This window comes from Bacillus rossius, chromosome 1 (genome assembly GCF_032445375.1).
Source record: "Bacillus rossius redtenbacheri isolate Brsri chromosome 1, Brsri_v3, whole genome shotgun sequence".
In the NCBI taxonomy this organism is placed as follows: Eukaryota; Metazoa; Arthropoda; class Insecta; order Phasmatodea; family Bacillidae; genus Bacillus; species Bacillus rossius.
In genome coordinates, this window is record NC_086330.1 from 44,679,908 (window position 1) to 44,751,996 (window position 72,089).

Sequence of the window (72,089 nt, forward strand, 5' to 3'; positions counted from 1 at the left end):
TTATGATCTAAAACTCTTTATTTTCAGGATAATATATACAAATTCAACCCCCCCCCCCCCTTTTTCGAAAATCTAATTTTTCTATGGTTTTGAAAATACAAATTACTATTAAATGACATTCGAATGATAACCTTCGTAGTAAAAATATTTTTACGGAAAAGGTCACATACAACCGTTTAGTTCTTAAATGTTGTACTATTACGTGCTCTATGTTTATGGTTTTAAAATTAACTAAAATTTAATTTTCTCAATTTATCATTAAATAAACACATATTTAATTGATAAAAACACTAACCACAATAACCCATATATCTGTCATTACTTTAGTATAAAACACAAGCAAAAACACAAATTTTAGAAGTTAAATTAAGTTAACCTTAACTCTAGATTCCCTCAATCTTGTGTTTATCATCTATTTTGTTGCTACGGCATATCCTCAAGGACCTTATTTTGTAGCTATTTCCGCTGTCTCTTGGACGCCAGATTAATTTTAATTTCGCCTTGATTTTTGGTTCCGATTTCAGTGGCAATATTTTTGAAGTCACTTATTTATATGGAACTATAATATGATATAGTATATATAAAGAAAAAAATAATTCCCAAAGTATAAGCCAGGGACCTAATTAACTGGTGGTTCTTTCATGACAAAATATGTTTTGCTTAAAACAGCTAACAAATGAGGCAGGGAAAAATCAATTTGTATTTTTAACATACTCACTTGCTTCACATTCTGTTCATTCACCCCAATTTTTGTTTCAAAAAATATTTAAAGTAGATACTAACCGGTAAATAATATATCTTCTCTCCCTTTTATTCTTCGTCTCTCTTTCTCCCTCTCTCTCTCACTCTCTCTCGCTCTCTCCCATTCTAATCTTCCTGTCTCTAATTCTTATCTCTCTCTATTGATATAAATCAGAAACAACTCCACAAAACAACCTTTATTTACATTTGCGTACAATCATACGATGAATAGGTGGTCATCCCGTGAGCCTAACTGGATCTTGCTAGGCGAAGTGGTTCCGCGGTGATTCATTGTTGCCGTCTGCATTATGAAGGTGGAAACAGGCATTGCCCCGTCCTGGACCTGAAAAGGAAATTTTACACAAGTAAATAATTTCCGACTCAGCAATAGAAACCAAACTCTCTGGCTATTCAGTTAGAAGCTGTAACCACTTTTTGTTTGGATCATTAGTTTTTTTGTTATACCAAAGAGCCAACTATATCCCATCTATTGACTCGTTACTGACGAGGTGTAGGACATGCTTGCCATTAGTTTTTCTTTGACAATTCTAGGATTGTGTCATATAATTGACGAAAATTAGACACCAAAACTTTAATTGAAAACCATCGCAAATTGGCAAAAAAATACTACGTGCTTACATATTGTAAAGCAACTTTTATTTTCGTAACACTGAAGTGATACTAAACCTGAAAAAACATTTTTGTGCAGTTCCAAAAAAAATTCCTAAAAAAATAGTTTATTCCGTATGTCTGAATTATTATAACATGTGTTTTGTTACTTTTCTCAAATACTCAATTAGTATTACTACAGATTGTTTTCTAGCATTTCAATAATTACTCGTGTAAGTAATCGGTCTTAAAAAATATTTCTTTGCAACATGTAAACATATGTATGCTTAATTGTTATGGATTTTATAAATCCAGCTTATCTTTAAGAAAAAAAGGTTTAACCATTTATTTTCAAATATACAAAGACAAATTTACATTTGTAACTACATTACACGAAAAGGTAAAATTTCACAATAACTAAGAGACGTGTGCCACGTACAGGAACTGTCGGTATGACAAATTCGATAAAAATTCATTCCGTGCAACTATCTTGTATCGGATGTTGATTTGGCGCCGAATATTCGTGAGCACGAGGAGAAAGAATGGGTGTGATTGATTAATGGCGCATCACGAATGAACAATAAACAACGCATGAGTGAAAAACATTTTTTTTTGTGATTTGCGGTTTGATTGATATCAAACTTCCATTCAGATTTTTTTTATTAAGTGTTTTTAAAATGTATGCTGATTTTCTGTTGAAAACATCGACGACGGGGGAGGTTAAGAGGAGGAGGAGGAATATAATTCATGGGCGTGGCTTTCATATAAATTTTCGAACAGTCTGTTCAGTGATCAAAATGGATTCAGATCGGGGCGGGCGAACTCACGCGCGCTTGTCCACATACACATACGCTCGCATTAGCCTAGCTTCCTGAAGAACACGAGCCTAAAACAAAAAAAAAAAAAAAAAAATTCCAAACGAATGTGAATGCAAAAAACCATTATTTGATTGCATCCTGAGCTCAAAAGTTTCTCTTTCGGTATGTGTGTACGTGTAATGAGATAGAGAGAGAGAGATAGAAAAAAAAATGCCGTGGGGTGTAGGGAATAAAAGTGTCGCGTGGGTTTATAGCTCGGAACGGCGAATTATCATCCGCACACTACCGTATTTCATTTCCGGAGAGAGAAGGGACTAGGGCGTGTTTTTCCCTGCTAGAGGGTTGGCGAAAAGCAGGCGGGTGAGTGGTTGGGGGAGGGGGGGGGGGGGGTTGCGGGAGGTTGTTGGCGGGGAAGAAGAGGGTTGATTGCAGGGGCGGACTCCCGGGCCCCGGAAGAGGCCAAGGGCGTGTGTTTTTGCGCGGGCAGACCCGGAGGAGAGGCAATCCGCCCCCAATCCGTCAAACCCACCCCGGTGCCGCCGACATCCGGCGCCTTGCTCTTCCTCGAGGCTCGGAATGGTCGCTTAACGAAGCAGTCCCGGACCGCCATTGCGGGCTGACACGGGGCTATCACCTCGGCCATCGTGGGGTGGGGCATAGAACCACGGAGTCCGCCGGTAGTACCAGGCGACGGGATGTCACCCTTGATCTAGGTTTTGATGGTTTTGTGATAAAGAATAGTATGGCTGCTAAGTATAATACATATTTATTTTTCAGGTCTCGGCCGTAGCACGGGTCTAAAGTTGTGGAGAGGCGAGAAAAAGGGAGAAGGTGGAGGTTATTTTTAATTAACTGGGTACTGATTTGGAGTTGAAATGTTTAGGGTGACCTTGGGTTTTTTTATGTGTTGAGATTATTTCATTATCAATTGATCTTTATTTATTTATCAGTGCAGTGTGCAGATTTTTTTTGTTATTTTAATACTAAATACACGGCATATGTTGTTATTGGTTTGAGCGTTTTTTGTTCTAGGTGTTAAAGCTAGGAGAATCCTACTACCTTGACACACTTCCCCTCTCCCATCCCAGGAGGCGGGGGTGAGGCCTGCCGAGGTCAAAGGCCCTTCGACCCACACTGTTAAAATTTTTCAACTTCAATTTTCAAAATGATTCAGAGATCTTCGAAAATTTGCGGACACTGATTTCACATACTTTGAACTTGAATACAAAGTGAATATTCTTGACACATCAGGAAAACGATTAAAAAAAAACTGGATTAAGTCTACAGCAAGAAGACTCTTGTTTTGTCCACGTGTGCGAAAACATACAACGGGGAATTTACAATACGGTGTAGTTTCTACGAAGATTCAGTTGATTAATGAAAAACTCTTGGTTTATTTTTAAATTGAATTGTTCGTTGGAACTTCGGTAAATTTATACTGTGATTTCAAACAGTGCACGGCTGGCTCCGCGTGCGCCCGGGGGGGGGGGGGGGGGAGCCTAAGATGTACATCAAGCTCTATCCCTGCCCGAACACGCCAACCTCGGTTTTATTTATATATATTTATATTTCTCTGTTTATTTTAATGTAGCTATACTAACCTAACTAACCGTCCATATTGGTTTAACGTGTTTTAATGTAGCTAACCTAACCGACCACTTTTAATATTTTAATTCATTTTTCCTGCGCAAAAATAAAACAAATCCCGAGGTTGGCCGAAGGTGAAATTTCGGGCGTGTTCGGGAAGGGACGGAACTTGATGTACATCTTAGGTTTTCTCGCGCCCGGGCAGGCGGGTCAGTGCTGCCAACTGGAGCACACCCTCGACCCCGGAGGTGCCCCCGGGACCAGGGTTTTCCCTCGAGCTGTGGCAGCCGGTTTCGGCCCGTCGGTCGCGTCGGTTAGCACCTGGGTTCCTCCCGTCGCTCACGGACCTACTTCCCAGTCCTCGCCTCGCCTTGTCAATACAATACAATACAATACAAGCCTATTGTGTTCGTCCGTGCTGTCATCTTTGTACTGTCCGCCCGCCCAGCTTTGTCGTCATTATCGTCTGTGCGTCTCTGTGTTGTCTAAGGTTGTTTGTTGTACACCCCACCCCACCCCTCTCCGTCGTGCCAAAGTATTTAATGTTCTCGTAACTATCTCGTAGTTCTGTCATTATTTTTTTTTGTGACTAAATTCCTTCAACAGAATTATCTGTGCTGTCTAGGTGGCATCAGCTGATATTGTCTTGTTATCCGCGTGTTTATTAAGGATTTTCTTCGTTGTTCAGCCTTTAAGTTTTTCTATGATAGCCAGTCCAAACCAGAAATGGCGTATATCTATGAAATTAATATATTGATCATTCTTCTTCATTATAGCCACTGTTGTCTTTACAATACAGTGCTTTGGAATAAACAAAACTCATGCTGTTGCTGTACAATCAAGGTTGAAGTATCCATTTTATATTTAACATCAGGATACGTACCTACTGTATAATATAAATTATTTGGATTATGATTTATTTTTTAGTAAAATAATTTATTTAAGTGCCAGCCAACTAGTATTTAGATTTTTTATTTTTTTTTTACTCTTACTTTGTGTAAATTTTATTTTTTACTATAAAGAGACTGGTATCACTTACGTACGAGCTTGCTTTTGCGAGTGTTAAATTTCCTGAAAAATCAGTGTGATTGTGTATATGATGTATAAAAAGGAAATTAATTAATTATTATAGTCATAGACGGACAGGCACTGCTTACAAAAAATATGCAAGATTGGCTCTACATAAAAAAAACAGCTATGACGAGTACATACAATAACATGACATACAGAAGGAAATCACGTCAAGCTAACATAAGATATTATTCGACCAAGTAGTGAAAAAATTAAATTTAAATTTAAATTTAAAACTTTTTTTTAAAATTATTGGAACATATAAGGCAAATACAATTTGGATGGCCTAAAGAAAGTATCAATATATACACACAAACAATGTAGTAAAAACGTAGATATGTAGTTTAGCAAAATAAAACTAGTTTAAAAAATTAATATTTTGTAAAACGATGAAAATTTGTAACAATGCGGTTAATACGTATTCTCTCACTTTCATGATCTCTATCGTAATGCGCGTAAAAGTTAATCAAAGGATTTCGCGTCACACTCAAAAGTTTCTTGGGGATGGAAGATTCGATCTTTTTGAATTGGATCCAAACCACTCGATAAACCGAATAGGCGCTCACGGATTTAAGTGATGCCTGATTTTGGTATCAAACTTGCGACTCTTCCTTTGCAAACCCATTGTTTCTGCATATCCGAGGAATCCACCTTTTGGGCATCCCTGGTACCTTCAGTTGGGAAAGAAGAATCAAGATTCCCAGGAGCTGCCTCAAAGGGATATGTCACGTTCCAGGTCATTATTGTGGACTTGAGTGGCCGAACTTCGACCAAATGTAAATATATACATAGTGCATAACTGTTTCACAGTTAGCTAGTGAAGTTGAATCTTTAAAATTTTAGAGCATTATGGGTACGGAGAACGTGATGGAATAAATAACGGAAAATTTTGGTTTTAAAGGCGATGCTGGTGACTACTGCGGGATATGATTTCAATTATTTGATAAATATTTATTTTATTTTATCAGGCCTTTCAAAATAATAACAATTCTAAGGATTTTTAAAAAGTTAGGTCAAATAAAGTATTTTTTTCTGAAATAAATTAACACATAAAACATAGTAAAATTGGCTTTTAACCTAAAGAGTTCCAGTTTTGTATTCCATTTCATTCTCCTTATCCATACTGCATAAAAGCGCTAATTGCAACTTTGGCAGTTAATTAGGCAAAAAAATATGCGATATCATAAGTTTTTTTTTCAAATGTCAGCCTCTCAAAAAGTCAGCAAGTTTAACGGTGTGGAACTTAAATATAAAATAATGACTTGTAACGTGTCATACACCCTTAAACACAGTTCAACCTACAGGTGTTCCGTCGGACATCATATTAAAACCAATGTTTTAACGCCTTCTTGATTGAAGACTCCAAAAAAAAATTTAGAAGTGTTCAGTTAAGTTTGAATACAAAAAAAGAAATCAATTATAATACTATCACTGGCAAAGCAAAGTGAGACAGTTGCATGTTTGCTGCGCAATGTACCAACCCACGCTAAATTCAACGGTAAAACCCTGTGTGTAGTCGTGGGCCCAAAGGCTGGATTCACCACGATCAGTGTTTGAGCCGTTGCGCACCGGTTCTCAGTCTCAAGCAACCCTGACGCGATGATGCCACCTGTCAGGCTCCGAGCGACACGGATAGATGATGATGAGCGCTGAGAAGGCTTACCGCGTCCAGTAGTTCGACGAGCACAGGGTGGCATCCGCGTAGCCAACACCGCCGGATAACGATATCCGACAGACAACATCCGCACATGAGTTCAGCAAATATTAAGGGCGTGTGTCCATTCCAGGTCATTATTATAAGTATATGTATGATTCACACGGTTAAACTTTCCGACTTTTTTGAGTAGCTGAACTTACCTACATAAATAATCAAACCTTTTACATAATTAGTTAGTAAAGTTGCATTTTTAACATGTTTATGCAGAATGTACATGGAGAAAAAAAAATTTAATTTAAAACACGGAAGAAATTAAGATTAAAGTCAATGTTATATAATTTCTTTCAGGAAAAAAAAATTAAATTTCAAATAGACTTTTAAAATCCTCAAGAAAATTAAGATTTTAAAAGACTGAATAAAATTTAATAAAATTTTTTGAAATTAATTTTAAACCATACCATGCAGTAGTCTCCAGCATTGTCTTTAAAACAAAAACAAATTCTGTTATTCATGCCATTAGGTTATCCTTAACCATACTGCATAAAAATGTTAAAAATTCAACTTTTCCAGCTAATTATATGAAAATGATGCACAATAAAAATATATTTTATTCATTTTGTTCATGTTCAGCCACTAAAAAGTCTATAAATTTAACCGTGATAAACATAAATATAAAATAATGAAATTTCAACGGTGTTGTTGAAAATGACTGTCTGATGTCAATAACAAAAATTTCAATGTGTGTGTTGGTGAGGCGGAATGATATGAGCGTTGTGAGTTGGTGTAAAGCTCTGAGCTAACACGCAATCTTTTCAGTCGAGCGGGGATACTCCAAGCGAACTTCCACCCCCAAACCAGGCGGGTGGTAAATCAACAGTTCCCAAGCGTAAACACCCTCTCAATTACTTACCCACAGGAGTGCTGGCTCGAGTGTGTGGTTGGCGGTCGTTTACTCTCTAGTCCTTAAAGTGGAAATACTGTAAAAATGGCTGGACACATTCTAGAATTCGCATGATTTATCACTGCGTGCGACCCATAGCAAACGATTCGGATTGAATCTACGAGCTTCATATTTATATTAGCCTACGTTTAAAACCTTAAAGATCAAACGAAACTTCTCAATTCTAGTGAGAGTCAACAGTTAATGTGTCTATTGTTAATAATACATTACTAGCCCTTAGTTTAAGGCTACAAAATCTTCCGGAAAGTAAAGATGCTGTGCAATGATGCTGTAACACACTCATTCTTGACTCTCGCGAATTTAATCTGAGGCTTGGATACAGTAGCTCAAATTTACAGCACACCTTCAGTTTTAATTAAGTAATCATGCGAAACATTTGCATATACTGTTACCTTAAGGGTACCCCAGGTTCTTTAAAATTTATCATTAAACCATCATTAAATTTTTTTAACCATAAAACGATTAACAAAATCGTCTACACGTTCCATTTCCCCACGTTAATTTTTTGTTAAAAACAGAACATAATTTAATTTTTTCCCAAGAATTTTTGTAACGTAACACACAGTTCTGTTACGTGTAAAATGCTGCAGTAAATGGTGTTTGCTCATGGCTATAATAATTCGTTTCCTGGTTTTATAAACTAAATGAAGATTACCAAATGCAGAGCAACTCAAAGTTTTTAGCCAACTTCATTTATTGATTATTATTAATGTTATTTCCTATAAGCTAAATCAACAATTTTTTTTAAATTTTGTGTGTCATTTTGTTATTCTTTATTTTTCCATGAATTAAAATCCACCCCAAAATTGTCTTACTAAATACCGTCGTTGCTCTTGCCATACTAAAATATATATTTATGTATTCCTAGTAATTTAAAAATAAAGTTGATAATAATTTACAGTTCTCAAAAAATTTGTGTACATTTTGAAAACATCTGCCCTCATTAACAATGACACTCACAGTATTTGTGAGTTATTAATATATTTCTCGCTAATTTGAATGTTGTATACTACTGCAAAACACTTAGTTAAAAATACGTGCCAATCATCTCGCTCTCACCAACAGAGTATTTTTTTACTCTGTAACTAGAAGAACGGTTCCTGTGGAAGTGCGCAGTTCGAAACCACAGCTTGGGTTGTGGAGGAACGGGCGCGGAAATGGGAGAGAACAGAGGAGGCATTTCGCGTAATTTTCCCTGTCCTCATGGGGAATGAAACCTCCCTTTAACATGTGCTCAGGGCAAAAACAAAACAATTACCATGGAATATTAATCACGGCTACTGGTATATCCAATTGCTTTCTGTACGCGAGAAAACAGAGTTTACATGTAACAAAAAAAAAAAGGGCTACTCCCACTTCTAATAATTTTTTTCTTCAAACGTTCACTAATCCATATAAATGGCTGTTTGCTCTCTTATCGCGTGTCTAAAGAGAACGTAACGTGTTACAACTTACATTCTAGCCCTGAACCCAGTGTGTTTATACGGATGAACGTCAGATTATACATTTTAATTTCTCTCCTCTTTTATAGATGAATGTGTTAATATGTAACCTTTTTTTTATAGCGAAAGGGTGATTTTCGCCACAAAATCTTGATGGTTTAGCGCAAAAGGCCAGGTTCTAAACTACGCAAGAAATGCAAGAAACGCAAGAAGCAAAAAGCAACGTTTTCGAATACCCGTTTATGGACTAACCAAGACGCAAAAAACGTTACGCAAACATAAGCGGACGTTAAAATTCTTGCGTTTTTTATTGCGTTCCTGCCTTTTGGATAGATACCTATATTTAAAGTGAATTATTCCGAAAAAATTTTAAAGATGCAGAAGTGATGCTACAGTATTTCTTTTTATCACATCAGATTTCACTAAATTAACCATCACACAGTGAAGGAAAATTATGCTTGTTATGAATTTTTTGAGAATTTCATAACTTTTCATTAAAATGTTACTGGTAAAAAGGAGCCTGAGGAAGAAATTGTTTCTAAAGTTTTAAAGTTTTTAGTTAAATGATTTTAGTGGGAGCGTTGTGTCTTCGTGTTTTATAAACTGGCTGATACCAATAAATATACTTAGGTATAGTGCACCAACCAGTGTGATGTCATTGTAGCCACCATGTTGGAGTAGCTTAGCGTCTGCTAGAGTACGCTGCCATTATGTTGGTTTATTATTACCCGCTAGAGAGCACTAACGTCAATCAACAGATAATAGCGTCCACTATTTTGTCAGATATCTTGTCCGCCATCTTGAAAATCCGTAATTATCGTACAAATAATTAGTCGAAATTTCCAAAAGTAATAGAAAATTACTATTTATAATATTGCTAACTTGGTCGAGTAATGCCCTAGGTTCAATCATTGCACGATGCAAAAAAATTCAAAAATAATTATTAAAATTAATCATTCTAATTACTAACAAGTTGTCTTGTATGTTGTGTCCCGGCTGAATAAATGTCTCCACAATAACACTAGCATATAGACCAAGCATCACTGAACCATGGTGCCTTCTGGTTTCTATACTTTGTATGCCTTTCAACCTAGTCATGACCAATGTCAGACATATAGGCTAAGCGCTTCCGGCACACGAGAACGTCTTTGTCAATACAAAGTACGCAATACTACCAAGTAAAAAAAAAAACAATTACAAGCACGTAGATTGAAAGACTCCAAAGCAGATACCCTGCTGTGCGGATTTACTCAATTTCATTAAGTACAGAGACAATCGCACATACAAAGTACAGTAACAATAATGAGCATATGACAACACAAACCATAAATGATGATAAGGAAAAACACCTGACTAAGACTAATACACTAAAATAATCAAAGCAAATTAACCATCATTAACAATTTTTAAATTAATTTCTAACTAAGAAAATAATAAATATATATTAAAATAAACGCTTAAACGGACAAGAATCATCTTGGACTTAAAAAAAATTCGAAACATTTTTAATCTATAAAAAATACTCTTCTTATGTCCACATGAATGTTTACCTGTTTCCAACAGAACACAGAACTTGCAAGTCGAAATCCGGGGTAGGTTCTATAAAGATCCACACAAAAAATTGCCTGAACTTTTACTACAAAATATTCTTTTGTAAACCTGTTTCCAATAAATGTTTTGTAATACTAATAGAAAAAATAATGTATCTTTGTACAACACATAGCTATGGTTATTTCGCATATATGAAATGCGCTTTTTTTTTTATAGATAATACTGAGTATTTCTTACGTTATTTAGCGCTTAATTTTATATTTGAATTGATGTTTCATTCAAGCATTAACTGTACAAAAAAATAAGTATTGAAATGTATATCGTTGAAATTTTGATTTTAAAATCTAATATCAATACATTTGTGCACATGGTGGCTACTGTGTTTCATGAAAAAAAAATTGAAATGATGTTCTTTACCTTGAAGGTACAGAATTAAGGTACTAAACGGGCATCATGAAAATATAACAAACTGCATGATTCGGGGCGGGTGCTCCCCCTTAAGCAAGCTCTCCTCCGAACACGGCAGTTCCTCGCTGCGTCCTTCCTGGACTCGGGGCCACTTCTCGCCGCTACAGGTTCGTCGGCCAGCCGCTCAGGAATAATAAAGAAGCCCGCGCCATGCAGGAGCGGAGAAAGGCTATTATGACCCGACGAGAGCAGGTAGAAGTTTCCACCCCCTCTCCCTCCCCCCCTCCCTTCCTTTTTTACGGGCGGTAAGTTTCGGAACTGCAGTAAGTATACTCCTCTCGTGGTTCTGCTCCCCACGCACCGCCAGGGGTGTAGGGATGGTGTGAGGGCCTTGATCCATTACGGTTGTTCCGTGTTTACAAAACAATAAAAACAAAACACATCTTCCCCTTGGCACTAATTAGAAGCTTGAAGTTTTTATTATTACTTTTATTATTATTATTATTTTACTTTTTCTCCGAAATACGATTTCATGAATATCCATTTCCAGTGATGATAAGAGCATACACAACTGTATATTCAGGCTTTATATGAACAATTTTTTTTTAATAATATGTTTGATAAAAATCATTTAAGTAATTTTTGTAATAAAAAAAAGTTTTCACGCCTGTTAATTTTACCGTAAATAAAAGTAATATAGACTTAACGTATTAATAAAATAATCTCCACTTAAAGTTTGTGGCTCCTAAATAACTTACATACATTTAAGTAGTGTGCATTAGAATAAAAATGTTCCAAAATGAAAACATTCTGTTATACTTCCAATTTCAAATTTAGTCAGGCGTGACGCTTTCTTAAAAATCAATAATCTAATGACAATACTATTTAGGCGCTATTTAGGCGTCTTATTAAAGGCCACTGAAGTAATCACTCTAGAAACCAATACAGGACACAGCTTCATGATTTTTGTGCGATAATTTTTACGCTATTTGCCAAACCGTTTAATAGATGGCAGAAGTTATTTTGCAACATTAAAATTGTATTTGTTTAAAATTTTTCGATATCAATGCCTCGGTAATAAGAAATAACATTTTTTTCTCATACCAAAACATTATTTTATCGTTATACAAATTTATTTTTCAAAAAAAAAAACTTCTAGTGCTTCAAATCTCCTGATAAAAGTTATAAAAAAAGAATGTTTTTTGTTGGCAAAAAATTAAATACGTTATTTCATAATTATTGTAGTGTCACTCCACGCCACCATGTCGCACGCTCGCTTGTTTTCGTAGCATGGCGCTGTGCGGCATTGGTTTACGGTGTACCTGGTTCGAACGCGAATAATCTAAATTTAAGAAAACTACATTACGAACAAAACAGCTATGGCGAGAAAGGTAGCGCAAGGGTGATAACATTACACAATCCCCGGTTAGGTCATCACGATTGCGGATTCTCCGTTATTTCTCGAGATCACTCATTGCAAACGCTGGAATGGTTTTCTTGCTACAGTCCAAGGAGTGTCCGTGCGTGCGGTTCTTCATGGACGTCGCGTGAAGCCGCCTTTAGTCCCTACTTCGTCTGCGGAATTCCAGCACATTGGTTGGAGTGTACACAGAACTGTTTTTTGTTCGTTTACAAAAGATTTCTTTGGAAACCAGTTGCCACGAAATGGCTTGTAATACTTAAAGAAATATATTGTAAATTTATACAACACATGGCTATGGTTATTTTTTACATGCGTGAAATACGTTTATTTTTTCAGATAATACCTTGTATTTCTTACGAAAATTAGCTTGTAATTTCATATTTTTATCAATGTTTCTTTCGAGCATGGAAACCATGGAAAAGATAATCGAATAGTCAACAATTTGGCTTTATTATGTTGTATTATGCTTTTTTATTTGCGAATTTAATATTTGAAAGCTATTCCGAGGACGGTTTACTAATAACTGTAATTATTAGTGGTACTGGGACCACACAAAGTATAAATACCCGAGTAAGAATCCGAACCCAGTATTCTACAAACCCTTTTTTTTTGTAGTGATAGAGTTGTTTTCACAAATTTACAATTATCTATAGTTAATTTTACATGAATATTTCTGTTCCATTTACAAAAAAAAAAGACAATATAACGACTGCATTGTGGAAACTGTTTTAAAGGATTTTTTTCTCTTTATGTTAGTGACTGCAATGTTAATGGCGGAAATTATAATTCATTCTTATGAACCAACATCGAGCGTGGTCAAACACCATTTCAAAGATGTTTCAAGAGTTGCGATATGACGACGGTGAGGTAAATCTTCAACTGTGTATCGGCATGACACCTACTCATAACGCTTAACTCCACGCTTTATCCCGATGTTCCTGCATTCAACTCGTTCAGTGTGTCTAATCTCTATGCCAAATAGACTTTAACCCAAAAGAAAAAGTAAAAAAAAATTATAAATAACAACTCCAAATACTATACTAGATAATTTTTATCCATTAAAAATTATTTTTACAAATGTGATCTAAAAAAATTGTGTACGATACGGAGGATCTTTTTCACAACGAAAAACTTTCTACATTGTTTCGTAATTTCGTACAGAGGTCAGTTTCAATGCTGTTTTAAGTGTTAAAACATAATATAATCTATGAGTTTTAATTTTTTCAGATGAAAATGAGTTCTTACCATAAACCCATTTTTTAACCATATGAGAAATTGTTTGAGAGTAGAAAACCAGTTAATATTGAAAGATTAAAATGCCGTCTCTGATTTTTATACATTCGTTTTAATTTCTGTTTGAGTTTTAAGGTGGAAAATCCTTTATAGATTAAGTCTCAAAATAAAGTATAATTACGTTTTTTCGTGAAAATTTTTTTAATGGGTGCTTGAGTATAAAACCACTGATTTTATTTTCAAATTTACTTTTTATTTGTAGTTTCTCCTTTACTTTGAACAAATTAACCAATTTTATTCCAGATAAAGGCTGTCAAATACTAATAATACTCCATGATTATTTTCGCTTCTTTATAAGTTTCTATTAGTATTGTTCATATAAGAGTATGCAACATTAATTTGACTGAGGAGAAGTTTGGAGGTAGTTAAGCTCAGAATTTTTTTGTTCTCTCACAAAGTAAGTCTTGATCAAGATTTCTACAAACATCCCCCCCCCCCCCTTTTTTTGTGCCAAGTTCTTTGGAGACGATATCGCCTCCACGAGTTTATCCAGTATACACTACAATTCAGAAATTGCTTTCTCCTATCTTTTTTTTTTTTTTTTGCTTTAGTTAGGAGGAAGCTGACGTTGATGAATCGAGAAACTTTGTTAATAAGCTGCCCGTTGTGATCAAGGATATTAATTGTGCCCGACATCTAGAAGGCGATATTAAGGAGATGAAGCACTATTTTTTTAAGAAAACTCGACACTGATGTTTCATTAGCATTATAAGTTAAGTATTAAGAAACTTTGAAGTTTCTTTTTAGAATGTTTTTATGAACAGCATACATTTGGCATTTAAAACATAAAAAAATAATTTTATGTAATGTTTAGTTCATACACTGCTACCAAGCATATAAAAATTGTACTTAAATCATTATTTTAGACATAAGTTTTTGCTAGTTTGTACTGTATGTCAGAGACCAGTGATAGACAACTTCACTCTTTTCGTGGGCCAGATATTATTTTTAAAACTAATCCGAGGGCCTTACAAATATGAGATAATATTAAATTTCTTACAACCTTATTAATGTATTATTCTGTTCAATAACTAATAAATACAATATGTAGCATGTGGTAAAGAACAAATTAATTCTCTTTAAAATACTGTATGGAATTTACAAAATCAAGAAATCAATCTTTAAATAAAATAATAATAACTACAAAACAATAAATATATTGCAAAAATATAAATAATTTTTAAATATTTCTCTGGGAATATTATGGCTCCCGAACAGTGTTTGCTGATAATATATCCCACAAATGAGAGTAAGTTTTTCAGTACTCGCAAGAGATATGTAACATCCAACTTCAGTAACGAGCTCATTAATGTGTTCTCATGGTGCAAATACTCATATAATACGAAACTCGCATGGAATTTAACTTAGAATTTTTTAAAACAATGAAGAGCGAGTTTTCAACTACATATATTGAAGCGAATCACATGTAGTTTCCACACCCGCCGCTAGAACTCGTTCACGGAACAGCTACATTGACTATTGAATCATGTTATTTGCAGACCGAAATTTTCAACTATATAATGAAACGGCTCCAACGACAGCGAAAAAAAAAATGTTTTAAAAATACCAAACCTTGACTTTAGACCTAAATTTCGACAACTAATATTATGAAATACTGCATATCTTGTTAAAATTCATTAAACAGTTAATACATTAAATTTTCTCTTTGGATTTGTGAACCACAGATGACAGCGCCGTGGTTAACATTTCCGTTACATGAGACTTCCGGTACATTCACGAAATAACTACTACCAAATGCCGTGTACCGATAGATAAGATGTTAGACATCAAAATACGGCTAGTAAATAACAGTTTTCCTGATAAGATTTGGATGGTGTTATGTGAAAATGTATCACCTCACAAAATTTAAGAACTAAGTAAATTTAGCTCAAAGTTCAAACACACAATGATCGGTATTGTGGCAGTGGGTTGAACGTGTCGCCGCTAGAAGGTACAGTAACATGGTATGTCGGTTTGAAAATAATTGCTTAATTTAGTGTGTCATTTTACCTGCGCAGCTATGTCAATAACTCAGTTTTCATAACACCATTTGTTTATTTGTTGCTAGATTTTTCAAGTGGGCTGCACGGAGCGAAAAATAATACAAAAAAAAAAGAAAATAAGCCCGTGACATACACATACAGTGCAAACTCGCAATAGTGCATTTCCAAAATAATGCTTTAAATCAATCTTCCCCGTCGCAAGAATTATTCAGGAACGAACGAAATTATATTTGGTTTCCTACGACAAGCTTCATGTAAGCCTACTTAGTTACTTGAATTGAATCGCGGGGAAAAATTTTGCTTCTCGGAGTATCTTTGACTTTCAATGGCAACTTAATGATTAAGATCACAGATCTTAATTCACTAAGGGTGGTATTCCAAAACGTTCTGGTAAGGCAGAAAATAACGGATAGGACACCAAAATTCTTTTCCTAAACATAATGGACTGGCCGTGTACTATCTTGCACTAGTTTTTGTATCTTAGAATACCGGACTAAATCAAATTTGAATGAAAAAAGCCTCAATTTTAAGTAACTGCCGAATATGGCCCAATAGTTAGTAAGGTCCTTTATTCGCCATTTTTTAGAAACCCTTGTGGCCTAATGGGATCAACAGAGATTTGTCTCTGGTATGTGCCTAGCCGGAGTGAGAATAAATCTCAACCATTAGGAGAACCGTATTACGCACATGTACCTTACTTGCTCAAATTACAGGTAGAAAACAGTTCGTACACTCTTTACTAGTTTTCTAATGAAACGCAAAATTTACATTTTTTATGGTTATTTAATTCATTTAATTTAATTTGTAACAAGATGAAATTCTTTATATTAATATTTCATTTGATATAAGTAGACAGTTTTGTTTTAAGGCTTTATGGTTTCGTGGGATTAAATTGGTAAAGTGCATCTTAATTCTTACAACTTTATTACTTCAATAATTTTAAAAAATTTAATTATTTACGGACGACCTCTGTCTCAATGTATTTATCAATTATGGAATTGCGATACAAATTTTAACACATCATTTTTACTGTATCATTATTGGGTCACTGCAAAAGTTTCAAAAATATGTGGACAAAACTTAGGAATGACAACGTGCCGTGAGAATAAATAGCTTGTACCTGCTCCAGTGTTCCCAGGGATGCTGAAACTTCAACAGTGCTGCATTAAAAGATTAAAAGCCGCGATTCTGCCCACTGTGCAGGCACATGATTTAGGACCTGATCACACGGCTATTGCGGTAATCTATACTTATGTCTGAATCCAAAAATGGAAGAAAAAAGTCATGGCCTCAACCCTTTGGTAACCGTCCGATTTACACACCGAAAGCAAGCTTAAATCGGCTGATTTCAAATAATAAACACACAGACAGCACATAATGTTCCGTTAAGAACATTGCGGAAATGGTGTTTGACCATGTTTTATGATGATAAGTAGGTATGAATTGGAATATCTGTCTATAAAAACCGTCCCTTTCCTTTAAAAAAAAACATTTGAAAAATCTTTCTATACTGCAAATGCAACGTTTCATCCAACGTTTTGGGCGTCTAACCGATATGGCGCAACAATTAACTGAAGGGAAAAAAACTGCTTTACACACACACACCCACACCATGCTGCCATGTGAACGTGACCACCCCCTTCTTACAACCACGTTAACCGCTCATCCTAGTTGATTCTCGTTTTCAGACTTACACCCGGAAAAAAAAATCTAAAAATTATATTTTCGTGATTTTTTTTTACAATGATTCTATTAAACTTCATTGCGATATTTTAAGTACTTTACCGATATTTAACTGTTTTGACGTTTGCTTACGCTAGGTAAGCAACATTTACCCTTAAACAAATTTAATATAGTATTACTGTTTGTTATATTAGATTAGCTACATTGAAAATACCTTAAAATCGGGTACCGGTTGATAGAAATATTAAGCATTTTAAATAAAGCAAATTAAACTAAAATTAAACACGATTTTATAGTATTTGAAACAATGTAGCTAACCTTAACCATACCACCTATAAAACTGTAATTTATAAAAGTGTTTTACATTTTAGCATGGCCCTTTATACAAATAAAAAAAAATCAAAGGCTAAAAAATTATTTTTTTTATTTTACCTAAGGAGCCCTTTTGAAAACAAAAAAAAATGTTTAGTCGTGTGCATGCCTACAGTACGTGCGGCCATTTACGCTTCATTCCAAATACTCAGAGTATGTTCTTGAATTTCTGTGTTCATTTCACAAGCTGCGGAAGAACGTACTGTCAATTCCTATTGTAAGATCCTTCCTAAACTGTATACTCGACCATTACCCGGGGTATGGCTTCACATTTTAAATATATTGTATATCACTACTCTGTCATTTGTAAAAAAAAAAAATCACAAAAAGGGTCTTTCAAACGAGCACTGCAATGTGTATTACAAAGAGTAGTATAAGACACGACAAGAGAGACAAAAAGAACGAAACAAGTGTTTTAATTTTATGTGTCTACGTTTTAGCCATTTAAACATTGTAGAGCCATGAAGGTTAAAAGTTAGGAAGTGAGTTTGTAATCCTAAACGTATCAATTTTTGATGTCAATAGTGAGAAACCCCTTCCCCCTCCCCTTATTTTCCCAGCTGTATAGCAAAACCCGCTGATGTGGGGATAGCATTTTTGTTTAGCTACGTTCGATCCATAATTGCAACTTTTTTACGATTTTTCCCTAGCATTACTATTTGTACAGCTTTGGTTTTTTTTTTCTTGCTAACCAATCGCTTACAAGAATGACTAAAACTTTGGAACAGGCAGCCACTTCATTGTCTTACATCTCCACTTACACCCATAAACACGTGCATACAAAAAAATCTTTTCTTGACTTTATATTGTTAATCCATGTTATTAAACTTTTGAAGTGCACAGTGAGTATGTGGTAAGTAAAACCGTTTGAAAAAGCTAACTCACAGACGGTGACCATGTGAAGGCCTGTCCTACAGCGCACGGCTTAGGTCTCCATTCGTGGATTCGACCGGGACCCCGTATTTCGGCATCCCGAGATCCCGGCCCATTTACAATCCCGAAATTTTCGGGACACTTATTTCCTAAACCCTGGATTTTTGGGATTAACAAAAATATATTTATTTTTTTGGTAGGAAACCTAAATCGTAATACGAAGAAAACATCCCGAACGAAACCCTCTCGTTTTATCTGTCACTCTCAATTTAACATTCTTGTCAGCCATCTTGCTTTAACAGCTGATTTTAGTCGCGTTCGCGTCTGGAAACAGAGAAGTTGTGGGAGTTGTGATTAAGTGAGTGAAAACTTGCCTATAAAGCTACGCTTTGCATCCTGTAAGTAGCATTATTTATTCGTTTGTTGGTTAGTAGCGTGGTTAATGTACTAAATTTGAAAGTCATTTTATTATTTTTTTGCAAGGGTTAATAGTAAACACGCAATATTTTCTTACATTCAGGGTTTATTTTTCGTTAAAGTGTTACGTTCGACTGATTCTTATTTGAATATATGAAATGTGTTTTGTTGCTACGCACCTTGTTATGTAGAATTCAAATCATTACTAAAATTTATAGAAATGTTAAGTTTTGTTGATATGTAATTTTCTTGGTTTGTTAACTACGTAAAATATTGTTAGTTTATTTAAATTTAAGATCTCGTTGACTTTTGTGGACAAATTATTGTGATTGAGTGAATTCAAGTCTGATTATTCAAAATAACTATTGTGTAAGGACATATAATAAACTTGTTAGTAAAATTACACTGAAAAACTTATTTTTGCATACTTCATGTATGGTTTTGTTTGTCAGCTCGAATACCGGGATCAGAAATAAGGGCCAGGATTAGTGTCTAGGTACAGGCAGGTTCGCTTCAAACGCGGTACTCGGTCTGTGTCGTCAGGGGCTGCAGGTAGGGGTTTCCTTTGGGAAATAAAGCCCGTGTTTTTCTTCTGCTTCTATTGTTTTTTATGAACGCTGCGCCGAGCAAGACGCTCTCGCGTTTTATCGCGTTTTTTTTTATTGGCTGCGTGAGACGATGCCCTAACCGCCCACCCCCTCCACCAACACGCCTTGAAAAACCAGAGCGAAGAAAAACAATCTGCCAGGAAATTAGTGTGGGATGTATAATTATAAATGAGAATTGTTTTCATATTTACGACAGATCGTGAGATCGTCTCTGAGCTACTATTAGCATCATCAAAGCCTCCGAAATTACGTTTAACTTTCACTTTAACTGCCTTGGAGTTCTTCCGCGCTGTACGTCATCAACTGCAGTTGAAGAGATTTGTTTACCCTGTCAGTCTCTCGAATGAAGATCACTCGCTCCTTTCTGAGAAGTGTTTGAAAACTTTAAATACGCCGTTTGCATCTGACGATTATTATCCGTCAAAAAGTACTGGCTGAATTTTTAAAAATTCATTAAATACTTTTCGGATTTGAACTATCTGTATATTAAAATCTTCAATAAAGTTTATGTGCGTACAATTTTACTGCAAGCATCGTAGAAATAATATATCCATTTCATCAGAAAATAATCGTAGTACAAGTGGTGTGTAAAAATAATTGTAAGCAATATGTTGTATTGAAACTTTGAAGTAAGGCAATTGGAGATTCGATAGCAAAAATTTCTGATATTCGTACTTTGCTCGCAACTTTTATTGTGGTACACTGTCGGTGTAGTATTATTTATTTTATAACATCGATAACAACGCCTAGTCTGTTGGAACAAAATTTATAAATAAAGCATTAATTTAAAAAAAAAAACAATATCCCTCGTAGACAAAAACACTTACTTTCAATCTCGATGATTTCATGTTCCTTGTCAATCTATACTAATATTATAAAGCTGAAGAGTTTGTTTGTTTGTTTGAACGCGCTAATCTCAGGAACCACTGGTCCGATTTGAAAAATTCTTTCAGTGTTGGATAGTACATTTATCGAGGAAGGATATAGGCTATATTATATTATCAATAACATTAGGGATCCTTACTAAAAGTCCAATTAATAATCACATGCGTTGGAGGGGGTTAGATACAACATGCAGTACACGTACGAAGTGTGTGTTGACAATGCCGCAGGCGCTAGAAGTTTATTTCCTATTGCCTATTAACATTGTTGCCACGCACTAGATGCCTTATTATTCTTAATTTTCCCATACAAGTAAAAAACACCCGTGTGATATTAACAACGAAGCAATCAGTACCCTCAAAAGAGTTCAATTAGTATTTAAATACTTTTTATCGTTTTAAATCGCATACCTAAACTATCGTATTTTTCCTCTCTCTGTGTTTAATTTGTTTTTTTTTCTTTTACTAGAATTCTTTTTATTAGTTTTAATTAATTTTCATTTTCGGACCATCAATAATTTTCCTCTCCCGTTACAATTCTGACAGGACTTGTATATATATATATATATATATATATATATATATATATATATATATATATAAGCGAAATACCACTCACTGACTCACTCATCACGAGATCTCTAAAACTATACACCCGATTGACTTGAAATTTAGCATAGTTATACTCATTTTGTGATGTAGACGCTCACTAAGAACTGATTCTGCGGAAATCCGATCTCAAGGGGAGTTTCTGGGGCGTCATATATCAAAATTTCCAGTTTTTGGTAGGAAATCACCATGGCAACGGCTGTTGCTTTGTTGATGCTTCATTTGTCTCTATGGAAACGACTATTTCATTGTTAGTGCAGTCCTCATCGCCGTTGAAATTTTGCGGGTACTTTAAATATCAAATATTGCCCTTTTTTTCAAGTATATATATTTTACAGACTTGAAACTTCACTGTAATGTTCCTTAAATGTTACGCAGCATGACATTTTCCGAAAATTAGATCCCATGGGTGGTTAAAACCAGGCAACAGTGGGTACTTTGTCTGCATGAGAACAGGATTTTGTCTTGTTCATGCCTTCTGCATCTCCATGGCAACGGGCATCGCGCGGCAGTGGCGTACCCACAAGGAGGGGCATGTAAGCGGCGCAAGAGTGATCTTCCTGTAGACTGCCGTAGCGAAGTACGGGTACATCAGTTGTACGATGGGTGCCCGAGTCGGGAAACCATCGGTGCTATTCATTTTCTCTCCGGTACATTAAACAGCATTGTAATAAATTTTCACGGAATTTTTTTTTATTTACCATTACTGTAAATGGGAGATGTGGCTTAATTTTTTTCCATTAGTATAGCCGTGCGAAGCCGGGTCGGGCAGATAGTAGCTTATAATGGCTTTTTAAAACAAATGATAGTTGTTATTGTTAGGATGAAAACAATGATTGGATGTTAGAATTATTTTACGTATATTTTAATGTTATTAATTTGTTCAAATATTGTGAAGTACTTTCCATTTTTATTGGGTCGCATATAAAACAAAGCATGCATACACGTCCCATTTATTATGCCATGGAGATTTGTTGACTATATAACGATATATGGTATGAATGATTTTGGATTATGAAACTTGGTAATGTGAAGCGGGCGCCTTAGTTTGATTAGCGCGTGGCCGTCGGATCAGCAACCCTTCCCCTAGTTCCCACTGCTTCTTCCCCTCCAGCGCCACCGCGATCACAGCGCCATCTGCGCCATATTTATTGCTGGTGCACGAACTTGGCCTCGGCCATTACTGCTTAGTCCTTAGTCTTATAAGCATGTTAGGGTGTGGCCTGCGGAGTTCGATCACCGCTAGCCCGATAGCTTCGAAGTAAGGTAATCGTTCGGTTGTTTGTAGATGCACGAGGTGGCCGTGCGTTCGGATATGGTCTACTCTGAGGTATTACTTTATAGCGCTTTTTCTAAATTCTGTTTCAGCCGCCACCTTTTGGAAATTACATTTTTTATTAATTAATGTGGGCCTCTTGGTGACGCTCCTTTTGCGTTTGTTTCTAGCTTGCTTGCTTAGGAGGATGTTTGTTTCCTATGTTCACCTCTAATGTTATCTTTCCTAGCTGTTCAGTGGGGCGTACCTGTAAGCAATCTTTAAGTGTCAGGTTCCTCCGGCGATGCAGCCTGCATTACGTTTTCCCTTTTGTGGCGGCTTGCCTATCCGTCTGTCTCACGTTTGTATCCTGTTAAGTGAGCTCGTTCTTTAGTGTTTGTCGGCCCGCAGGCCACGTGCCCATTTAACGCTTCTCCTAATTGTTTGAGTGTGTTTAAATTTTAACTGTACACGCTAATTATAGGTTTTTAATGAGACCTTGTTCGTATATGCTTTGTTCTGGGAGTCGTGGCCGCGACGTTAGGTGTTATCTAGCCCGTGATGCGTGTTAATTTTGGATTGGAATAATGTATTTTATCGTACTGAATAATAGACGTGTTGATTGCGTCATCGCTTAAGTTCATGTGATATCTCTTAACGTAAGTTAGCGTGACTTTTCCTGGCGATACTAGCCCTTATACTGTGGGGTGAATTGTTACTCCCGACACTTGTGATGCTTTGGAAATTTTGTATATTATAATGGGTCTATATCCCCTTTATCACGTACTGTAAGCCCATCTCAGAGGCATTATAAATATTTTACCTGTAATAAATATGAGCCATTGTATTGAGATTTTATACTAATTTTTTTTTCACAACAAACTGTCACTACACTCTGATGTCCCTACTAGAAGTGACTTAACCTCCTGTCTTGACACTGAGATTGTGGCGTGCGAGGCACGGCCGCAAATGGATAGTTTATATTTTACAGGAAAAATAAAGTCATTCATGAAGATACTGCAGAAAATAACTTGGGAAGTTACCACAAAGTACAAAATATTGAAATTGGGACAGTATGGTAGTAACTTAAGTCAATGTATAATAAACTGTAAAACCTATATACTATAGCCTACTGTAAATATTAAACCTTCTGCCAATAAAATTTGAACACATAAAGCTTCTTTATCACATTTTTACTCGGTTATTTTTAATTTTAGAATATATTTTTTAAATATTTTAAGCAATAAATAACTGCAAAAATAAATTATATATTTTTTATTGTTTTTATGAATAATAATTTTACGTTAAAATGAGTGTTGGTTTAGAGTGTGCAGATTACCACGTTGCATGTTAAATATAAAAACATGAGTGATAAACTTGTCCTTGAACTAGCACTCTCTTTATGAAATTTCCAAAAAAAAAAGTAATATAATTTTTACACTACCATTTGAACTATGAATTTTCTTATACACTTGTGGTAGGACTTGAACACTCAGGTTTACCGCGTGTAAGGCTGTATAACTGATTCCCCACGACTCGCTCCAAGAAACACCTCCTGGTACATCAATCAAATAACACCAGAGCGAAACCTTAAAAGCTTTTCAGAAATTAGATCTTGTTTGTGAGAGATGTCGGTGTTACACTCTTCTCATCAATGGCAGACACAGTGCATTCAGACCAATTTATGTGGCGCCGCACAGTGTGATATTTTTTATAATCTGGCTGACCAAACATAATTTTTCATACCTGCCTATTCAGACAAACCAGTTGGTTTTTTTTTTTAGTAAACAAGCCATCTTTCCACGTTCTATTATTTGTTTTCTAAGAAGTCGGGTCGTACAATAGAAAAAAAAGGTCATAACGGCTACCTAAGTTTCGCAGATCGGGTTTATCGAGCGACTCCGTCATTCGTCTGTTTCCTCGATGTCTACGGTCGTGTCTCTACTGCTAGCAGTGAAAGTGTGTTGGATAATTGTTTTTGTGAGTGTGGAGGTAAGTTTGTAAACATTATATTATTTTCTACGTTATTAAATTCAACCCGTGAGCAACATTAGAATAGATATTGTTTAAATCTGACTGAAGACATTTGTAAGCTTGTACTTGAGTTTTAGTATATTATATCGCATTATACAGGCATTGTAATGTATTATTTGGAAAAAGTTACTCATCAGCTATACAAAACACATCTGTTTGTTTGCGAATGATTGCGATGTTCATTTTTTCCCAGAATGACTTCACATCTTTCGCATCGAAAAAAATTCGACGTTTGGTTTGCTAACGCAAAAGAAACCAGGACGGACGCTTTATTATTCCATATATTGCAAAAGCTAGGTGACCTGTCTTTTTCGGAAGACATTTTAAAGACATTGAAAGTTATTATTCAAAGTGTTTGTCAAAAAAATTTAACAAAAGTGGTCAAAATCAGGAAGACATCGAGAACGTTTTTTGAACGCGAATTCGCTATGGTTGGAAGAAAAAATATTACTTCCTGACGTTGTCACTAGCGCTATCCAAAATGTCGCACTTCTTTCAACGCTTAATCAGACCGGAAGACCACGAAAAGACTTTGAAAGCTCCAGCAAAAGAACAAAAAGAAGGCTAATCACACATATTCATGGATCATCGAGTCAGGAAGAAATATCGATGGCAACCGAAGCCCAGCTTCGAAGAGAAGGAAAAAGAGATTCAGCAGCTATTGTTAAATAGCTCTGTCTCTCATCGCCTAAAAGAGGTACTTCCATAAAGAAAGCGCGTAAATGTTGGCTTGTCAGAATTAATGTTCGATGCAAATTTGACGACACATTAATATAATTTAATACGCCAGCAAGCAAACAATGTTGGCAGCAAGCTGTATCCACCATATTACAAAGTTAAAGCGGCAAAACAGCTTTGCTACCCTAAGGACATTTATGTGACAAACGCACGCCGAAATTAAGCTGCAGTCTTTAATGGACCACACTGTAACAAGATTATGCAAAGCTCAAGAAGAGACCCTGAAAACAATTACTGATTTGGGAACTTTAAATTTATTTGTAAAATGGGGTTGTGATGGAGCGGAGCAAAATCGGTATAAACAAAACTTTTCGGGAGAACAATGCAGTGTTAAAAATTTATTTAGCAAATCAATGGTGCCAATTCAAATGGTTTCAGAAAATGACCAAGGCAATAAAAATATTATGTAGTATAACCCTTCGCCATCATCGACAAGAAATGGTCGCCCTATCAAGTTTGTGTTTGTCAAGGAAAAAGTGGATAGTATTAGAAGTGATTTTGATAAAATAATACAACAAGTAGCTTCCCTGTCACCCACTAAAATAAAAATAAATGACACAGAAGTCTTAGTAAAGACAACAATGATTTTGTGTATGATCGAAGGAAAAATTTGCAATGACCTAGTTGCATGTGCATTCACACAGACATGCTATCTATGTGGTGCCAAGCCCAGAGAAATGAACAATTAAAGACTCATCTTAGGTAAAACTGTAGATAGCAATTTTGTTTCTCTGGACCTCTCACCTCTCCTTGCATGGATACGATTTTTTTAATGCATTTTGCATATTTCTTATCGTCTCAATGTCAAATCATGGCAAGCGTGAGGTGCTGAGAATAAAAATAAACTAGCAGAAAAGAAGAAACTTGTACAAGAACAGTTCAGAAGTGAGTTGGGTTTACTAGTAGATATGCCTAAACAACAGACAGGAAACACTAATGATGGGAACACGGCCTGTAAAGTTTTTCGGAACGCTGCAAAATCTGCCGAAATTACTGGTGTCAATCTTGAGCTTATTAAGCACTTCCGTGTTATTTTTGAGTGTATTAATAGCATTTCCCATCAACCTCGATAAATTCCAAGAATACGCGAAGGCCACAAGAGAATTGTACATTAAGGAGTATTTATGGTATTTGATGCCCGTAAACGTTCATAAAATTATTTTCCATAAAAAAAGACACAATTTCTTCTTGTGTTCTTCCAATTGGTCAACTTTCGGAAGAATCAAAAAAACTAGAAATAAGGACAATAAAAATTTTAGAGAATTATTTACAAGGAAGACGTCTAGGGTTGATAGAAATGCAGATTTTATTAATAGACTGCAGATCACATCAGACCCGTTCATTGCAAGCTTACGTGCTCCTCCGAAAATAAAGCATAGCAAATTAAGTCATGTAGTATGCTAGCTTCTAAAAGCTCCAAAAATTAAATATAGTGATATACAATCTCCACAACCTGATATCGATTCCGAAGAATGTGATAGTAGCAATTCCGATGAACATAACAATGATTTTAACTGAGTCGCTAAACTTTGTATCGTCTTTAAATAGCTTTTTTTTTAAAAAAAAATTTTTATTTTGTTCATAGAATCTCAAAAATGTAATATTTAGTATGTAAATGTATTTCACAATAGAATATATTATGTTTTATACTATGACAGTGTCTTTAAATACCATTTTAAACATTTCACTCATATTTTCGCATAAATACTTTTGGCCAGCCAGATTATGAAAATATCACACTGTGCGCCGTGGTGAAATTTTTAACCTATGTTTTGGAATACCAGGGTATCCAGATTAAAATCCTTCTATCATAAATGTGCCTTAATAAATATCTCCATTTTTTCTTTTGCAATTTATATGACAAATTGTTGACAAATTGTTTGGTATAATAAATTATATAAAAGTAAATTGTTTTAATTTGGAGCATTTAAAGAAAGTCATATTTAAAAAGTATAATTTTTGATTTAAATATTTAAACCTAACTAGCAAAAAACATTCACTAGATATCAGGAAAAAAATAATCATTGGATTGATGTCTTATTGTACCTATATGTTACGTTTTGGTACGTAGCCTCTAAAAAAATTCATATTGTAATTTTGAAGTAGAAACATCGTGAAAAATAACTTAGCCCAGTTCAAAACTATTAAAAGGTTTCGCGTGATCTGCGCATGACTTTTGAGTGACGTGAGGTAAGCTTTCGGTTGTGTCTCAAGTGTCTTATTTTTAACCAAACTTTTTAACATCGTTTTCTTAGGTGCTATCTCCGTAGCGTCTGTGTGAAATTATATTTGTGAAACAATGATTATTTAACACTAATTAAATTTTTTTCATGCGATGTGGCAGTATTAAAATTCTAAGTGCCTAATCAGAGCCCTATAATAAAGGACATTGCATATCTGAGAAGTAAAACGTTCCTTAGTCTACCAGCCACTGAAATGACAGGTAAACCTGATTCACCTTAAAATAATTAGGCCTTGTCAAAAATATAAATTTCCGCCGTGGCGTCAGATAAATGTAATTTATTTTATAGTTGGGAAACGAGTAAGATACGGCTACTATTTTATGATAAAAACTTTTTTTTTTCGTCGTGCTTCCAAAAAAAAAATGGCACAAAGCCGTTTAGTTCGAGCGGGATAGGAACCCGCGACCCCGTAGCTCCGGACGTGGCGACCTAGCGCTTGTCTGCTGCAAGTTCCCGTCTCGCAGAAATCACAGCCTCGCGACGGAAGTGTCATGGACCGACTGCCGAGCGATCCGGATGGAATACCGCCCTTCTTTTACGTCCTTCCTCTCTCTCCGCCAGCCCTACTTCTTCAACCCACCCCTGCGCACTCGTTCTCCCCTGGGCGCCAGTAAAAACACCTTCCCTCGGAGATTTTTTTTTCCCCCTTTGCAACCCCCCCCCCCCCCTCTTTTTTTTCAACCCACCCTGGGACAGGGCACCCACCCACTAGACGCCTACCTTCTCCCCCGAGGAGTGATACGAGAAGTAGTGGAGGAGAGGGGGTAGCGCAATAAACTTTAATCAAACGCGTCTTCTAAGAGCTGGGACTGGGAGAAGGTGCCGTTCCTTAAACGACCGAAATAAAACAGAAGGGGGGGGGGGGTTTGGAGCTCGGGAGCGCAGAAGGGGGTTGGATTTGCTCGTTCGGCCGCGCGCGGGGTGGGTCGGGAGGCGGGTGTGGGCGCAAGGATGTCTGACTCCTGCCTCGCGAAACACAGGAGCAGCCGGGACACGGAGAAAGCGAGGTCGCAGAAGCGGGACGACAGGGCGGAAACTTTGGAAACTAGCACATTCTGCCTTTTTCTACGGCACGACTTCCCGGAAAATTTTATGTTTGGTTTCTCGTTTTACGGTTCCTGTATACCCTCCAAACAAACGTCAAAACAAAAGGGTATTGCGTGAGTGTGTGAGAAACGCTATTTGTGAAGCACGATGGTTAAAAAAAAAAAAATATTGATTTCAGAACAGTGTTTGTGGCGACAAATAATTTGGCTAATTGTAGATTTTATAAATCTGTGTTCACGTTATAGTGTTTTATATTTGTAGATATATCGTGTGTTTTTAAAAACTTGTGTTTCAGAAACTCCTCTTATGTGATTTTCGGGTATAGTACTATTATATGTAATCAGCCTGAAACCAACTGCGTCTTAGATTTAAGGTTCGGCATCACCGCCACTTTAATATTTTTAGGAGATATTTTCAAAATTATATCTTATATATACATACATACATATATATATCTTCGTCATGTGTCACTTCCTTTAAGAAATTTGGCAGCCATCATGGATACCAGTGCTATAACTCAGCCATGATGAGTATCTTGATGATATCAGCGAGGATCTTTAATGCTGTTTTTGATGTGTAACATCTTAGTTCTTCGTATACGGCATTTTGTGGGAGTGAAGTCGTGAATGCGACCGAAAGTTACAAACGAAAATGTGTAGGCTAACAATCACGGTGCTGCCATCTGTGGCGAATGGCGCGAACTAAAGTTCACAAAAACAAAGGAAAACCTTACAGTATAAATTGTTTAAATGAATTTTAAAAAGATTGCTAGTATTTCAATAAAATCCCTTGTCTAAACTCTCGTCTAAAGACGAGGTTAAGTATTCTTTGAAATATTTTTCTTTTATTGAAGCAGTTTCATTATATAGTTTGAAAATTTCGCTCTGCAAATCGAATGATTCTATAACGGACGTAGCTGCTCCAGCAGCGAATTCTAATGGCGGGTGCGCGGAAACTACGTGTGATCCCCTTCCAGAAATATAATTTAAAATATTGTGTATATGTAGTTATGACGCTCGGCATTATTTCAAAGAAAATCTACGTTAAATTTCGTGTCCGAACTTCATATTAAAAGCGTACTTGCAACGTGAGAACACATGAATTCGCTCGTTACCGAAAGTTTGATGTTACACATTTCTGGCGAGTAGGCCTACTGAAAGACCCACTCTAGTTTATTTTTCTGGTTGCCTTCTGCATTCCATGCCGTTGACCATCAAGTGTTTCGTCCGCCTTCTGGAGGGAACCACACATAACTTAGAAACACACCACTTAGAACAGTCATAACTTAGAAACCTCGAAAAAATCCCCGTAACTTATAAATGTCATAAGTTAGAACGATCATAACTTAGAAACACACAACGTAGAAACACACAACTTAGAAACGTCATAACTTAGAACCATCACAACTTAGAAACACAGTACTTAGAACTGTCATAACTTAGAAACACGTAGCTTAGAAACATTAAACGCAGAACCACACAACTTAGAAACATCATAACTTAGAAAGTCATATATTATAACTATCACAAGTTAGAATCTCACAACTTAGAACTGTCATAACTTAGAAACACGTAACTTAGAAAAACGCAACGCAGAACCACACAACTTAGAAACGTCATAACATAGAAACACACAACTTATAACAGGCATAACTTAGAAGGTTCTGTCTTGTGTGTTTCTAAGTTATGTGTTTTTAAGTTGTGACAGCACCCACCTTCTGGAGATGGTTCTCCTTCCTCCCCAAGGACAAGTACCTCCTCCAAGAGGCCGTGGGCACTCGGTGGAGGGAGACTCGTCCCGGGAGTGTCTCGACTGGCTGTCCGCAGAGCCACTGGTGGTGGGATACGGGGTAAACCACATACCTACGCCAATAGTGTGCCATAACCAGCTGTTAAAAAAACAGTAATCGAATTCATGACGAGTTATCATATCGCAATTAGCAATAAAAATTTTGTTTTAATGTTCGCAGGCTTTCACGGCCATTGTCTGAAGTAGCTTGGCTTCTGGGTTGTAGCCGTGTCCTCGGCAAATAATGGTGAATTATTTGCCAAGGACACGGCTACAACCCAGAAGCCAAGCTACTTCAAAAATTTGTTTTCCCTTTATTAAATACATTCTAGTATTGCTCTCTTTAAAATTAGCAGTTACCATTGAACATATATAGTAAAGGATTAAAGTCGCTCTACCCGCTGAGATAACAATTTCGTTATTGAGCACTGCTAACATGGTTTTCATCAATGTTCAACTGCCATTTTTTTTTTTAATTTTTTTGGGCGGCTTTTTTTTTCTGCAGAAGTAATTATTCGAGGTCTTTGCAATTAATAGCAAATGAACCCAAGAAGAAAAGGTTTCTTTTTTTTTGCTACAATCTCGGTGTAAACACAAGTGAAATTCCAAACTCAGGGGCGTAGCCGGGGGGGGGGGGGGTGTTAGGGGTTCAAACCCCCCCCCCCCTTAGAACCAAATCTTTAATTAATTTCTTATTTATCACTCAAACAAATTTCATATTAAAATTAATAAAATTTTTACCATTACAATATTTAAATTTAAGTACCGAAAACTGCTAAAATAGCACTATTTTACACCTTAAAATCCTAATTTTCCCGGGGGAGGACCCCCGGACCACCCGCTTTAATAGGGGGGGGGGGGGGGAGGCACGCTTTTTACACAAATCCTGGCTATGCCACTGTCCAAACTAAGTAAATATTATTGTTAATCAGATATATCGCCCCTCCCCCCGCCAATAAGTTAAAAAAAATTGCATAATATCTGTGACTGCAGTATGTTACTGTATTAGAAACAACGTCACCCTCGACTACTATTGTAGGTCCATAAGTCAGCTTTTTAGTATAAAAATTAATTGAAATATTTTTTAAAAACACATTTTGAATATTAATTTTGTTATTATTTAAGTATCTTCCACCGAAAAAATTTCTGTATTCGCTACTGTGTATAATTTAGACAAATTGGAATCATTATTTATTTATTTCAGCGTATAAATGCACTTTTAACCCATCCTGTATGCATAGCATATTTTTAACAAAATATAATATAAATAATTTTTTATTAAACATCCACAGGAATTTTCCTAAAATAAAAATAACAAATATACTTTGCCACTATGTGGGTTATAAATGGAAGTTTACGCTTCAATAATACACTTGTACTATCAAACTAAACCATAAATACACGATTACTCTTATAAATGACTACAAATTGTTACGAGTATATTTCAAATTAGTTGGATTTTTAATAAGTAAACTCTTTGTCATTTCCAACGTAACGAAGGGGAATAAGAAGCAGCTTTGTAGCGTCGCTCCACTAACGCTTGCCCAAGAGTAAGGAATGGGGCGCTCAATAGTCCTCCTCTCTTCTCTCCGCCATCGAGCACTCTAATTCTGAGCGTTTCATTTTTCGTTACGCTATTATGAGACATCGCCTCGACCGTTCCAATAAATGACACGAAAAAGCAATAAAATGGACGGGTGACGTGATAATAATTTAAAGGTTAAAGTTTTTAGGAAAGACTATCGAAGTTAGTGGGTCATCTCAACCATGGGGGAGAGATTCTAATGGCCGAAACTTAGAAAGTTTTAGAAGTAGTTTGGGGCCCACCCACTAGACAGTAGTAGCTTTCTTAATATATTACTAACATAACTACATTGACTGTGAGAAGTAATTAGTTCACTTTATTTTAGCAGGCACATATTTGATGGTGTGGCATACCAGAATTACTGCAACTCCTACAAAATTAATGTAGATCGTGTTTTACTTAAATTGCATAACAGCATTAAGTGTTTCTCGCACAGTTTGACTCTCCGTTACTAAGCAATTAGTCGTCAAGTAGTTTGGTTACCGTTATAAACTTAGCGCTTTGGGCTTGAACCCCTAATCCGAGTTATTTTTGCTGGTAGTTATGAGCCCACCCAACAGATAGCGTCACGTGTCGCGCTGGAAAAAAAATATTTCAGTTTCCACTGCGAGAGTCGCGCTTCCACATCTGGTTTCTTGTCCCGTGGTCCTGGCAAGCAAAGATGTGGCCAATGATATTAAGCTGGGTTTACGATTGATTTCCTTAATAATTATAACTTAACATCGAGCACACGATTAAGTCAAAACTACATTTTCCAGTTTATGATTGACATAGAAGTCGTTAATTCTAACCAATCACAGCACAAAACACATGGTCGGCCATTGTTCGAAACCGAGAAGCAGGTTTGAAATAGGTTATTGACAAATGGGATAACTATTTTTCGAAATGGATGATGATTACAAATGACAAATATACGAATTATAACCAAAAATACTGCCTCCCTCGTTCCAATAATAAGACATAAACTTCCGGTTGAAAGGTTCCGGTTTGTTGTGATTGGTCGCTTCCCTTAAGTCTTAACGAAAAATATAAAATATAACCATTACTGTTGAGTCTTAAGTCATCATATGGTTCGCACACGACCCGTCAAAATTCACACACGGCAATCATAAACCATTCCACTAGTTTGCATAGATTGATATGGTAAGTACACGACTAAGTCTTAAGTCTTAATTTTTAATTTTCAATCGTAACCCCACCTTTACAGTACATAGTTGCAGTCTGCTGAGCCAGCCTGGATCATTCTTCTCCCGCGGACCTGCGGCGACGTGTGCACGCCCTCCCGTGGCGGTCGGGCCGGCACGGGGCAACGTGTCGTCGGCCGCGAAGGGGGACGAGGACGTTGCCATACGTGCTCGCAAGCGTTGATAAAAGGGAAGAATGTGGTGGAGGAGGAGCAGGAGGTGGAGGAGGAGGGTTGAAAGAGAAGGGGATGAGGAGTGGATGACGCGGAACGCGGACAGTACCCGGCGATGCCCGGGCTGAACAAAATGGATAGCGCTATACGACAGTGTGGTGGACATATAGAAATGACACACAATTATTGCGGTTTGTATATCTATCGCCTGTGATTTTCTGTTTATCCATGGCGATCGGGTGAATGGTTTAGAAGTTGATGCGCTGCGGCGCCATCTAGCGGTGAGTTACAAAAAAAAGAAAGCATAAAAAACCGTAAAAAAATACACTTCGATGTGCCTACTTTCATGGCGATCGGTCAAACGGTGTCGGAGTTTATCCATTTCATACAGACCAACATCTTATTTTATGTACTATATAGATATATAGATATATATAAATAAACTGTGTTTGTTTGATTGTTTGTCCCATATGCGTTCCTAAAACATTCCAAATATGCACACTTGACCTTCAAACACGAGGAGGGTCCTTAACTACCCGAGAGTTCTGTTCTAGATGAACGTGTTCTCCCACCTTGTTAACTAGTGAGGACATGTAGGCACTAATCACAACCCTTATGCTTCGATACACTCGTTTCTAACGCTTTGTTGTTCTTGAGACTTCTATGTACAACAGCGCGATAAAAAAAAATCTTGAATTTAATTTTATAAAACCAAACGTTACTATCCTGATCCTTGGTACGTGGATTCCCGCAGCGAGAAAAATTGTATTTTTCACTGCTTAAATAATATCACTATTTTTTTCTAAAACTAATTATTTTATTTAGGTATTAATAATTATTATTGCTACTAAAAATGTTATGTCATGTATTTATTTGGTTTATATTGAGATTAAAATGATTTGGCTTGAAACACAAACGTTCATTTAAAACAAGCAATTAATAATAACATAATAATAAGTGTTGATTAAAGGTTAGTTATTAGTTTATAATGCAGTATTAAAAGTATAAGTTTCTGTATTATATTTATAAATATTAAACAGAATTTATTGATTTAAAATAATTTTGCCACTGAGAAAGTAGTCTTAATATTTTAGTGAAAATGCATCATGGTTTTAATGTGAATAAACATGTCAAATAAATTTTTGTGGCAGAACTAATGTATGTGTATACTGATCAAAGGAACAGCAAATGGTTTATGTCCAATTGTATTGTAGTAGGGTCTTGCATGGATTCCAAATTTATTTCGCACAGTTTTCTTCACATTTTTTGAACGACTGTTGATAGATGATGGTGATTGAATATTTAGAGAAGGTAATGCCGTGTCATTTGGAGGGAGACGTGAAATCCAAGATGGCTAACATCCGAGAAGAGTGGAAGAATAGATGTTTCGCAACCGCCTCTGAGACCCTGCCAATAATCTTTGAGGAAACAAATAAATATTTCACGATGCACGTGGGTTTAACGGTTTATCTTTTATGAAATCCCAGGTCTATCCGTCCCTCTGGGTTTACGTCACTTCTCTACGCAGTAAAAATTGCAGCTCGCGGGTTACGCCGCCCTCAAATTCTTGTTAAAGCAGCCACAGGGAGGTTATTTCCGTTTTACGAGTGAGCAGGTGTTTCGGATCACCCCCTCAGTAAAGTGCGGATTCGCCCGCAAGGCGCGGCGTGCTAAAGGGGCCCGCCTAGTCAGGGGTGTATCTGCGATAGTGATGCGGGATGATAAGTGCGACGCTCTCTGGTGCTTCTAGCGTGGTATCTCCTCACAACTGGCGCGCAGTCTTCTCGTCGTGCAAAGGAAAACTGTGAAACTTGAACAGTGAGCATAACGTTACATGGCATAGAAATTAATATAAACGTATGATGCAAGTCCCTAAAGTGCTTTCAAGAATCTGTACCGATTGTTTCATGCCTAAAAATTACTCTGAAAACACGCATTTCAGCAGCACAAACCCGTATGTATTCAACTTTCATAAACATTAGGAACGTAGTGGTGTGCCGAATGAAAATTTACGATAGCGAAACTACCCGGTGGTATATTTGGTAACATAAAATAGTCACAGCAAAATGTAATCTCAAGTTTTAATACACCTAAGGAAACTTGCATTTCTTTCATTATAAAACATATTCTTCTAAATTCTGAATCGGCTTAGTAGCGAAAGCGGTATAGGGCGCGCTTGTTAACTTCAAGGAACGTGATTCGAATCTCGACACAGATTATTTTTACACGCTTTATATTAGCTTCACCTGTATGTATGTTTGTTTGTATGTATGTTTGTAACCGACTCCTTTGGGTGCGATTTTGACCCACTTCAAACGGCCAGATTTCATTGAAAATTTGTAGATTTATCGAGGACCGATGACAATAAACTAATTTGATAAGATAATTCCATTAATCTATTTTCAAAATAAGATTTTTGTCGATTTATTGGTAAAATGAAACAAAGATATATATGTAAAGAAAACCATTTCGCTCATGTGCGAACTCTTTTCTTTCAGTTTGTCTTTGGCGCGATATAAACAAAGCCTACTAAATATTGTGACATTTAATTAAATGAAAAGTGAGAGTGGGTTATGATTATTGTGAACAATATACTTTCTTTAAGAGAATATTATCTATATTTGTAAAAATATGAAGAAAAAACCTGAAATAAGGACTTTAAATGATGTTTCTTTCGTTAAATAGAGAAACACAATTACGTCTTTGTTTCATTTTACCAATTAACCAAGAGTGAAATATTATTATAAAACAACATTTTATGCAAATATTTCATGAAACATGGAAAAATTGAAGTTTGATTTTGCTGTGAAACCAACAGCAGATGGGAAATAAAACACCATATGCATAACCTAAATAGCTACACCTGATGGGCAGATTTTTGAAATTCCACTCGAACACCAACCTGCAAATCTACACCAAGCAGTTACAAATACTCCAAATTATGCCTAGGTTAGTAACTCATTAAATAAAAGACATCAAACACGGAAAATATGGATAAGTTTGACAGATGTTATATCAAAAACATATTTGGATAGAGAGAGCAAAACTTACAGTTTAAGGATTTTTACTTGTAAGAAATTGAGGAAATAATTTTTAAAATAAGCTTAAAACAATAATGAATGAAAAATACTAGTATTATTGTGAAAAAAGCGTGGGGAACTTTGTATCATATTTATCGTACATCGAGTGCCCGATGGTAGAGCAGCCGACATGTCATCGGAAGACTCTGGGTTCGAATCCCAGTCCGGTCTATCCAAATTTTTCTCACATATTGTTTACACTCTCATTGAGCAGGTCCTATCCTCATCCTTTCTCAATCCTTATCCTTCCCAAAATTCCTGTTACGTAAATGTGGAACGCTTCACGTAATAATTAATCCGTAACTCCCATCCTTTCCTGCTTCACAGCATTAATTTCGTACAGTATGTAAGACTGGTCGATATCACTTGTTCGTCAATAACCTTATATCATTAAGTCTCACTGTATATATTGATAACGTTAAAATTTTTGAATGGCTTCTAAAATCGAGATTTGACTATCGATACAGCTGTACACATTAATAATTTGTAAAATAATTACAGTTACTTATAGTTATCACGGAATTAATAGTAGATTAGAACAAATAACAGTTTTAAAAAATTTAAAAAAACACGCTTTTATAAATAAACAAAACTAAAAAGTAAAAAATAAATAAGAGTTTTAAAAAACTAAAAAACACGCTTTTATAGATTATCCAACTAAAGAATAGAAAATAAATTTTAATAAATTTAATTTAAAAATAGTGTAAAATAAAAAATGTGTTTTATTTTAAAAAAACGTGGGGTACTTTTTAAGATATTATCAAAATGATAATCCTTCTACTCATATCTGTCAGTAAAATAATTATAACTATTGACACCATGCACCCCACGCTTTTTTTAAATTAAACACATTTTTTTATTTTACACTATTTTTAAATTTAATTTATTAAATTTTATTTTCTATTCTTTAGTTGGATTATCTATAAAAGCGTGTTGTTTAGTTTTTTAAAACTCTTATTTATTTAACAAATTTACATTATTGGTTATTAGTTCTCTAGAAGGAAAAATATTAAAATCTATCATATACCATAGAACAATTTCCCTACGATTTCAAGTCAGTTGTGATTACGTATACCACCACATAATTTTTTGTTATTCTCTCGTAACTGTCTTTAAATTACAGGAATGGTTAATAAATTTATAAATTAATTAAATTTGCTATGTTACAGACTTTTCAAAAGTTTTATTCACTTTCATTTATCCTTCGGTTTCTGGACAACAGCTTAATTCCAATCACTGGTTTCAGGAAGGGTAGGGGGGAAGGTGTCTGTCAATGCACTGCACTAGCGTCACAGAACAAGGCGGGAGACATAGAAGTGCGACTCTTAAAAATTTAAACTGAAATCATGTTTTGGGCCCATATCCACAAGCAAAAATAAAACACTCGGACGGTAGGTTTAAATCCAAAGAGTTAGGTTTAAAATGTTAATTTAACTACTTGACATTGCTTGTGTAACAGAGACTTAAACAGTGCCAGAAACACTTTTAACTATGTTTTGTAATAAAAATTCATGTTCTCTTTGAATTAGTAGGAGATAAAAAATTTCTGCTAGGCCACGCCACAAAATATGTGGCTACCAAAATAGTGTGAAATAATTTTCACTTGGTTTCATTTCCTGATAAATATTAGCTTAAGCATTACTTCTCACAGTCAATACATATATGTTGGTAATGTATTACGAGTGTTACGAACTAGCGGGTGGGCCCAAAATTACTTTGAAAAATAATGTCTCAGTACCGGCAGTAAGAGTTTCTCCCCCAAGACTAGCGTCCGCCTGGGGTGAGCGTGGGAAACCTCCTTGTGAGTACTCCGCCGCCAGTGCAGGCTCTCAAGACAGATCACCCGACCTCTCGACTGTGAGCCGGATGTGATGCTGCATCGCCGTTCACGCCCCATCACAAAGATTTTGCTTCAGGGCAGCAAACTTGGTACAAAACAAGTAGAGTGTGTCCATAAAAATAATCTACCAGTTTCGATGGTGTATCATAAAAGTTTAATTCAGATATTTTACAACAAATCTTACATCAAATTGAAGGTAAACTAACCTAGTTTTTCTTACAAATGTTCAGTATGGGTACCTTTAGATATACGGCACACACCCAAATTAAAGTATAGTTCTTTCCACACTTTGGTTAACACTTCCGGAGTAATGGAAGCTATTTCTATTCAATTCTGTACTTCAACTCTCGAAAATCATTAGGTAGCGGTGGAAAGTAGACACGATCTTTTATAAAGCCCCAAAGGTAAAAATTGCATGGGATTATATCAGGTGAACGTGGATAAAAAGAGCTCTGTCTTCTCAACCATTACGACCAATCCAACGGTCAGGGACTTCGACGTTCATCCACTCTCGTAGAAGTAGATTTCAATGGAGTGGGGATTCACCCTGTTGTCAAAAAAAGTTTACAAGTTCACCCTCTACTAATTGGAGAAAGAGCCATTCTTTCGCGCTGCAAGTGAGAAAACATCAAAGCAGCATTCGCGCATGTCCTTATCTAAAACCGTTTGAGTTAATCTTTAATTGTGACCTTTAACAAGTAGTCTGCAACGCTCACAGTTGATACTATTAAAATTTATAACTGAGACATTATTTTATGGACATACTGTAATTTGGTGAAATAACTATCTGCTTGTGTCCGATGACAGGAAATGATCTCAGTTTCCGAAACAATGCAAATGTTTTGTCTTAAGAAGCCTACTCTGTTCGTCTGTGCGGTCGTCATGTTGACCAGAATATGTGTTTAATTTCATCACTGTAATGTATTCTGCGTCGCTGTAATGTCGTTTAAGTGTTTGGATTATCTGTTTGATGTCATCATTGGGTTGCTATGTTGTCTTAGGTTGTTGTTATAGTGTTCACTGTCCTTGTAGCAACAGTCTCGTTTGTGCTGTGATTTTCTTCTAGCAAATTCCGTCCACGGAAGTCTCTATGCTGTCTAAACATTTGCCACTTGACATCGGCTGATTTGCGCTTGTTTCTGTGTTTGCATTTTTTTTTCTTTGTCTATTCTTCAGATTTTCTCTGTGACGTACAAGGTGAATCAGTAATGGCGTATCTGTGAAATATTTTGAATCATACCATTTCTATTTTAGTTACCGTTTTGAAATGTCAGTATTGGTTAATTTTAAACAATAATTGATCCTAGAGCAGCAACTTCGGGTTTTTCGTCTGTGATGATGTTACAACGATAAGAAGTAGTTGAGCGGGCGGCGAGGCACTCCAAGGTGCCTCGCTCGGCGGGTAAGCGGGTAAGCGGGTAAGCGGGTAACTGACAAGATGACTGGCGGTAATCGCGTTATGCCTCCCCACTACTTCGGGACGCCGAGACAGCGACGTCCTGTGCCCGTGGGCCACCGGCTGTCTCGACTACTCTGCTCAGGGAGGCGCTTTCATAACTTAGGAACACGTTACTTAGAAGCTTTTCTATGTCATGCCTGTTCTAAGTTACGTGATTCTAACTTGTGATAGTTTTAACTTATGTGGCTCGGCGTTGTGTGTTTCCAAGTTATGTGTTCCTACGTTATAACAGTTAAATGCTGTGTTTTTATAAGTTGTGATATTTCTAAGTCGTGATTTTCTAAGTCCCGATGTTTATAAGATTAGTGGTATTTCTGTTATATGTTTATAAGTTTTGATTGTCTAAATTGTATTTCTAAATATGTGGATTTTTTTTAGAGGGATCTAAGTTATGACTGTTCTAAGCTGTGTGTTCTAAGTTGTGTGTGTGCCAGACACCGGTGCCGTGGAGACTGTTTACCACGGCCAAGCTCGGGACCACCCGGCAACAAGTGCCGTTGTCGCACGCGCAGCGGAATAAGACCACGCGTTTTCACACACACACATATTTATTTATTTATTTATGTTTGTTCCTAAAAATATTTTCAATGACGCCGTAAGTAGGAATTGTGATTCTTAGAGCAACGTATTTCAACTTGATTTAAAACATTATTTTGGACCTACACGTTACGCCATGGAGAAAACCTGAAGAACAGATAAAGTTCATTGGTGTTCCTTTTTGTTGTCCGAGGTGGTTGTTTTTTTGTATTTACTGTTATTTGCTGGAACTATCTCGTCGTTGTCACCCCCACTGTGTCCATCTGTTCTTTGATTCTGTTCTGACTGATTCATTCTACGGAATTCTCTGCGTTGTCCATGCATTTTACATCTTACACCGGCTGGTTTTGGCATGTTTTCAGTGTATTTTTACATTAATCTTTCTTTGTTAATGGCTGATGTCCCAAATAATTTTTAAAAACAAACTTCCCGATTGCAAGAATCTTTAAAGGAACCCAATTTATCTTAGATAACTGATTTTGAAAAATCTATGGATTCTCTCGGTTCTGATTTTATGTTTGCTTTTTTTTTTTTTTGCAAAAAAAAAATAAAATAAAATAATGCCAAAAGTGATTTTCAAATTTTTTAAAGGGAAAGAATTTTATTTGCTCTACCCGCGAATGGAAAAGTTTTCTCTGGTGTATCAATATTAATATCTACATACGTGATGGAAAAAATGCCTGAAAATAAATTGGAGTTTTTATTTTTTTTCACAGTGACAAATCTTCGCCTTCAATATCCGTTAAGCTGGAGCAATACAGGTGCGCGGTGACGAGACATTACCGCAATTTTACTCCTCCCACCCTCGGCGGTGATTCGGGTTCGATCCCGCGCGAGGGCGAACCATCAATCCCACTTGCGGTCGAACGCAGCGATCGTCGCCGTCAGCCGGTGGTCGCGTACTCGCCGGACGTGACGACGGACGGGTCTCGCTAATTTGGCGAGGTTCGCGAGTGCCATCCTGACCTCGTGCGTGAACAAAAATATAAAAAAATAACAAATAAAATCATGATTGACGAGACATTGACGCGAGTAGTTTTCGGAAACCCACCGCAATCGCGGCGTGCCCGTTGCCTTGTGTTTCCGTGCGAACCCGGAAAAACATGTTCACCGTTATTTCTTGCGTCACATCGAAGACTGATACGTTCTTTAAATGATTCGTGCGATTTAAGGGTTAAGAGGGATGTTGCGTGTTTTATTTTAATACAAAATTTTTGGACATATTCCATTGCAGTTGCTCACTGTTTGACGTGGGAAAAGAGTCAAGAATGCAAAATAAGAAATGAACATGAACCCATAGATAACAAGCCTAAATCAGCTGATGTCTAACTGCAATACAGCATGTCCAAATAAAAATTGTTTTAAATCACCCTAGAGTGAGTTAATTTGAAAGAGTCTAAAACTTGTTTTTGTAACTCCGCATGGCCGTTAAGAGAAATTGAAAAAAAAAAAAAAAAAAAAAAGGGGGTAGGGGTTCAAAAACTTCGGAGGGTTGAGTTTAATTTTTTTTAATACTTAGTCTAACCTGAAATGGAAAAAAATTTAAGTCTGTAGAAAACCTTACACGTTAAGAGTTATAACCACTGCTATGTTTACTTTCTTTAGATTTTTTATTTAACTGTGTGGTTTAAAACGTTGTACATTAAATAAAAGGGATGAGGACCGACAACGTTATTTGCCCATGGGCACTTGGATTCTCTCGGTAGCACTGGTGGTGTAAGTACACATTTCTTGCAGATTTGATTTTCCAAACCAAATAATCATTCCAATGTTTCAGAGGTGAAATCTGTAGCTAATCTAAACACAGTCAATCAATTTACTTAATTTCGGACTCCCTGTTTAATGAAACATGAAAAATCTTCTACTGCACTAGAATCACCGTTATGGTTTTGATCGTGGTCATCCGGCTAAGTATACGTATTTGTGTGTGTGTGTGTTTTTTTGTGAACAGCTATAATCCATACTCTTGCAAGTCTAACTCACCGTTACAACTGGATCACAAGTTCCGTGACGCATTAAAAAAAAAAATTTAAAAACACCCCCCCCCCCTCCACAAGGATTTTAAACCTTTCTCTTCATTTTTTTTTTTTTTTTTTTTTTCAATTTTCGTGACGAGGGCGAAAGGTGAAGTGCGGGAGCAGCCAAATGGGCAAATGACACGAACTCTAACACTTACAGTATTGTGGAACTCACAATTTAGTTTTAAAAAAACACACACCATTTTTTGCAGGTCTTCAGACATTGGGTTAAGAAAATTGTTTTGATAATAATGTAAAGTAGCAGGTTCTGGGAAACAAGCTGAATAATAACTCAAATGAAATTTTGGTTAGTTTATTTCAGCTTCATTAATTACGTATTCAATGGTGGAAACATAGGGGAGATATATGGAGTTATACCCCTCACCTAAGAAGATGAAAAAAAAACTGTAAAATATCATTGAATGCAGTAGCCTATGTTTATTTAAGTGCTGCAAGGTGAGCTATTACAGCATCTGATAGTTCAAAAATTTGAGAACCCGTGTTATTTACGGCAATTTTTGTAGGCCCATATTTCATTGTGTTAGTGTCAATTTTTATGTAAGTTTTTTTTAATACACGTACTCAAATTTCAAAATTTTTTCCCAAATTTTAATGCCCCTCCCACTGAAACAAATTCTGTATCTGCCGCTACACTTATATACTTGAATGCTTGAATGCTTAAATGCTTGAATTGTAACGAATTTAATAAAAGGAAAGAACTGAAATCTGTGCAAATGTTACCTTATTGAACATACGAATGTGTAACGCGACTAATGGAAATGAAATACATCCACATATACCTAAATGAGTCGGAAACCTAATAAGACAAAAAAAAATCACATGATAGAATACAAATAAATTGATTTGTACCCAAATGTAATTAAATAAATAAAATGAAATAAAATTACACGAAAAAGCATTAAAAGAACACATTTATAACGAAATAAGTCTAAACTAATAGAATCATGATTCAATGCTTGAATTGTAACGAATTTAATCAAAGGAAAGAACTGAAATCTGTGTACATGTTACCTAATTGAACATATTAATGTGAAATAACCGAAATAATATTAAACGATACAAATGAAAATGAAATACGTCCTCAATAACCAAAAGGAATAGGAAACCTAATACAACAAACAAAATCACTTGATACAATACAAATTAAATGATTTGTACCAAAATGTAATTAAATAAATAAAATGTAGTTAAAATACACATAATTAAATTAACTAAAAAAATTATATTGGATCAAATTGTGAATCTAAACCATTCTCGAACCAACTTAATTACACACACAAAATTTCATCAAATCGGTCACATCCACATGTACGTGAGAGTATTAAAGATTGAAAACTATGTGGTATAAAAAAAATTGCGTGTGCGTGTAAATATTTTTTCCTCGAAAACTTATAAAATACTACATAACAAAAGGTATTGTGACTAAAATTTAACTGTCAATAACAAAAAAAATTTTTAAATGTTTGTTAGTACTTTATTTATAACATGGTGGAATGATAATGCTACAGTTACTAAAAACTAAAACACTACAAAACTAAAAAGAATATTTTTGCAAAACTCCGTTCCCCCGGAGAAACCCCCGGAATGGCCACCGCATGGGGAGCCCAAGAAAAGGAACGGGCTCCCCATTTGGAAGCCACCTGGAAGGTTTTTTTCTGTTCCACCCACCGTTTCTTTGGTAGCCTGACTTGTTACAAGGGATTGTATTCCTACCAGAGAAAATGCCACCATTTTGTCTGGGCAATCCGCCTTGGAGGAGCCGGGGCGCGAACCCGGGTCCTACAAGTCACAAGGCAGGCGCTCTACCCCCAGAACCAGAGTGGTAGAGCAAATACTTGCTGTCTTCTTAACACTGACATGATGTTATTCCACGAGTTTACTGTAGTTTCGTGTGTCATCAACACGTGCAGTGCGTGCCGTAACATAATATAACCTCGGTAACGAACAAACTTATGTGTTCTTATGTTGTTCGTTCATCATGAATTATGTAATTTCATAACAGTGAAATATCATTTGTATAACTACTCTGGCAATTCTTTAGTTGAGTTTCTGCAAACAAACTTACAGTCCCGCTGTACAATATAGACTAGTAAAAAAATTGGTTGTCTGTAAAGTCGGTTTACGGACGATAGTTTAACGTGACAACGTCATAACAAAACATTGATGAAATGATTGATCCAGAAGAAAAGGAAATATCATATTCGGCCTGAGACTGAGCCGTAATAGGTTTTTGCAACGAAACCATTTAGGCATTAAAAATATTATATTCTTTGAGGAAGAAAATTTTTTTAAATTTTTCTATCTTTTGTATGATAAAATCTACCTCTGCATACTTTTATGAATAAAATTTAATCATTTTCATTGAATTATCACTATTTGGTATGGATACAAAGGAGTGAAATGAAATGTACAATTTAATTTAAAAATTTACTTTTATTTACATTCATTAATTCAAATATATTTATTACTTTTGAAATGTTGCGTGCGCCGTATTTATTTTTACAAGTACAAAAAAAATTCGCAACTGCCGGGATTCGAACCGACAATCGCTAATCCCACGACCACTAGGCCATACTTAAAAAATAACAGTTTCAGATGTTATATAGGACATATTTATAAAAATTTTGTTCACGGAAGGGGAATAATATTATTTCGTATATATAACACGATTTTATACCAAAAACGCATCCCAAATACACCAAACTCATTTATAATGTGGTACAATATTTTTTAAGACATTGTGCATAAGATCCCGGGTGTAATTTGTATTATTATGTGTAACTGTAAAACACCATTATTGGTTCAAAACGTATTTGAATATTCAACATTACTTTTAAATAACCGTACCGATTGTGCTGAAAATCGGTGGACGATCGTTAAATTTCATAATATTAATAATTCAAACGACGAAAATATGATTGAAAAGTCAAATCGATGGTTGTTCCAATCGAGTGGAAGAGAGATGCCACGCATGCGTACAATGAGCAAACAGGACACATCCGTAGTGGGACATCCGTAGTGGGACACTTTTTTGTGCGTGCAGCTGGCGTTCATCGATTTATTAGACGTTGTCACGTCAAAAATCAACAATAGAACCCATTTTTAACCGACTTCAAAAAAAATAGGAGGTTATCAATTCGACTGTATGTTTTTTTTATGTTTGTTACCTCAGTACGTTCGACTGGGTGAACCGATTTTGATGATTCTTTTTTCATTTGAAATCTGGTGCTTCCCGTGTGGTCCCATTTAAATTTGGTTCAGTTCTGACAATGGCATCCATGAGAAAACCATATAAGTCTTAAATTTTCATTAAATGTGTGCGCGACAAAAGGACGAATAACTCAATATCACGCCAACCGATTTCGATAATTTTTTTTTTATTGGAAAAGACGTACTTCAAGGGTATTTTAATGAGAGTTTGGTTAGGTTCTGATCATGGGATCCATGACAAAGTAACGGAACTCTTCAATTCTTAGGAGCCTGCCATGGCGCTAATTAGCAATAGCAACATTTTTTTTTTAAGTTTGTTATTTTAATTTCATTTAATTTGGTTAAACGTGACTTCAAGAGGTAGTTCTTCAAGACACAGATAAGACACGACTAACACGGGCCGATACTGGTACATGAATCTATAATGATCTGTATAATGAAGAAGCACATTAACATATATTCACACAAATTAGTTCGTGTACTTCAGAGTCCCTAAAAATGAAAAAAAATAAACAAACATTTTAACAAAAAAAAAACCGACTTCAAAATAAACAATTCCAACACAAAATAATATGCACTAAAAAGTAAAAAAATAATTGTGTATTCTTCTACAACTTAATAATCAAATTACTTTTTCTACTCATCAATATGTATGTACGATCTATGTGTTTACCACGCAAGAAGGTAGATAGGTACCAACCCACTTCAAATATAACTCAACACATACCTATGAATAACAAACAATGATCAAAATGTTTTATAGAGTTCTCCTAAGTAAAATAAAATCAAAAATATTAGACTACTTAAAAGTCAATCAAATTATTACGATAATATAATGTAGTTACAATTATTGTTATTTTTGGAGTCGGTGTCAGCCAAGTATGCTAGTAATCACATCAAAAAATATTTCTTAAAATATTATCTTATTGTTATTGTTAGGTATATTGTAGTGTTTCCTTGGCTGACACCAACTCCAAAAATAACAATAATTGTAACTACATTATATTATCGTAATAATTTGATTGACTTTTAAGTAGTCTAATATTTTTCATTTCATTTTACTTAGGAGAACTCTATAAAACATTTTGATCATTGTTTGTTATTAGTAGTATATGAATGGGGCTACTGGGACAGGCTTCTGGCTGTGGAGCGCGTGGAGCTGCACGCTCGAAAAAATGTCACGTTCCGGCGACCATCTTGGATGAGTGTAATGGGAAATAACGTAACGGGACATAACGTAACGGGACAAGTAGATCACGGCGGCCATTTTGGATCCGCCATCTTGGATGACGTCATTTTGTTTTCTCGAACTTTCCGCCATTTTGTTTTCCGCCATTTTGAATTATGACGTCACCGTTGCAATTTCCGTTACGTCCGCCATCTTTAACTTTTTTATTTATCATCCGATTTTAATGAAAAAAATTTTAAAATTTATAAAAAAATTTCAATTAATAAAATTTTAGTATATATTTTTTTTAAAAAACGTACTTTTTAGACACGGAGCTCGGAGTCCTCGGTTCGAACCCGATGAGGTCAAAAAAAATTAAAAATGGCGACAGGTTCCTTCCTCAATGGTGGTTGCAGGCAGACTGACCCCCACCACTTTTTACCATGCTTATATATCATCAGGTAGTATGACGTCATGTCCGCCATCTTGAAAATCCGTAATTTTAATGCTAGAGATTCGGGAAAAAGTTCAAAATCCATTAAATAAGTTTGTAATCTATATACTGATTGATTAGATCGACTAAGGTCCTTGGTTTGATCCCTGGCCGATACAAAACAACTTTAATTTTAAAAATACTACAAAAGTGACAGGTTTGAAAAAATAAAAACACCACAAGTTCTTTTAAAAAAAATTTATTACATAAATTCAATACACTACTACAAGTACAAAAAATAATACACAGACATAGAACTAAAGTCTTGTGGATTTCTCGATGTCTGCATCTGCCACCCACGAATTAAAGTGAGGTGGAAAGCCCCACCACTTGATGTAGGACAGTCCGTTTCTTCGTTTTATAATCTTCTCAACCAAGTACATATCAGGATACAACGTAGGCTGAATCTATTCGGCATAGAAGCCGCCACGGATAGGTTTGTGGTCCAAATCTTCGAGGTAGTAGGTCCTAGGCTCTGATTCACGAACATGTGTCACACGGAAAAGTTCGGGACTCCAGTTCGCAGTGAAACCTTTCTCGAAGATACCTTTCTGCTTGGAGATTCGCACAATGTCACCGACGTTAGCTTTACGCTTTCGTAGATCTTTCTTCTTCGTGTTGGAAAACACTGTTCAAAGCAGGCGATTGTCCGTTACGTCCTTTGGCTTCATTTTCGTGGTAGAATGCACCGCGGAATTATACTCGTTTATTAGTTTCGGCAAGATGTCAAGCCACTTGTAATTTCCGTTAGCCGTGAACTGCCGCCACATCTTGGAACGCAAAGTTCTGTTAAACCTTTCGACAACGGAGGCTTTGACGTTACGAAATGTAGAGTAGTGTTTGATGCCATACTTCTTCATCAAAGCCTTGAAGGTTGCATTGTAGAATTCTTTCCCGAGGTCCGTTTGCAGGTGCGACGGTACACGTCCATCACGCAAAATATTGTTCATGGCCTTGGCTACGTCAGTTGCAGTCTTTGATTTGACAGGTATAGCCCAAGCGAACTTGCTATAAACATCGATGACTGTCAACATGTACTTGAAACCTTTATTCAATCGGGAATACGGTATCATCTCAACAAGGTCCGCCTGGAATAAATCATCAATTCCGCGAACTATGACTTTGCGACGAAGGTATTTTCGTCTAGCAGGAGCATGAAGTTCGTGAGCGATTCCGGTTCGACTCATTGTATGTAGCCGGCTTCCCTCAGTTCTTCAAGTATGGAGACTATTTCGTTGATGTGCGAATAGTTTCCTACACTAAGCGAAGCATGTAAAATTCTAAGGCGATCAACTAATTCATTAGGATCGTCCCAATATACATAGTCAAATATCTGACCACTTTCTAGCTTTTTTAAACCTTCGCCATGTATTGTTAGTTCACTGAAGAGATTAGCGAGAATGTCGATTTTTTCATGATCTACGTCTTTATATACACCACTATCTGGATCGTTATCGCGAAAATGTGCATTGGTTAGCTCTAGCAGTTTTTTGTACTCTTGTAAGTCTTTGTGAGAATATCCTTTAGGCTCCCTGCGAAACAGCAATTCGTACAGACCCGGAGTCCCGCGCGTTTTGAACTCTTCTACGCGAACGATATTTCCTGGTAGAAAGTCTATTTCTTTAGCACCGAGGAACCACTTATTATGTTTTCTGTACACTCCGTAGGTCGTGTCATTATTCCGACTCGTAAACGATATCAGGTATGGTCGGACCATTGCATTCACTTGATGTCCCTTGTTCGGTATTTTTTTCTTGTGCATGGTCTCTGTACTTGTTAAGTCTTCTTCTTCTCGATCTGGTTCATACTTTCTCTTCTTTACTGTTGGCATTTCATCTTCAACTTCTGTCTTCACAATGATAGCTGGTTCTTCCATGATTTTAAGTTCGTCGAGGCGACTAGTGATTGGTTTAAATATCTCCTCATTTTCCATCTCACGTGCAAGTCTGGTTTGTCTAGCAAGTAAATATTTTTCACGAACAGACTGTATAGCTCGATGAAGGTCACTGGCCAGGTCCGACATTGTACTGGCTGAAAACTTATTGCAAGACCTCCTTATATACTTTTTTATTCCTTCGCAGAAACTTCTTTCTTGTGTGTGGCAAAATCTGAATTTGTTGACAAGTGAGATAGTGATGCTTTCAGACTACTTTGAAAAGTCCTCAAATCGTCACGTCTTTGTGCATTCGATACTTAGATCATGTCGCGAATGCGAGAATCCGAGGCTTCCACACGCTGGTCGATGGCAACGAGATACTCAAGTAATTCATTTTTCACACTGTCTACTTTTTGAGACAGTAGCGAAATGTATTTGCGGATATCAGAGTCGGGGCATACAGTATGTCTGCTGCTACGACCGAATTTCGAAATGCTATGACTCATGTTTGACGATAAACTGATCGAAACCTCGTCTGTACCTGCCCTTATATAGAGGCCAGTCCTTTACTATGACTATGAATCCGTGTTCGTCTTTCCAACACAAGGAGCACATGTCTTTAAATTCCTGAAACGACATGTCATCAGTGTTTACGTGGTCGTCGTAGGCGTGACGTAAATTAAGTTCGTCCATGCGAAAAAGCACTATAACATTCGCATTATCTCGTAGGAGATGTTTGGGTATTCTACTGTACGTCTGACACAGGTATACGCAGTCTACCTTGGCGTGCCTGCCCATGGAAAAGTACTCTTGTATAATGCCCTGCTTCTCGCACATTACATCGTCGAACACAAACACGGAATTAGGCTTTGCTTCGTCGGTAGACACCACATCGGTATTATCGCTAAACGGAAAATACTCCAGTCCTTCCACCGAGCGTAGAACAGTTGCTAGGCGCTGGTACTTTGGCTGTTGCAACGACTTGGAATACAAGTAAACGTTCTCGAACCGAAGACCGTTTGGCTCCTCCAGTAAACTCAGTAGAACGCACGTCTTACCACAGTTTGACGGTCCCGCCATTATGCATCGTACAGCAGAAGGCAACAGTAAGCCATGTCGTGATTCGCGACCGCTAGTTTCATCGTCTTGCGTAATGCGCACGGGCAAACAAACATCCTGCTTGACGACCTGCATTGTACTAAATAAATTGTATATAATCAAACACATTTATACTTTCTGGTCAGTTGCGCGTAATGACTCGAACAGGTAAGAACAAAAAACACAGCGGTGCAGGACTCGTGAATTCGCTGATAAACAATCTGCCATTCGAGCTACACATTCCCGGCTACAGATTTTGCGGCCCCGGCACCAAACTAGCGAAAAGGTTAGCTCGCGGTGACGTGGGCATTAATTCTCTCGACGAAAAGTGCAAGCAGCAGGATATTGCGTATTCCCTCAGCAAGGATCTGGAATCCAGGCACCGGGCCGACGAGATATTGGCACAGGAAGCTGAAGATATTAGTAAATCGTCGCACGCGGGTCTAGGAGAAAAAATCGCGGCCTGGGGCGTATCTAAAATCATGAAGGCAAAGACCAAATTAGGACTGGGTGCTCGTCGACCCAGCTCCATCAAGTCAAAGACTAACTCACGCAAGACCAAACGCAAGACTGGAGCAGGCATACAAAAAGCCAAGCAAAAATTACAGACTCTCGACAAGAAGATTATAGGAGGATTTCTTCCTTTGCTTTTGCCTGCATTTGGTGCTCTCGGCGGTCTCATCGGTGCAACGAGTGGTATAGTGCGGGCAGTCAACACTTCGAAGAATGAGCGAAAGCAGTTAAAAGAAGCACAGCGACATAATGCAAGCATGGAAGTCATTGCCATGGGTAAAAAAAAACGGCGCAGGACTGTACTTACGTCCTCACAAATCAAACCGAGGCATGAAAAAGAAACGAAAATCCTAAGTTCTCTGCCGAAACGACCGCTCACCAACGTAGATTTAATAAAGTACGAACGCAAACTGAAAATACCAAATTTCCTTGGCGTGTTTATGCGAGACACTTTACCCAGCAAACCAAAAACCAACGAACGCGCCATAATTAATTTAGACACGACGGCAGGTTGCGGCACGCACTGGGTAGCGTATATAAAGTCTGGAAAAAAAGCTACTTACTACGACAGTTTCGGTAATTTGAGACCTCCGCCTGAACTTAGGCAGTACCTGGGCCGGACCACTACACTGTTCTACAATTACGAAACGGAACAGAGGCCTAATCAAACAAACTGCGGACACATGTGTCTTCGCTTTTTAACTAAAAAAATAATTTAGCTGACAAATAAAAATTGCTACTTAAAGGATGTGCAGTGATGATAATTTATTAGTCATGTCGATAACACTTACATTGACAGGTCACGCATCTGAGCTGCGGGCGGTTCATTTCCCGCCTCTGGATTTAGACGGAGAATGGTGTATCGTACTCGTAGATTTTCAAACGTATAATGCCATACCGAATATCGACGAAGAAAATTGCAAGATCTGCTTCCTGAAAAGCGATGGGATCGCTCATGAAATACAGTTACCTGTTGGATCTTACGAAATTGATGACATTGCAAATTACATCAGGGTTATGTTACCACAGGATGTAGACTTTCAACTGCGTGGAAATCAAAACACTCAAAAAAGCATTCTAACATGCAGTGAAATTGTCGACTTTACGAAACCTGGGACCATAGGTTCGATGTTAGGATTCGAATCAAAGGTGTATGATGCAGGAAGAACGTACGAATCTACGCGCGCAGTAAACATTTTACCTGTGAATGTCATAAGAATAAACTGTAATTTGGCAAGTGGAACGTATCTCAACGGAAGTCTAAGCAACATGCTGCACGAATTTTCGCCGATGGTCCCGCCAGGATATAAACTGGTAGAAGTACCGCAAAGTATCATTTACGTTCCAGTCGTCGTGAAGTGCGCACACGAAGTCGTCGTCAGAATCGTTGACCAGCGAGGACGATTGGTGAATTTTCAAGACGAAGAAATTACATTACGGCTGCACTTGAAGCGATGGGCATAAAGTTCGTAACACCGAACAGTTATAAAAGAAGTCGTATTGACGTGAATAAGAACAGTTCTCTACCAGACATCGGTGCATTAACACCTGACAACATAAAGTATCTTCTTAGTATTGGACAAGTGCCGAATAAATATGGAAGACGAAATCCTCAACGTGGAAGATCCGGTCATTTTTGATGACAGCATTACGAAAATGGAATTGCACGAGTACCAGCCTTTCCTGCTCGGACCGTACGCACTTCCATCGGAAGTACGCATTGCTGTACAGCACCAAGATATTTGTACTTTACCTTCACAGTCATTTCTACGTATAAGAGGCATGCTTACAAAAGCGGATGGTACGCATCCGACAACGACGACAATATCCTGCAATGGTATTCTTCACCTCATCGAGCGCATTACTTATGTACTCAATGGCGTCGAGGTAGACCAGACGAGAGATGTAGGCATAACATCTGCTATGAAAAATTACCTTTCGCTCACGCCAAATGAACTGACTGCTGCAAAGATGGCCGGTTGGGCTCTCGAGGATGAATATAAGCTTCCGGTTTATGCCGAAGGAAAGTTCGAAGTTTGTGTTCCTCTGTTCATGCTTCTTGGATTCGCTGAGGACTACAGGCATATAATCATTAATTCGAAACAAGAGCTCGTACTGCTTCTAGCCAACACGCACATTAATGCAATTGTCGTCGCTGCAGAAAACCCTCAAGATGTCTCGCTAACACTACAGTCTATCGAGTGGATGCTGCCCCACATCCAAGTGAGCACCGTTGAACGAGTCAAGATGTTGAAGAACATAGAAAATGGCAAGAACTTCGATGTGCCATTCAGATCCTGGAGCCTGGAAACTTATCCTGGCTTGCCTCATAGTCAGCGTATCAATTGGATAGTAAAGTCCAGCTTCGCTACGGAAAAACCAAGATACATCATCGTCGGGCTTCAGACCAGAAGACAGCTCAATGCAGGAGTAAGTCGCTCCTTATTCGATAACTGTCAATTACGTAATGTAAAAATATTTTTAAACAGCGAAAGTTATCCGTACGTTGATATGAACATGGACTTTGAAAATGGAAGGTTTCTTCTCGCATATCAAATGTATGCCAAGTTTCAGCAAGCATACTATGGCCGGAGACAGTCACCGATACTGAGTCCCGACAGTTTCAAGAACAAGGCTCCGTTAATGGTGTTTGACGTTTCCAAACAGGATGATCGATTAAATTCAAACATCATCGACTGTAGGATCGAGATAACGACTAGCGGAAATATTCCACCAAACACCTATGCTTTTTGTCTGATACTTCACGATCGGCTTGCATCGTACAATTGTCGAGACAAACTTGTGAAAATTCTGACTTAAATACTGTTTCGTTTGCGATAATAATTCAGTTACGATCGAGCATTGCTAGCGACAAGATGTACTGCAACCTGCAAGGTTTCCAGAGCCAAAACGGCTTTGTTCTCAAAGAAATTGCCGTTACCTCCGGAGACAAGACTCGAACCCGCAGCTTCCGACCCCCGTATCCTTGGAAACTACTAGACGAAAAAAGTAAACGTTCGAACGAATGGCTATGCAAATATTATCACGGACTAGAGTGGGACGAAGGAAAAATCCCATACCACCAAGTGAAAAACACACTGCAAGATTTACTAGTTCAAAACGAAACAATATACGTTGCCGGACCTGAACAGAAAAAATGGCTGAGCAAGTTGTGTGACGACGGAGCAGTTGAAATTGTAGACTGACAGACCGACTACGGCTGTCCTTCCCTGCGCAAGCTTAGTGCAATATACGATGTGCAGCCACGTGACAAGTTTGAACGTGTCTGTGCCTGTACAAACTCGCAGTTAATGCAGAAATGGCACACACAGTGTTAGTAGGAGTCTGCATATATAAATGATGTACCTACGTACGTGTCTTCAGTTGACGTTCGACCTGCAACAAAATGTTTACGTTTCATCCTGCTAACGTGTACTTGAGCGCAAGAACTAACTTCAGCAGTGTCGAGTACAGCTACTGGGATTCCGGGTATCTACGTACATATACAGAAACCTGTGATGGAGATGCTCAGCATTGGAGGTTTTCGCACTTTCCTGTGTCCTACGAACCGACTCAGCAGCTATTAGATTGTTGCGAACCTGGAAACTGTGCCGTCTATCACATGAGACCGCACACAATCCTTCCTGCTAGCATCGCTGAGGTAGTCGCCTCGTCTGCACGTGTAACACCAAACATGAGCGTGTTGCAACCTGTTGCTACATGTGATGCTTCTACGCAGACTTCCAAACGACGCTCGTCTCGTCGAAGTTCAGGCAGTGAATCTGTCCCAACTAGCACTGCAGTAGAGCCAAGGCGCAGACGTGGTCACAGACGTCATCAACCATGTCTCGCTCGAGATGACGACATCGCAGAAGATGACCAGCCGACTACGTCGTCTACAGCTACACCTCCTCTCTCAGCAAAACAGGGGATTTAGACGCATACAACATCTTCCGCAGAGCAAACCTCAAAGGCTTCCGAAGTTAACATGTCAGCAGTGTTACAATGGTTGTCAACAGTTCCAGTGTCATAGATAAAGGAAGGAGCATCCAACGGTGTTCCATCGCCCAACTGTACGTACTGTGACAAGATCAAAAACTTGAAATTACGTGATTATGTAATACACAATTGTAATAATAACTCTGAACGTATTAAATATCAGTGCAACAGGTGTTTAACCAAGTTTATACACTATGGAAGATTAAAACGACACCTCAGGAATTGTAATAGACTGGCTGTACATTCATCAGAATCAAGCTGTATATTTTGTAACAAAACATTTACAACTATTCGAAGTGCTAAACAACATGAAATATATCACTGTCCTTTTAATGAAGTCGATAATTCGGTTTTGTGTGAAAATTGTAGTGTACCAATATGTCGACCTGATAGACTGAATAGACATTTCAAGTCATGTAAAGGGCTTAGTCCATACAATAAGAAGACTGTTTGAATCGAGAAATCCACAAGACTTTAGTTCTATGTCTGTGTATTATTTTTTGTACTTGTCTAGTAGTGTATTGAATTTATGTAATAAATTTTTTTTAAAAGAACTTGTGGTGTTTTTATTTTCTCAAACCTGTCACTTTTGTAGTATTTTTTAAATTAAAGTTGTTTTGTATCGGCCAGGGATCAAACCAAGGACCTTAGTCGATCTAATCAATCAGTATATAGATTACAAATTTATTTGATTTTGAACTTTTTCCCGAATCTCTAGCATTAAAATTACGGATTTTCAAGATGGCGGACATGACGTCATACTACCTGTGATATATAAGCATGGTAAAAAGTGGTGGGGGTCAGTCTGCCTGCAACCACCATTGAGGAAGGAACCTGTCGCAATTTTTAATTTTTTTTGACCTCATCGGGTTCGAACCGAGGACTCCGAGCTCCGTGTCTAAAAAGTACGTTTTTTTAAAAAAATATATATTAAAATTTTTTTAATTTAAATTTTTTTATAAATTTTAAAAATTTTTTCATTAAAATCGGATAATAAATAAAAAAGTTAAAGATGGCGGACGTAACGGAAATTTCAACGGTGACGTCATAATTCAAAATGGCGGAAAACAAAATGGCGGAAAGTTCGAGAAAACAAAATGACGTCATCCAAGATGGCGGATCCAAAATGGCCGCCGTGATCTACTTGTCCCGTTACGCTGTGTCCCGTTACACTCATCCAAGATGGTCGCCGGAACGTGACATTTTTTCGAGCGTGCAGCTCCACGCGCTCCACAGCTAGAAGCCTGTCCCAGTAGCCCCATTCATATACTACTGTTATTCATAGGTATGTGTTGAGTTATATTTGAAGTGGGTTGGTACCTACCTGCCTTCTTGCGTGGTAAACACATAGATCGTACATACATATTGATGAGTAGAAAAAGTAATTTGATAATTAAGTTGTAGAAGAATACACAATTATTTTTTTACTTTTTAGTGCATATTATTTTGTGTTGGAATTGTTTATTTTGAAGTCGGTTTTTTTTGTTAAAATGTTTGTTTATTAACGAAATAAGTGCACTTTAATAGAAACGAATTTCAATGATTAAATTCTTGAATTGTAACAAATTTAATAAAAGGAAAGAACTGAAATCTGTGTAAATGTTACCTTATTGAACATTTGAATGTGAAATAAACGAAATAATCTACAACGCCACTAATGGAAATGAAATACATCCACATATACCGAAATGAGTCGGTAACCTAATAAGACAAATAAAATCACATGATACACTACAATTATAATGTAGTTAACGTAATAATGTAGTTTATAATGTAGTTAACGTCATATACTTTTTTTTGCATTGTTCCCCAAAAGCCGCTACTCTGCAAAATTACCATTCTCTATTTGGCACCAAGTAGAAAATGGGCAAACGAAAAGGCCGGGTGTGTTTCAGGAGTTTAGGCTACGGCCACACGTGCGTGTTTTCACGCTGCTGTTACAGCGTGTTTTCACGCAGCGTGAGATCCTGAGCGACCGATGGCCACACGTGCGTGTTTTCACGCTGAAGCCTAGCGCGTGATTTCACGCAGAATGAATCCGCTACCCGGCCACATGAACGTTGTATTGTGAACTGGCACCCATCTATGCTATGCAGGCTTGATTATGAATTTATTAAGCAAGAACGCTGCTGTGGTTTTAAGTGCTGTGCTGTTGTTTCGTAGGCGTCGTCGTCGGCGGAAGCATTCAAGAAAATACTGGGTCCATCCCATATTGAGTGAAACATCGACGAAAGGAAAATTTGTGCTATTTCATAATAAACTAAAAGAAAATCCAGACAAGTTTTTTGAGTACTTCAGAATGTCCGTTAACTCATTTGAAATACTTTTGTATATGGTGAAAGAAAATATATCAAAAAGTAACACAGCAATGCGAGAATGTGTCAGTGCTGAAAAAAAAACTCGCAGTGACATTAAGATAAGTTTATTTTGCTCATGTTCTAATTTACTGTCTTTAAAACTAATATGTTAAGAAAATATAAGAAGGAGATGTGAATACAAAGTCATTTAAGAAAATATTAATTGATTTGTAAGTTATGTGACAAGGATCTTACATCTTACGTAAGGGTTAAATGTACTTATATCTGTTTGATTTTAAGTTGCATTCCTTTTAAAAAAATGCTTTTTAAAGTTTTTGATACTATAATTTTTCTAACATTTTTCAAAAATTACTTCATAGTTATACTGAACTTATGTTGCAGGTACCTGGGCACTGGAAATTCCGTACGTTCTCTTCACTTTGACTATCTTCTCGGACGTTCTACAATTGCTGGCATTATTCGAGACACTTGCACTACCATATGGGAAATATTGAAATAAATATACATGAAACCACCAACCGAAGAAGACTGGATGAACATCAGTGATCTATATGAAGGAAAAGCGAACTTCCCCCATTGTGTGGGTGCAATAGACGGTAAGCAGGTAAGGATTATTAATCCGTGGAATTCAGGTAGCGAATTTTTTAATTACAAGAAATATTTTTCTATTGTACTCATGGCTGTTGTTGACAGTAATTACTGTTTCACATTCATTGACGTAGGATCGTTTGGTAATGAAGGCGATTCAGATATATTGAAAAGGACAGAACTGGGGAAAAAAATTTACAGCCAAACTTTGAATTTGCCACAACCTATGCCTTTGAAAAACGATCCTTCTGGAATAGCACTTCCCTATGTATTTGTAGGCGATGAAGCTTTTGCAATAAGTGAATGTTTATTGAGACCTTATCCTGCAAAAAACCTTACGCATACAAAAAAGGTTTTTAACTACAGGTTATCAAGAGCACGGCGTTATGTGGTATGTGCATTTGGCATTCTAGCAAATAAATGGCGAATTTTTCCATCGCCCAATGGACATCAGTGTAGATGTGGCAGATATCATTATTCAAGCATGTTCCGTACTTCATAACTTCGTAAGAAAGCAAGATGGCTATAATTTTGACGACACACTGTCTTGTACACTGGAAAGCATTCCTGCACACGGAACGAGAGGAAATAATAGTGGAAAAGCTATTAGAGATCATTTTGCTGATTACTTCAGTTTTGAGAAATGGTCAGTGCCATGGCAAAATTTTGTGAATATTCCTGAGTAAAGACAATGCTCGCTTTCAGTATGACGGATTTTTTTTTGTGTGTAGCATTTTCAGGGGCTCAGATTGTATTAAATAACTGAATTATCCGTGAGGCTTCCGGGTCATAAATGAAAACTATATTTTTACTAAATGTACAGTCGAATAAAAGATTAATATGTTTTTAGTTATTGTTATGTGGTTTATTATATTTTGAATTATGCACGCAAGCAATATTCAATTATTTATTGTAAATAATCATGTACTTCTATAGTTTGCAGACACATAAACTGACAATGGATATGATGTAAGAACTTCTAAAAAAAGATTTAATAAAAAAAGGTTGATTCTTTGTATTCTTCGACATTTATTCTGTTAATCCATAAAACTGGCTTTACACTTCATACACAAATATTTCAGTAAATTTAATGTCATACTAACCAATTTTTGCACCGAAAAATGTTCATGAAATAACTAAACTATATATATATATATATATATATATATATATATATATCGCGCTTTTGAGTTGACCATGGTTTTAAGGTCTTGAGGTCTGAAAAGAAAAACTACATGAACATTTTCCAGAAGTCGTAACATATCGACTACAATGGGTAGTATTTCAGAACAGAACGCGGCGAGAATTCCCGCACGTGTGGCCGGGTATCGACTGAAACGCTGCGTGAAATCACGCCAACGAATGGACCGCGGTACATTTTCTTGCGGGCGACCTTGAAGACGCGCCTTTCTGTCCTTTCCCCGGCGGGAATTCACGCTGTGTCTGGCCGGTATCATTCTCCTTGCTGCGGTTCATATTTCTGGCGTGTTTTCACGCAGAATCTCTGCGTGAAAACACGCTCGTGTGGCCGTAGCCTTATTTGCACAGTGGACCGCGCGGGGCCAGCGCGCACACGCGCTTTGGGCTGTTGCGGGACGGGTTGCGACGGGCGGCGAGCACTCCCGAGAGTTTCGCAATCAACGCGCGATGCTTCGCGATGCGAGAGGGCCGACCAGCGCCGGAGATGATGCATGACCGCTCTTCAGCCAATAAACGCCTGCACGACCCTGCGGGCCTATCCCCCCCCCCCCCCCCCAGCACACTCTCCTCCTCCCCCCCCCCCCCCCCCATTTTCCCTTTTATTCCACGTGACTCCAGCGCGCGAGTTTATCCAAGGGCACGGAGGCGAGAGCGACATGCAGGCCTGACAGAGGCGAGCTGAATCCGAACGCCCTGCGAAACGATTCGTACCCGTACGGCACGGTGTGACGACTTCCAACACTCTAGCATGTAAAATTCAGTTTCCAAATATATATATAAATTTTGAAATCAATCCAAAATTTTGTCCACCACGGTTGTTAAAAAATATGGTCTTCTGTGGTTTATTAGGTCATTAATACGTATGAAAGTGGCAAAACATGCCCACTGTATTGGAAGGAGTATATTTTTAGTGAAAATAATTTCTCCGAATGACCACTTGTCCGAAAGACCAGGGGTGGATGGTGTCTCGCATTAGCCTTCCCGTGACCAACCCCTTCCCACTGTTACCTATAAGCACGCGGCAGCCTATCAGCGAATCAGCGCTAGACCCTCCCTTTTTTTTCTTATTTTACCTAAAAAAAATACAGAAACGAAAAGTAACCTGCGTGGTCTCAGTTCATAAAACAGCTAAGTGGCGAGGAAAAATAGTTTCTACCACTTAAAAATGTATAGTGAAAATGAAGAGTGAAAATAATGTTGTTTTTTTTTATTTGCGACAAAAAACAAATGCCTAAAAGTATATTTAACACGCTGAAAGAAAGAAAAATATATTATTGAGACAACAGTAGAGGTTTGTATCAAAATAATGTAAGTCAGTGGCAAAACCAGGGGGTTTTAGGTTAGAACCCTGATACATTTTAACATAAATAATATATTATTACAATAAATTAACATTTATAGCAGTGGTATATTCAATGTCCAGATACAATAACTACTTAAATAGCACAATTGGACTTGAAAATCAAATTTTATTGGAGAGGAGGTTCACCCCCCCCCCCCCCCCCCCAATTATTCGGATATATACCCTCCGGTAAACCTCACGCATCGCCACTGCATTACTAGTAACATAATATTTAAACATAAAACTTTGGCATCTCAGAAGACAGTATTTGTATTGGTTTGAAATTTTCGTTTTAAATGTCAGCATGTTTATAATAGTAATAAAAATTATTGGCTTATGTATTGAGTTCAAGAGTCACTCACATTGTGTGTTTTAAGTTTTTTCTTCAAAGACTGTTTCCAAATATTGAATGGTTTTTAAATTTTCGATAAATGCTCCTGGGAGAAGATACAAACTTTAGGTTTTAATTATTGTGGAAATATTATTTTAATAGGTTTAGAAAGTTTAGGATTTGTTTGGCAGGTTTATCAAGTAGGTACATTTGTAAAAAGGCTGAAAGTCAATTATCAATTGTCTAAGTCATTATACTTACAGAACATGTTACGTGCAAATTTAAATTTAAAAAATAACTAAAATTTACATGAGATTATAAAGTTTTCAACAGTTAACTGAATACATTTTTGCACCTTTTTAATAATATAACTCATTGATATGCATTGTGGGAGTCAACCATAAAATGTTTTCGACGATTCCCTCCGTTCCGTTTATGATGCATTTATCAGGGTTAGCGAGTGGCTCACTCCTTTGTAGTAAACAACACGTTAATCATATTTTAGGTAACTATATTGATTGCTTGTTCAGATAAAACATTAGTGTTTTATATGTTGCTAGAATGTTAAGTAGAATTAACGCTGTTCTATTTTCAAACTTACAATTATAAGGACTGGAAAAATGCGCGATTTCAACGATCTCTAGGATAGACTCCGCGATTCCCTAAACATTAGGGTTAATGCCACATGCTCATTGGCTACTGACTTGTGACACCTGTCAACTGGGATTCTTCTGATTCAATACTTCTTTGGTGCAAGGTTCTTCATTGGTTCTAAATCCTTCAGATATGATCACATCACAGAAGCAACACAAAGGTGCGTGTTTTATAGCATAACTCTAAATGAATCGCCAATGTTTCCGGTCTCAACTTACAGGACACAACTTCGGCAAAGAATTTTTAAAAAATGTTGATTCTTGTAATACAAAATAATTTATAGTGTAGTATATTCTCATTGCTTTTTATTAAAAAAAAAAAGTTAACGTAAGCGCCAACGCACGGTAGTTTAAAACCGACAGAGATGTTTTCCAATCTGCGCATTGTGCATTAACATCTCGAAGGTCGAGGCACCAGCGTGGACATTGTAACGGCTTCTGGGAAGGAGAAAGGGACTGGATGATGAAGGGGGAGGGAGACATGAAGGAACAGCTGCTCGACAAAGGCCGTGGGCGATTCTCATCAGTCCTCCCTTCTCCCCCCCCCCCCCCCTTTAGCCATCTTGCGGCAGGTCCTAAGCTACCCTCGTCCTTTCAACTCGTCCCTAGGTCCACCCCCTTGCCTCCAAACCGCCGCGGACCTTATAACCCGCGGCGGCGACCTCCCCCCACCCCGCGCCCGGGGCACAGTTGTTATATTTATGAGCGGCGAGATAAAACCTTTTCTCCGCGCGTCCAGAATGACGTATAAATCCCACCTCCTCCCGCTGCTTCCGTGGGGCCGGCTTATCGATTCTCCGCGCGCCGCCTGTCACTTTCCGCGCGAGCAGGGGTTGGCAATCCTGCATCTCGGCGCACACCTGGACCGCGGTCGTGCAGATACGTCTGGCGGGTTGCTGTCATGACTTAGAAGCACACATCTTGTCACCGCCCTTGCTTGACCATTTCAGAAATCACCACCCAGGGACAATGCAGAAGGCAGTGACATCAAAGAAAAGAACGAGAGTAGTTTTATACTCTTTATATTCAGCATAGAATTCATAAAAAGGTTATTATAACCAACTCACAAAAATGCATTAAAATATTGATTGACCTTCAAAACCATTACAAGTATTTGGAACATGTAATCATAAATTGTCTCAAATAAGATTTTCTTACAACAAAAGAGGGATTAAGCTAGGTCACTACACAGCAGGGCAGACAGTAAGCGCCATCTCGTGCATGTATCCTCAACATGCACAGCTTCAACCCCAACACAAAAAACTTCCCGAATAAAAAGGCTATTTCCCTGCACTGATGCTCTTGTTAAGCAGTTAAGCACTGAAGCAGCTTCATCCCCCTTTTACTTACTCCAACATTATTTATCCCCAACTTAACCTTTTTAAGCTTTGTTGGCAGATCTCATCATGTTACTTTAATCCTCCTTAAGAACTATTAGAGACCTGCATAAAATTGACCAAAGCATTATATATATGCTTATCAGGCAAAATCATTATTAATTGGTATCACATTAAGTATGTCACTGAAGAACATTGGGTTACAACTCTGTTAGGTCCACACTATGATCTGAACATTACAACCAAATAAATACTTCATATAAATAATGTAAAAAAATAGTATCAAATAAAATATGTATAAAACTCATTACTAAGGTATAAAAAATTAACAATATATTTATATTTGTCCTCATGTTATAATCACTTTTAGAGTTCATTTAGTTAATTGAGTTCTATCAAAAGGCCGCAGTAAGGATGATGACTCTCCCATGGTGTCTTTTATCTTAACAGTAGATATTTCTATCGCAATCCATAGCTATTAAATATATATTTCGTATTGAAGTCAACTGCACGCGTAATAGTCAATAACTGTTCATTGCTAGACAAAATTTATTAATTAATCAACAATTTTTTAAAACAACTGTAGGCCTAAATATCTTTATCTGTCTTACCAACACACATTCTACACTTAAATAAACGTTCTGTGACTACACAATCTCATCAACACCAGCTCAATAAATTTTAAAGTAAAAAAAAAAATATTATTATTTCTCTTCAAGTTTTAGAATTCATTTGCTTCTCCTACTTTATACTCCGAAGATCCATGAAACAAACCCTCATCTTGTATACCATTTGTAAAGTTTTAGGTAATTATGAGTAAGTTCATTTAAATCAGTAAATTCTAACCAGGTTTAAATGGTATATTTGTGTCTCGTTCACTCACCGTACTCACATTGTTGATATTTCACGTGCAGAAATTAAACTCGCAAAATGATTTTACCAGCATTAAATACATGGAAAATGGTCGATACATAGCACCACAAGAAGCAACAAGTTCATAAATTTAATTCACTAACCAGCAGTCGCTAATTCCTACTTGCCGAGTAATTGATTAATATAAATGCTCTTGGAAATACATTTATTTTTAGCTGGAAAATATGGTTACCATCACCCACTACCTACTCCTCGCCGAATAACTTAAATAGAAAAAAACTTACAGTTTTCGTTGCATTGGTGCAATAATAAAAATTGCATCGTGCAATTTGACAAGCATAACATGCCAGTTGAAAAATAAACCTCGATACAGCCAACAGCAAATGTAAATCATCCCCAAACAGACCAGGCAAATGATTTAAAAAAATAGTTTCTTCGTCACCAGTGACTACATGGGTCGCAGTGAAGGAATATCATCGAATTGCTCCAAGATGACATAAAAATATTTCTGCCAGATAAATTTCGCCGATCTTACTCGTAGATAACCAAACGACGATTTGTAGCCACCCACAATACATAGTAGTATTTTTCAGTACTACTCAACTGCCTCGATTCATTACCACACAGTTCTCTCGCGTTACATTTATGAGCAACCACATTTAAATTTGAAACTGTGAAAGCAATTTTTTTCGTCATTTCATGCTCGCAGATCATCAACGATTCTTTCACAAAAACAATACTCAACCTCCCACAGTTGTTCTTATACGAGTACCACTATCAACAACCTCCTAATAACTTACGAAAAAAACTGCAAAACCGAAGCGAAGCGAGGAACACGCCAAACTATGCTCGGGAGACTTCGCGCTCACATGGATGTCTACCCAAAAACTATTATATTTCTTTACAGCGCCTTTATGTTTAACGACTGCTATATAACCGCATACTACCTTTCTGTCTTTTTCCTCTAATGCTGTAACATCGGAATGTCTAGACTGACAATTTTGGCGATGTTACCTATTTGCCCACAACTGAAGCATTTTCGCATATCAGACACCTTACCCTTGCATCTTCTAGAGATATGCCCTGGTTTGTGACACCTGAAGCACAAGAGGCTGGGCTCAAGCCCAGGTTGTTTCAACACCTTGCAGTAATAATTTGTATTATTAAAAATGGTTTCAGAAAAAATATTTCGATAAAAATTATAAGACTTACGAACAATTTGAATGGATTTGATAGTGAACCTACTAATTGGGTTATAATATTTTTTTAATTTTAACCCCTTGTTTATTTAACCCCTTGCAGCAAAGTATTAAATTAAAATTATAATATTTACAACAATCTGAACTAATTTTATGGTGTGCCTACGAAGGGAATCATGTTTGTTTTGTCATTCAACCCATGTCTATTTCATTCTTGCAGTAATGGTTGGTCGTATAAAAAAGTATAGGTTTTTCAATAAAACAGAACAGATTTATTGTACATGGTACGTAAATTACGATTTTTTTTTATTCTTCCCATTTATTTTAATTGTTTCAGACAAAACGTTTAGATAAAAATTATAATATTTACAAACAATTTTAACGAATATGATAGTGTAACTTACTAAGAGAATTAAGAATTTTTTAAAAATTCTATCCCTTATTTTTTTAACACTTTGCAGCAATGGTGTCTAATTAAAAATTGTTTCAGACAAAAGTTTTAGATAAAAATTATAAGATTAAAACATAATTTGTACAAATTCGTTGTCGTACCTACGAAGGAAGTTATGATATACTAGCCGAAATTCTCAGCACATAACCAGTCACATGTAGAAATAATCTGACTATGGTGGATTATCACCAAAGAATTCACTGAAAAATGCTATTTGAGAATCAATTTTATTTCTAAATAAGGTCACATTCGCCAGTTCAAATTGATAATTTATGATGTTTATAAACGACATCTTCTCCCTGATGGTTTTCTTTGAGTGCTCTTATTTTTTCACGTGAAATTTCGATGGATTTCTACATTTGCTTCAAGTTTACCGTGTTAGAATATTTTTTCCCGTGTGTGCTTATGCTTTTTTACCTGACAAGAATTTGATGATTTTCTCTTGAGACCTATTGAATCCTTACTTCTCTTGCGAACATCAAGTGTACATCCTCCATAATGTTCACTCTTTGAACTGGCGAATGTGACCTTATTTAGAAATAAAATTGATTCTCAAATAGCATTTTTCAGTGAATTCTTTGGTGATAATCCAACATAGTCAGATTATTTCTACATGTGACTGGTTATGTGCTGAGAATTTCGGCTAGTTTAAACAAATGAAAATAACGATGGCACTTGATTAAAATTCACTATTTTTTTACATATAAGAAAAAGGTAGCTTGTTACGAGGACAACACAAATTTGATTTTCCTTCCCTTGAGACCTATCGAATCCTTACTTCTCTTGCGAACACCAAGTATACATCCTGCATGCTACATAATAACATAGCTTTATAAACAGTATGAATACACCCATCATACTCTGAAACGAAGTGGGTTGAAGATCGGAATACATAGGCTACAGGGTTACATTTGTAAACAGATGGAGAAAATTGGCTACATTTGCTGCCGAATTGACTACATTTGTAGTCATATGTGGGTAACATTTATATTTCCTTAACTAATATTATGTACTTTGTATAAGGTTTACTTCATTAGAAATAAATAATTAAGTACTTTAAATCAGCATGTTGCAAAATATGTTGGTGAGAAGCAGAACTACTTAACCATGTATTATTTAAAATTCGGAATTAACTCTTGCTGATAGTTTATTTTAATGTTCTATTTAAGTTTAGTGATTGCGTTTAACTTTCAGGTTGCTTCTGACATTAGTCGTAGAAACTAATATGGATTCTGGATCGGTGATATTAACGTCATGAAAAGGTTACTGGTGTAGTTATTGTGACAGGGGTTTTACATTGAGAAGGAATGATCATGTCAAAAACCAACTATATAAAATCTTAAGTTTTGATCGGTGTGACAGGTATTTTGCTCTAAGAGAGAGCTTAAAAAACACATTGCAAGACTTGTAAAGTTATGCTCACTGATGAATGTTATTCCTTGGGATGAATGTTCGTAGCTCTTCTGATCTCGACAAAGAAATGGAAATTAAGGTTGTTGAAGGTTTAAGGAAGACCGAAGATGGTGGAAGTATCATTATTGTGAATAGTGAGAATATGTTTCAGCCCATTTCTCCAGAGCCTTCGAACTTTGAGAATGGATGGACACTAATAAAGGATGCTTCAAGACAAAGAAGAAGCTTCGATGCCTAAGATTATGAAATACTAGCTGCAGTACCCGGCTTTGCCCGGACTGAACACCGGGTGGTATATTGTCCGCGGGTTACAGCACAATGGATAGCGATATGTCCAGTGTGGTGGACATTAAGAAATGACACATAATTACTGTTTGTGTATTTGTGACCTATGGTTTTCTGTTTACCCATGGCGATCAGTTAAAAGGTTTAGAAGTTGATGCGCTACAGCGCCATCTAGCGGCAAGTTACAAAAAAAATGGTTAGCATATAAACCTTCTCCATGATAAAAACACTTCGATGTGCCAACTTTCATGACGATCGGTCAAACGGTGTAAGAGTTTATCGACGTCATACATGCCAACATCCAGTTATATATATTCTTAGAATTTCGAAATTTTAGGGCTTTCACTTTTGCGGAAAGTGGATGTTCAGGACCTCGAATGGTTTGGAACACTCCATCTCGAAAGAATATATATTTGAAATTCCTGAAATTGTCGAAATTTTGGGGCATTGTTCCCAGAGGGGGGCGGGGGGTTCGAGGACCCTGAATGGCTCGAAAACACTTAAAATCGAACGAGATAGATTTTTAAAATTTTTCAAACTTTCCAAATTTTGGGGAAGTAGGTAGGTAAGAATATATATATATAAGAAATTAAATGAAATTAAAACATACATAAATAAAATTATCTTACACTCAACCAAACATAATGGTTAATATGAAATAAAGGAAGATGGCAATTACACGTAACTATTACTATTAATAAAAAAAAAATCAACTTTCCTGAAATAGTAAAATTCAAATTTTTCAACAATATATTGCATAATTGATAAATATTTCTGGTCTTCGGTCTCAGCAGCCCTAAGACTCTTGACGCTCAGCAGATAAATTATAAACACTAAACGAAACTCCTTGTAAATAAGTAGGCACTGTAAAATAAATAACAATATTGACAAATAGAAAATATTAGTAGGCCCTACCAACCTATGAATAAATTTCGAAGAAATTTATAAGTTTAAGAATTTATGTACCTACATAATATTAAACTTGAAACTATCAACACAATAAAAATCTAAGAATGTTAGTGAAACTAATTTTTTTTATTTGTCATAATACCTAAAATACGTATGTTTCCAAAATGAAACAAAATATAAATAATGACCAATTTGACAAAAAAAAATTGTACAACTCGAATGACATTGAAAACATACACGTGAAATTTAAAAGAATTATGAGTGCCCTAGGTAGGGAGAAAAAATATATATAGAAGAAATTAAATTTAAAAAAAATGGGTGCGCGTAATTAGGTACGCGCATGAGAAATTATACTTCTTTGGCATCATTAAAAAATAGTTTTTAATTGCATGCAAAAATATTGCGTGGAGTCCCTCCGCGCGGAAGAAGTGAAACTTCGTAATGTGGAAATGAAAATAGGAAGGGGTAGAAATTGATTTTTAGTGAAATCATATTGTATCAAATCAAACTAAAAAAATAAAGGAAATAAATTTGTAACGATTCATAGATTGATCTTCAGAGAGAGAGAGAGACACCTATTGAATGTCTATAAAACTAACTTTCTTATGAGAGCAGATTTTCATGAAATAAATCATGAAATCATTCAACGATAAAAGCTGTTTATTTAACTAAGCGAACGGGTTCGCCCCAAGGAGAAAATTGACGCGGCGAGACCTCGTGGACATAGAGAAATGACACATACTCACTATTTATGTGTATGAAACATGATTTTTTTTCTGCAATTTAAAAAACGGTATTGAAAATTGAAACAAATATGGCGACACTACAAACTGTCAAGATCTTTATTTTTTTCTTACTCTACTTAGTTCCTTACAATAGCAAAACGTAACGTAATGGCTTGAAAGCTATTGCTCGGCAGACATAGAGGAATGACACTAACAGTTTGTGTATCTATGACACACATTACATAAAATTAAGATATATATTTTTTAACACGTTTAAAATTTATTTTTTTAGACAAAAGATAGCCTATGTCCATCCCCAGGATATAATCTATTTCCTTGCCAAATTTCATTACGATCTGTTCATCCGTTCAGCCGGGAAAAGGTAACAAACAGACAGACAGACAGACAGAGTTACTTTCGCATTTATAATATTAGTAAGGATTTTGTCATCTAACCCTTGTTTATTCAACCCCTTGTAGTTATGGTTGGTACGTTGGTAGTATTAAAAGCGTTTTCAGGCCAAATATTTGGTATTACTCCTACTAGTTATAATACATTCAAACGGATGTGGTATGTTCCATATTATGAGAGTTACAGCAATTTTTCGGTTTTTCAAAAATCTTCCCCGTTTCTATCCCTTTGAACGGACTCAACCAATATTTTCCACTACTATATTTTATGTATTAGTTTGGAAGTGATTTCTGAAAAATTGCGGCAGTTATAGTGTCCAATGATTGTGATATATATATATATATATATATGTGTGTGTGTGTGTGTGTGTGTGCGTGTTTGTGTGTGTATATATATATAAACATTTGAGACGACAATATTTTTGGGGTCTATGGACCATGAAACGAAAAACTATATAAAAAATTTCCGAAAGTCGCGCCTTGGTAATGGCTACAATATGTAGTATTTCTTTGAAAACTACCTAAAACGGTAAAACGCTTACCCCTGACAGATCTACGCTTCGGCTATCTGCATTACTTGACTGTTAGTGAGGTCCCCGACAGGGCCGGTGCAAGGTAAATTGGCGCCCTATGTGAAAAACCTTAATGCCCCCCCCCCCCCCCCCCCCCCCCCTTCAGCCCGGCCAGACACCACAAAAATTTTTTCCTTGCTTCAAAATACATCACGTTAGCCTAAGATTTTGTCAACAATAAAATGTAAGCAGGCTTGTGTTTTTTTTTTTTACTTTTTTACTTATTACAAATCATAAACAGGTCACCGTGGACTTTAAATAATTACTTATATCAATATAAACATTCCAAACTGTTACAAAAATCCATTTTCATCTAGTTTCAATAATCGTTAAACATATTATATCAGCTGTTATGTGTCGTGCTGCGCCGCCCCCAACTACTTGGCGCCCTAGGCGGTTGCCTAGTTCGCCTATATGGACGCGCCAGCCCTGGTCCCCAAATTCTCTCGTTTGTAGGCGCGCTATCTCACGCCTCAGACTGTATCTATTATTACAGAACTAAGCTTCAGCTCTATCTCACAAGAGCCGTGCCTTTTTCCTGGATAAAAAGTTGCCTATGCCACTCTCCGAACCATTAGCTATTTCTATGCCATAAATCATGTCGAATCGTTTTATATGTTATTAAAATCTGAGGTAAATTTTCAAACTACAGTCAATTATATTTGTCCACCATAATTCAGCCAGAGATGCATAAGGTCTTATTTCAACCTCTGAAGTTGTATCATAATATTCAGTTCAAATATTTTACCTAATTTTAATAAAAATATACGAAGTGCAGCATAAAATTGCACACACAGTAGTTCAAATAGTTGTGCAACTGTTTAAAATGTTTAAGTGCTTGTGTGTGTATGTGTGTGTGTGCATTAAATTGGCTAAACTCACTTGGCGTCACTAAATTGTTGAGGATGTGACTTGTCCATAGTAAAAGATGTCCACAGTAAAAGACACCAACTTATTTAAGTCGTTTTCAACAATAATATCGACGCTTGGTAAAAATAATTATTGCTAAATACAGTTCGTGTTCGTAGGGACTATTTCAATGCAACAGTACTTGCGGATGTCGCAAATTCACACATTAATTGGCGTGATTACTACGGGCTGAGCTAAGGCCGTAGCTAAGCCATAATGGCCCGTAATCCACTTTGGTCCCATTTCCCAGCATGTCTCTGTCTTACCATCCCAGTATCTCAACAGTCAAGGCTAGGCCTATGAAGCTAAGATATTGAACTGCCCGCCGTATAACGTCGGTGAATCACAAATCGTAAGACAGATTTACTTGTGGTAGTTGAAAATAAATGTGAAACAAAAAAAACGTAATTACGCACTAAAGCCAGACACAAATAAAACGTAAAACAAACATTAATATTTACTTAAAGCACACATTAAAGTAAATAAATCCAAACGAAATAAAATAAACAAACGTTCAGTTCATATTAACATCCAGGACTAAAATTAAAATTTAAAAATCCCTTTTCGCGCAACCTACAGAAGTAGATAGATTTTGAAGTAGGTACCTACTTATTCTGAAAACTTCTATAAACTTCTGGAATTTTTTTAGACACTTTATGTACATAACGTCTATTATGTTTTCCACTATACAATATTTCAAAATGATCGATAAAACATGCTCAAATTCCATGCAAAAAAAATGTTTCGATTTTTTTAAACTCAATACATCCAGCATAGAATAGCTTAGAAAGATTTTTCAATTTAAACCTACTAAGATAATAGTGAATTTTTTGACCTTCAATAAACATTTTTTATCCTTTTCCACGTGAACGTATAAAAATTTGCTAGACCAAGGCTTAGGATAATATTAACATGGTTAAAAACACGAACAAATTTTATAGTGAAGAAGAATGAATTATTTTTTAATTAAAAACACCACCTACTTCCACCCCCCCCCCCCCACCCCCCCCCCCGCCACTTCCCACAAGTCGATGGTTTTATCTGTAATGGTTCGTCAAAAATTGTTTCAGTCAAATGTTTTTGATAATATTTAGGTTTTGACAATAAATTATGGCGGATTTGATAGTATACACACTAAAAACTTATGTTTTTCTTTCAATGTGGTTACTTACCACCCTTGTGCTATTGGTTGGTTACATAAAAATTGGCTTCAAACAAAAGGTTTTGACCAAATTTAGGAAGTTAAATTTAATAAAACGGATTCAATAGTAGACATGGTACGGAAGTTTTAATTGTTTTTACAACCTCTGGTTTTTCAAAATTTTGCAGTAATGGTTCGTCTTATCAAAAATTGTTCCAGACCAAAGATTTATATAATTTTTAGAAGATTTGCGTTTAATTTTTATAGATAAATCCTAATACGGGGGTTATCAGATTCTTCTTTAACTCCGGTTTATTCCACCCTTTGCAGAAATGATTGGTTGTATCAAGAAATGTTTTAGACAAAAGTTTTTGATAATATGTTTAAGACTTTCAAATATTTGGGGCGTATTTAATAACGCACCTACTATGATAGGTAGATATGAAAATGTTTTATCCTTCAACCCTTGGTTTCTTTCCAACCCAACTATTGGTCATATAAAAATTATTTCGGTCGAAAATTGTTGATACTATTTTAAGGTTTTACAATAAATAAGAACGGACTTTTTATTGTTCATGGTACGAGAATAATGAAAATTTTTTCAATCCTCCTCCTGTTTTTATCCCCTTGCTGCAATGGTTCGTTTGATCAAAAATTGTGTTTCATGAAAAGTTTTAGATAAAAATTCTACAATTAACAAACAATTTGAACGGATTCGATAGTGCATCTATTAAAGAGTTATTATTTTTTTCCATCCAACTTTTTTTGCATCCACCTTTTTTTCCAAGCCTTACTATAATAGTTGGTCGTACAAATATTATTTTTAAAGAAAGTTGTAGATAATATTTTTAGGTTTTACAACATTAAGAACGGATTTAATAGCATACGTGGTAAGGAAATTATATTTTCTTTTTTAGTTCCACCCCCGTTTTTTTCATCCCTTTACTGAAATAATTGTTTTATCAAAAAAATGTTTCAAAAAAAAGTTTTAGATAAATATTAATAGATTTACAAACAATTTTAACGGATTTTATGATGTGCCTACTAAGAGAGATTTTTTCTCTGAC